Raw genomic sequence first — 71,702 nt, forward strand, 5'->3', positions numbered from 1 at the left:
ACTGGGGATTGAACTCGTGACCGCCTGCCTGCAAGGAACGTGCTTATGCCACTGAGCTAAATCCCCAGCCCCCGCTCTCTTGTTTACTAAGAGAAATTAATGTTTCTCCTTTTGGTCTTCCCATTATCTATCACTGAAAGGCACAATAACAAAATCCCAAAACTAAAATAAAAAGAGGACAATAAGTACAAGATGAAAAAAATCTAAATAGTATGAAATTAGTTTTTATTTTTAGTTCAAAATAAATGCTTAACATTTTGCCAATATCAAAACTAAAACGAACACTTAAAAAAGAGTGGAAGCACATTTCCTTCTCTGGGGAACCTAGTAAGGCGGCTGTGTGGTGTGGCATGGCTTTTCCACAGGACTAATCTAGGTGAGCAAAGCAAACAGATCTCTCCAGCTTTTCCTCAGCTGTCAGCTGTATCTACCAGGTCAGTGTCTGCAGAGTGACCCCCCCCCCCCCGCCAGCTATGACACAAAACTAAGGGTTTACACAGTTGGGAGGAACCTTTTAACCTGTTCACATAAATTCCTCTCTACGGAGCCCAGGTATAGGTAATGGCCGTCAGCAAGCAGCTGAAGGCTGCATGGGTGCCCATTCACGAGGACATCGGGGCACTGGAGCCAAAGTAACAGGGTGAGGCCAGCCCTAGACTGGGGCTTTCACCACAGGGACGTCTTGAAGTTGAACTTCAGCTTCAGCAAATATTTTAGATTCACCTGTGCAATGTCGTAGACAATGTACCTGGAGAGGAGGCTCGTTAAGGAGGCAACTCAGACGCCCTGCAACTCCTTCCTCAGGGCCGGCAGAATGCTGGGAGGGGGTGTGTGTGTGTGACTGACCGTCCTCAGGCACACGGAAGGACCCGCAGTCCACTAACAGCCTGTGGACATGGGGAATCAGACACCAGGAGGCCAGGCACACAATGCTGTGGTCCCGACACTCTTCACACCCACACCATGAAAGGATACTCGTTGTACAGCAGGCAGGTGTCGTTAACTCCTGACGAGATCCCTGTGCCCAGGGGAACCTCAACTCCCTGCAGAGTAATACTAGCCGAGGGGTCTGGGGTTGTTTTTCCTAAACCTGCAAAACAGAAGGTCAAGTGCTAGGATGCATGGGAGTGGGTGTGAAACCATCCTGGAGACATGAGGTGCATACCACGATGGGTACAAGCTCTTATCTTAAATACCTAAATCCCATGTTCTCTCCAGCTATGAAAGTAGAGGCTAGAAGCTGGGTATGGTGGCCATGCCAGTAATACCAGCATTCAGGAAGCTGAAGCAGGAGGATCACTGTGAGTGAGTTCAAAGCTAGTCTGGGCTACGCAGTTCGAGCCCAGCCTGAACTGTTTACCAAGACCCTGGTTCAAAAATCAAAACAATTTGGAGACTTGAAATCCAAGTTCTCAGGTATCAATCTTAATGTTTTTTGGGTGGAAGAGCAACACCAGCCCCCTCTGGGGTTATACTGCTGGTCTACCGAACTACATAGCAGTTGGTTCCCCAGGCAGCTTGGCACCCTGGATACTTGCCACCAACTTCAGCATTCCAGGGGCTGCAGGTGCTGCTGCCACCAGAGGCCCTTTCCTACAGTGGCTGAGAGAATTAAGTTAAAACTTTAAGCTGGCAAATACCCCAAGCTACTGGTGTCCACATATAGCATTTATGATACACACATATAGCATTTATGATACACACATATAGCATTTATGTTGGCTACTGCCAACAGCAAAACTGTGTTCCCTTAAATGAACAGCTGGCCCTAAGACCCAGCTTCTGGCTGCAGCAGCATTGGTTGGGGAGACATCACCTTTGACGCTGTGCTTGCCCTTGGGTAACTTGCTGATGTGAGAAGCATGCTTCAGTTCATACCTGTACAGGAGAGAACAGTCTCAGAGCCCCCAGACACCATTCAGCACCGATGACCTGGACACTCAAGAGAGCCCTGCCCTCTGTCGCTACCAGTGCTCAGCCTGCCCTACTATGGCCCCATGCAAGGAAAAGTCCTATTTGGAGCTGTGGCTGGCTGTTCTGGAGATTTCTGTCCCCCGACCTTTGGCCTAAAATGTGACTCTGCTCCCTGGAAGACATCTGATAGAATCAAAGGAGATACCTGAAGCAAGCTAACTGATCAGATTTTCTTGGTGGAGAATATGGAACTGAGATTAAGAGTCCAGTTCCATCTAGTTTGGTCTCAGAAAATGCATACACTGGTGAGAGGTGGGGTGACCCCCTTTCTGTGCAATTCAACCTCCCTGTCCCGCCCCTGAGGCCTAGCTGTCCTCCTGCCCTCAAATCTTCTGAGGTGCCCTTCTTTCTTCCTGGCTCTCAACTTCAACTGGTTTCTGCTACTCACAGGCAGCCTGAACTGTCTGGTCAGTAACTGTCCCCTCCTCCAAACTCACATGTTTCCAAGGGCGACCTCTCCCAACAGGATTAAGCCTATTGGGTCTCCCTGAGATGTGTGGCAGTAGTTAGCACTCTTGGAGACCATGTCAGCGAAATAGATGCCTTTCCCGAACATGTAGCCTGTCTGCAGGGTTAGAAAAGGGACAGCTGAAATTCTCTGCATGGGAAGTCAGATGACTGACTCAAACGGCCGACTTGAGCTAGCACCCAGCATGTGTTGTCTTCCTTTACTTCAAATAGGGCTGGCACTGCCCAATGTTAATGTCGAGGGGCTGTGAAGACGTTACTGGACCCTATTTTTTCCCTCAGCTGGGAATATAACCTCACAGGCCAGTGGGAGAGTCACACATTTATTAACACGGCTTAGGCTTACAGCAGGCATATGGGCATACCCAGGGACTGCCAGCTACCATTTCCAGCTCCTGTGGAGGTTGGGAAAGCTCAGGTCACCTGCCCAGTAACCAAGCACCATCAGGACCAGTGAGTCATTGCACAGAGGCCACCAGCTGGGAAGCAGCATGAGTAGAGCAGGACTCAGCCTCGCTGGGATGGAAGTTTTCTGCACATCAGCCCACTCGGCATTCCCAGCAGCCCTAGCCTGCACATTTCTGTTCCAGAAACAATGCCAAGGCCTGTGCAGTTGCACCAGGGATGGGCCCAGCTCTGGAGGATGAGAGAAAGGTATGTCTGGGGCTACTGATACCAGGGCTAGAGAGAGATGTGCAGCACCTACCTATACCTAGCCCCCTAGGTGAGCCATTCCCTCCACTTGAGGGGGTACCTACCACAGGAGCTTCGGGTGGAGCTATCCGCAGGCCCTGGGACAGGATCCCGGCGAAGTTGGTGGTCCTGGACCCATGCCACAGCAACTTGCGGTTGTGGAGCTGCCTGAAGGGCTTGTAGCGCTGGCTCTCCCCTTCGCGAGCTATCTTAAAGATCTGGTAGGGCAATCCACAAAGTGCACAAAAGCAGCCATGTGTTATTCTGGTTTCCTGAATGAATATACCAGATAGAGAGAACCGACCACCCATCTCTATACTTGAAAGAACTAGGCCTGTTGCCTGGGGAGGCTGTTTCCCCTCAAATCAATATACTGCACCTGTCATAGCCCTAACTCAGCAGAGCATCCCGATTCTAAAACCAAGTCTGAAGACTGTGAATGCCTTTTAAGAACAGAATAAAAATGCTAACCACGAGACTATTATGCTAACCACGAGACTATTATTAATTCTCTTGCCCAACAGACAAGCACTTGTCACTTTCTCTGCTTATTTAAAGAAAGCAGACTGCTATTGTCTGCCAAAGCCCAGGCTGAAGGAGGGGCAGAAAGCTGTCAGAGCATGCAGCGGAGACTCTTACATCAACCACCTCCAAGTCGTATGCATTGTGTGTGGTGGCGTGAGTGTTCTTCACGTACTTCCGGATGACCTCGGCTTCTTCAGAATCTCTGTCAACCACCTAGAAAACAGAGTTCTTGGGATTAGAGCAAGGAGGTCCCCGGGAGAGTCCCATGGAGGTGGAAGAGCAATCTACAAGCTGAGCAGATGCCAGGACTGATTCTCACTCCTCACTGGAAGCCGTGTTCCAGTCGCTCGGGCATCAGTCTTTTTGTCTACTTGGATTATTAAGGATCTTGGGTCTTTTAAATTCTTATGCTCTCGGATGTCAGTAAGGCTACAATGTGAACCTCAGTGACCTGGGAGAATACAGAACAAGGAACTGGCTCTTGGACCAGCAGTCTGACATGGTGTGAATCTGACCAACCACCAAGATTTTGTCTCTTTGAAATTTTAGGGCCACATGTGTTATCACCAATTAGAGCATAGGCCTAATGTGACATTAATGTAATTCACACTAAATATGCCAAAGCAACTGTGGCAAAGACTGTATGTGTTATGTTTTTGTATTCTTATTAGAAGTTTGGAAAACCTAGGAATTCTGATCTTTCTCACCACTAAATGCCTCAGACCTACGTGGAGAATGAGAGGGAAGGCACGGTCTTCCCATCCGAAAGGTAACCTGGTTAGATGGGGAGACCCTGGAATTCTACACATTGAGCCCCAGTCTGCGCAGGGCCTTATTCAAGTGGCAGAGGCTCTGCTGACACCTCCAGGAAGGAAGCCAGGGCCAGGGAAAATGAGGCACAAATCTCTGAATGGCTCTGGTAGGGTGACACTCAAGTTCAACGATGCCTGTGAGCATACACTCAGGATGCGACACATCACAAAACCCCATGTCTGCTCACTTCTCACTTCTGAGACATGACCCTGGAAAAATCTGTCTACCCATCCACATCACCAGGCTCCAAACCAGTGTTCCTCTCCAGGTGAAGAAGAAAAAGATCTTCAAAATGAGTCTTCACACTGAACGGAGGCACTCACTGGGAAACCTGCCTGGCAAACAAGGGCACCACGGACAGGTGACATGCTTGCAGTCTACAAAGACCATCAAGTGATACTGAGAAAGGCAGCTTTATGAACCCAGTCATCTCTCTCTGGCATTCTGACACACATTCCAACAGGGGACCCCTGCTCTTGGGATCAGAGACTAAGGCACTCAGAAAGGGTGGCCTTCTTACCTTAATGTCAGTTTTGAGCTTCTCATAGTTGACATCAATGGGGTCCTTGCTGCTGTCATCAGACCCACCCCTCAGCAGACTATAGGCCACCTCAATGTCCAGGAGGTTGTCCAGCATTTCCACCTTGGCCTGGGGACAACAGATAGACTTGGAGTCAAGTACTAAAAGTGAGGGAGACAGACAGCTTTTGGGCACAGATGGCCTGTGTGCAACAGTGTTCCACACAGTGGAAGAGGTTCACACATGGCATTCCCTGGGGTTCCAAAAGGGGAAGAACTTTCTGTCTGCACACCCAGATGCTGATGAAGAACAAAACTAAGATGCCACAAGCTGTGTCTCAGCTAAAATTCCCATGGGTCCCCTGTAAGATGGAGAAAGGATGTCTCTGTTCACTGGCTCTTCTTTCCAGAGCAAGGAGGAAAAACAACCAGTCCTGTGGGACTGTTTCCACCAATAGGGAAATATCTCATTTGCAAACAAGGGCACTGGGCTGTTCCTGCCTTGGGACCATAATGAAGGAGGCAGGGCACCCAGCCCTGTACTTCAGGACATCCCCAGGCCAAGGCACTACCTGTACACTGTCTGCGTTGTTCAGCAGTGGGGGCTTCTTCATCCCAAAATCATGGGGGATCAGGGTGTAGAAGCGATTTGAGAGATCCAGTATCTGGGAGTCGCTGCTGCCTTGGGACAGTGCCTGGAGGAGGAGACATAGGGAACGTGAGATGGAAGCAAAATGCACCTGGTTCTTTAGAGCCAGGTGTCTGGGGCTCCCAAAAGAATGCTGCAGGAGCCTGGCCTTCTAGCAGCTCAGCACATAGTAGGCTTCTCACACAGCAGCTCACTAGCACAGTGAACAATGCAAACTGTTAAGTTACAAAACCCTGGTGGGGGCTCACAGCTGCTGCAAAATGTCTTCAGTCATTTCTGAGGTTTGAACATATTTCATCTTGGGAAATTCACTCCAGCCCCCTTTTATCCACTGACTTCATTTCTGAGGCGAGGAAACTCACTTGTGCATGTACTGGTCCAGGTGGCCAGAAATAGAACAGTTAAGCAGCCTTAACCCCAGGGTCTCTCAGCACCCACATGCAGAGGGTGCTCAATGCAGACCTGGTAATGGTCTCAGGGCTGGGCCAGGGCTGTGTGTGGGCACTCTGCAGGCTACTTCTCACTGTAGTGTGTGGATCTTGCTCTTTGTGGCTGTGGCTGGCACGGTCAGCAGGGAAGGATGCAACCTCTCCACCTGGACAATCAGGGAGCCTGAGCTAAAGAAAGCCCTACATGCGCCCAGTCGATGGGATGATGGATTTCACAGCTCTGATGTGGACCCTTCTCCAGGGTCAGCCTGGAGGCTCATTTCCTAGACTCCCTTAAGCCTGTCACACCATCTGGGCCTGCGCCCCACGCACAGTAGCAGGCCTTTGAGGATGCAGCCCAGGGTCTGAGCACTGAGGCACCTGCTACACACAACAGATGTTAGTGAACATCAAGAGAAGGAAGGAAAATCATTTTCTATTTAGAAACTTCCTAATAACTGTGAAATAAACTCAGTCTAATTCATAAGGACACACATCACAATTTTTAAAGAGAACCCAATTCATTCAATTTATAGGAGTCTACTACACATCTAGTAACTCAAATCAGTACTGTGTGTAAGTTTGGTGACATCTTTAGTCAGCAGCAGGAATTTGTCAGATCCACTGAACTGAAACGAATCCAAATCCTTATGAACTAAGGTTCCATGCTGCTGTTTAATTAGCATGAAGAACATGTCACTGGTGCCACTGTCTGGAAGAGCAGCTGGCCAGGAGAGACACCCAGGGGCTGTGTTCGCTCACCTGCTGCACCTCGCTGAGGATGGCGTACGCAGCCTGGATCTGTCTTTTGCTCAGCTTCCCCAAGGGCATCTTCTGAAGGTCGATCTGAGGAGAGAGGCAGGTTCCCCTCTCAAAGCTGCATTTGGGGGCTGACCACAGGACTCTTTGGTTTCCCTGGGAGACCTAGTGACCCACATCCACAGAGGGTGTCCCCTTCCTCCCGCCCCAGGACTGCATTCTCAGTTGGATAAACCAACTACATGTTCCCCAGGCCAGCACTTCTGGAAGTGGACACAGTGGCATTGCGGCCTGATTCTAAAGGGGGACACAGGCCCAGGGTCAGTCATGGCTCCCATTCCAGGTCCCTTTCCCGGGGCCTCAGAGCCAAGGCAGATGTACATGTTCCCAGGGCTCCAGCCAAAACCAAGAACTGAGAATTTTCAAGTTGCTCAAGTCACTTTCCATAGAATATAATACACTTGAACTTATGTATATTAATCTTCCAAATCGCCACTACCCCTTTCAAACTGGTCACACTTGTCCCAACAGTATGAAGAGTGCTCACAATCCCCTAGGCAACTACCGTGAGCAGAGGTTACAAGTGGGTAAAGTACAAGGTGGAAGCCCAGCCACCAGTCAGTCTGGCTCCTGCTCTAGTATCGCTACTGACTGTCCACAAAGGCCACGTTGAGAAGTTGAGTGACCAGCTGGTGCTGCTCTTAGGTTGGGGGGAGCTGAGGGGCCAAGGGAAGGAGGCTGGGTCACTGGTGTATTGCCCTGAAGGGGATTCTGGGATGTGTGCATCTTTGCTTTCCTGCTGCTCTGAGCTGACAGTTTGAACCCCTCCGTGACACATTGATATCACAGGTCCAAACAAAAGAACCACCAACTATGAGCTGAAACCATGAAGCAGAAGAAGCCTTTCCTCTTCATAATCTGATGTTCCTGGCACCCTGTCACTGGGGTGAAAAGCTGACTGGCACAGTGACCCGTTTACAAAGGCACCTATTCAATTCTGTTGATCGTTCAACCTGCAGTGGACTCTTGTGAATGCTTGCAGAATCAGACAGTACCACATCCTCTCTGCTCTCCCAATACCTCTGGTGGTGCTCAGAACAGACAGAGCTCGACATGAATCTGAGAAATAGAACTGTGGGGTGGTTAAGTACAGGGGCATTAGAAATGCCCATGGCTCATCAGGTAGCAATTAGGGCCAGGGTAACAGTGCCCAAAAAAAGCCACCAGCCCCAGCATGTGTGCCTCTCCGAGCCCTCTGAAGTCTGAGTTGTGATAAGTTACATCCTTAGTGTTACATCTGGGGGAGGAGGGGAGTCTCTTTCAAGCTGAAAACCAGGCACAGTAGGACAGCAGTGACTCCAATGTGGATTCTCAGTTGGCTCTGGAAGCAGCTCTAGAGGAGCAGCTCTAGATACCTCAACCAGCTACACCACCAGGGCAAGAGTGGGCACCTTAGACGGGGCAACATTCCCTACGTGGCCCAATTCTGCGGTCCATGTGCAAGAGGAATAGACTACCTCTGCCCAAAGTGCACACACAGGCTACACAAGCGAGCAAAGTATTCAATCAGCACATCACCCCAACTCCTGGATAAGGAAGGCCAGCATAGCACCAGGCAGCAGGCTGGGGCAGTGGCTCTCTGGCACTCACTTCAAGGAACAAGATATGGAAGACACCTGCAGGCTGGGATGTGGCTGCCACAGCTGCGCCTGAGCCCTGGTGCCCTTGGCCAGGATCCTGTTCCTCACAGGCACAGCCTCAGTCTACTGCCACTGGGATTCCACAAGGTGTCTCCATCAAGCCACGAATGTGCTGGCTCCCTATACTTCCCAGGACTGCCTATGGCCTGCTTCACAGCACCCATCCTCCAGTCAAGTCACCTCTTTGCCCAAGATAATGTAAAAGCATCACTCACAAGAAAAACCCAAGTTTGAGATCAGTTAGCAACCTTGATGGCTCCCAGAAGCAGAGTATAGAAGTACAGAAGGCTAGAAATGACATGCAGGACTCCCAGACACAAGAGAGACTGACCTCATCTCCCTGCCCCAGGCACCATATTCTTCCCACAAGTGAGTGAGTCTGCCAAAACCAAACCAGGTTGTGTCTGTGTGCCCGTAGCCCACAGAGCTGAAACTCCACTGTTCTGAGAACAGGGCCCAGAGCTGCCCCACCAGAGGACGCTGCTGCTGGGCAGAACATCCAGTGGTGAAGGAGGAAAAGTGGCTGCTCTTTCCACCACCCAAGGGTGCTCCAAGGCTATCCAGTGGCTCAGGGAGGGAAGAGCAGGACACTTCTGCACTGGCTTTCTGGAAACTCAGGATGTGGGAGGAACCTATTTGGCCCCTGCAGCTACACATTTCCCATGGTGGCCCCAAGTCTCCAGGTTCCGTAAGTGGGGAAGGGGTGGCTAGGAAAGGTGCAGCACATATAGGGACATGGGCCAGGCACCCCATCTTCTCTAATCACAGCAGGCATAAATCCCACCTACTGAAGAAGGTCAGATGCTGTCCCTTCTGCCAGTGCAAACCACAGCAGTGCTAAGGTTTGGATCTTAACTTTCCGGTTCCCAGTCTGTGGTGGTGCTGGGAGGTGGTAGATCATCCAGGAGGTGGGCCCTGGAGCAAGTCAGGTTGAGCTGTACCCTGGAAGAGGACCCGGAGACCCCAACCCTGCCTGCCTAGTTTGCTTCCTATCACAAAGGTGAGCAGGTGTCTTCCACCATGTGTTCCCACCATGCCATACTGTGTCCCATACACAGGGGCCCTCAGGGGCCAAGTGACCAGATGGAAACTTTTGAAAATAAACCCAAATTAGTATTTTCTTTCTCTAAGTTGCTGTCCCCCAGCATTTAGTCACAAGGACAGAAAGCCAACATACAGCAGGTTTTCTTCTATGTGGGCTAATATTTGGGACCTTGCAAGACAACTGGTCGACTGGCTGATGAGGGCCAGAAATACCTAGCCTACCTTGCCTATTAGGGAATAAGTAGGGGTAAAGACAGCTCTCCACAGCATACCACATGGCTCACAGCAAGTCAAATGACCTTGGTGAATATGCCTTCAGAGTGAAGGTAGTATGAGCTGACACCTTGCTTCTGAGAGACATGAGGAAATGAATAGCCACAGTCTGTCACGGCTCAGCAGTAATTCTTGTCTCTACACAGACACACACCTCATACTCCACCATGGCTTTCTTCATGCTCTCCACATCAAAGATCATCCTAATGAGCTCCTGCACCGGCTTGGGGAGCTTGGACTTGGTGCCAGGGTTTACTGTCAGTTTTTTTACTGCCTCTTCATCCTGTAGGGAAAAAAACAGGCAGGGACCCACGTCAACAGCCTTGGCAGAGTGGTGGAACTGTGAGGCTGCAGGTAATCACACATGGGTTGGGGACCACAGAAAAGCAGCCAAGTGTCAAACTGCAGAACTAGAATTGATTACCTGGCCATAGTCAATCTCCAGAGGGTAGAACTTTTTGGGATACTTTGTAAAGTTTTTGGAGTGCCAAGCATTCCCTGTTTTTTCTTCGTATAATTTCATAAAGTGCTCAACAGCATCCTCCTTGGATGGCATCTGCTCCAGTTTGTTGCTACCAATCACAGTGCCTACCCGACCCCAGGACCTGAATATCCAGTACCTACCAGGGAGAGGAGACATTAGAGACCAGACAGGTTCCCTCCCATCACCTATTCAGGGAAAAGAATTTCTTTCAGGGCACTGGGGACTGAACCAGGGAGTGCTGAGCTATGTCCCCAGGGAACCCATTTTTTATTTTAGAGATGAGGTCTCCCTAAGTAGCTAAGTTGCCCAAGGTGGGCTCCAACTTTTATTCTCCTGCCTTAGCCTCCTGGTAGTTAGGATTAAAGGCATGTGCCACCATGCCTGCTGGGCCAGTGTTCTACCACTGAGCCACACCTCCAAGTGCTAAGGGACAACTTTAAACACCTAAAAATGACCACTGGTATTAGACTAATTAGGGTATTAGGCAACACTAAAGAGTAAGTTTAGTGCTTACCAAACTGTTTCCCAAGCTTTAAAATGCATAAAATGAGAAAATCAGTTGAAAGATGTGAAGCTACAGCCTGTGACTGCCACAGGTGGCAGCACTACTGGCAACCAGTGGCTTCCTGCCCTCTTCATTGGAAGATCTCAGCATACTGGTTCGCATGACCAGGGGTAGGCCCCAGGTCCTGCAGACCCTCAGTGTCACAGGTTCCCTGGGCCTGGAGCTCACCTGCTTTCCTTGTCGCCTTCTAGAAGCTGCAGTTTGTAGTAGGAGTTGGTCCCTTTGACGATGTCTACCAGGCCGAGAGTTGCACTGAAGACCTTCCCACCCTTCTCCAAGACGTGTGCTGAGTGTTCCAGACCTGGCAGGGGCAAAGCTGCTGTCCTCCGCCCAGGCACCATGTCTCAGGCAGAGGGAGTGCCGGGAGCCCTGCCTGGCTGGACACACTCCTCCCTCAGGGCTCTCTACAGACCACAGGGTGAGAGTGAAAGGCACCTCACTACACATGCAGCCACCCACTTACCAGAGTCAGGATCTACAGCCGCCCCTCCTTTGAGAGTTAACTTCATTCTCTTCTCAGACTTGACACCTGAGAAGGGGTCATAGGCATGCAAACACAAATTCAAAAGGCAAAGGCAGACAAACAAGCTTTTTTTACAGAACTATGCTGCCCCACTCCCACACACAGCCTCCTGCCATTCCGAGCTCACTGAGCTTGAGCTGAGACACTGTTTTGAGGACAGAGGCAGGATCAGTAGCTGGGGCCCTCACCTTCCTCCTTGGTGGTGCTCTTGCTCTTCTTGGGGAGCGCAGTTCCTGACTTCCCTTTTGGGGCGTCTACTTCGACAGGCTCTGCCTTTACCTCTGCCCCCCAAGGGGACAAGATGTGTGCTATGAGCAGATCTTGCAGGGCCTTGGTTGAGGCAGAGACATCCTGGAGGAAATCCTCAGACACAACACGGACGTTGGCTTCTTTTACTTCCTCCATCTTCTTACTCATCTTTTCTACCTCCTCTGTTCAAAATTGGAGAAAAAAAACTCAACAGTAAGCTGAAAACTAAACGCAATTTCTAGTCACTGGAGTTGCATTTTGCTGAGTATTCTCGTACACTTATCAGTCACAGCTCTCCTTCCCTTTCAAACCTAATCTCAGAGCACTGCCATCCCAACAACCATTGCTTTCTCTAAGCCATGCTGAGCGAGGGCACCTTCTCCTGCTACTCCACAGACCACGGTGACAGAAAAAGCATGGCAGGAGACTTACAGCCCATGAGGAGAGGGTGGGCAGTGCCATGCTGTTTCTCCTTGGCATGTCACACCTATGACGACAGATAAGGTAGAGTCCTGAGGCAGAGTGCTGACTCAGCACCTAGGAGGCCCTGCTTAGAACCCTAGCACTGGAAAAAGCAACTGCAGCCAAAAAATCCACGAAGAAATCCATTTACCTCTCTATTTTTCAAACCTAAAACCTAGGACTTGTGTTTTGGCAGGGAACCTATTACAGCAGCTTGCATCCTTTGGTTAGGAATGTAAGACACACAAATAGACAGTATACACCAAGCAGCAATACCAAATGAGAACACTCATTTCCATAAAAAAAAAAAAAAACAAAAAAAACCCCAAAAAAACCACCACCCTGGAGCAGTCAGGCATGGTGGTACACACCTGTAACCCCAGAAAGGCTGAGGCAGGAAGTTTGGAAAGCTTGAGCCCAGGGTGGGCAACCTAGCGAGACAGTCTCAAAATAAAAACAAGAAGGGTAGAGGACGTCGCTTAGTGTGAAGGTCTTGGTTCAACCTCTAGTATAGCCAAAAACAAACAGATACTACGCCTGAGCAATGAAGACGAGCTGAGGGAATTATTTGTGGTGACCTCCGTCACACGCCTCTGAACCTGCAGCAAGTGAGCTCCGTCTGTGCCCGCCCAGAGCCGCACCCTTGCCCAGGCTCAGCTTCACTCACTCTTGGTGCTGATGCACAGGGAAGCCTTGCTGGCCGAGCCCGTCAGCTTGCCCCCGAGTTTCTCAACTTCAGTCTTCACCTCATCCTTGTTCCGGGAGAGTTTCCCGAGCAGCAGGACCTTCATGTTGGACAGGGGCTTATCTGGAATTGGGGAGCAGAACTGTCATACTAGCCTGCACTGGCACTGTGCCTCAGGAAGTGGGGAGGAATAGGGAGACCAAACAGTGAGCACCCGGGCAAAGGGCTTGTGGCTGGCCTACACTCCTTTCATCATGTTTTTCAGAAAGAGCCCATGAAACAGCAGGAAGCACAGCAGGACAACAAGCTGCCTCCTGGGAAATCATGCACGCTCCAGGCCATAGACAGGACTGGGAGGTGATGAGCCATGAAACCACACGACCCATGGCAGCTGTATGGATGCATGAGGAGGCTGCACATGGGGAGCAGGGACCAGAAGACTAGAAGGGGATGGACAGAGAGCAGGCCACACATGTGCCCATGGTCCAAGTCTCATCTGAAAATCAAACTGCAACTCTTATGCACTAAGTCACTCCAGGCAAAGGAGTGTGAGCCCATGTGGCCCACAACTCATACTCTTGGACAGAAGCTTTGGCAGCAGAGCAGACTTGGGGTGTTTCCCATGCATGCAAGACAGGGACCGCTGGTCCCCACCAGGGACAGGAAGGTCACGAACAGGTTCCTATTCAGGGAGCATGACCTTGTTTTCTACACACTGAGTTGTGGCTTCACCCTCAGACTGTGTGCTGTGCTCTGAGTCACGCTGAGGGCCTTACTATGGCTGTCAGCCTGGTGCACACCTTACTAGCAGTGGCTGGTGACTTTCTGACTACAGAACAGACACCAAGCCTCTCACACAGCAGGCTCTGGGCAGCTGCGGCTTAAAGGGAGGAAAAGGCCTGGGCTGAAGCCACCAGGTACCCACTCGGCCTTTCTCAGGAGCCGTGCCCTAGCCTCCCAAGGTAAGGAAATCACCTGCTCTTTATGGAGGTCTACTTGTCTTCCCTTGTCATCCCTAAGTCAATGCCCAACTCCTTAACTCAAGTGTTCCTTCTGCCTCTATCTCTGGAGCAGCTGGGTCTAAGGCACAGCCATCACACCTGGCAGTATTTATGCTAACACAAAATGCCCTGCATGGTGGGGGCTGGCCCAGGTAGGAAGGGCTTCCTCTGAGCAGAGAGGCTATGGAAGGACACCCTCACCACCGACTCCATGCTCCTAGTGTCCATTTGGGCAGCTCTGGACACAACCCTGGTGTTGCACCTGTTGGAGCAGAGGTGTTTACAGCAGCTGGCGGCAAGGCCGAGGAGGGTGGGACTGCCAACGGGGTACTGGTCTCTGGGGGAAAGATCCGGTCTTGCTTTTTGACCTTCAATTTCTTCAGGTAAGAGATTTCTCGGAATTCCTAGAAGATAAATGTTTTACTTTTTAAGAAACCAGCTATGTCTTGAACAATCATCAGACAGGCCAAAGGGGATTTGACCTGTGCAAATTAAATAATCTTACAATAAAGAACATAAAATGAGGAAATGTGTGGCTTCTTCAATATGACAATAATCTGCTGCTACAGTATTTATCTCTAACACTATGAGAGACATGGTGTTGGGATGCAGTCAGAGAGAGACCTTCTCCTCTAGACAAGCCCATCCTAACCTGCCCCGCACTTGCCAACTCCAATTCTGTTGGAAGTTCGTTCTCCAACAGACCCTGTGCAGTCAACAGGTCTCTGAGGGTCACATGTCCACTGTGTGAGCGATGGCCCCCCAACATAGCACCGCCTAGGTAAGACACCCTCACAAGGAAATTGGGGTGTGCCCCAGTGGACGCAGAGCCCTGTAGGATTCACCAGGAACCCTTTCATTGCTACATCTTGTTCTTTACTCCAGTTATTTCTAAGAAGTCTTGCTCTAGGTCCCAAGAAAAGTACAGTTCCTGTGTACCTGCATCTTCAGCCAGTCAGAAAACAGCCCTTCCCAGCTGTTCCCAGCCAGTGAATTCCAGGGAAGACGACCACTGAGCACCTAATAAATGCCACTCACTACACAACTCTAGCTCCTGAGAAAGCAGAGTGAAGTATGCAAAGGGAAACTAACAAAGCATCACGTATTTTTCTCTTTCCCAGGGGGTGATCCAGGGCCCTGTATACGCGGGCACACACTCTACCACTGTGCCCTTGCCAGAGTCCACAGCCTGGCCTAAACAGGGATACGGTGCATGACAGGGACTGGAAGCCAAGATGGCACATGTAGGCAGCAAGCAGCCAGGAAAGCAAAATGTGGCTGAGGCAGAAGCCAGTACATGTGGTGACCTGGAAGTAGACGTGACAGTGGGGTGGGAAAGACTGTGCAGGGTGGGGAGGAGGTGGGAGAAGGTCCATAGGCCAGACATGAGTGCTCTGGGTCACAAAAAGAAGCTGACCTCCATTCTGTCACAAACACTAGGTTACGGTAATAGCTACTGAGCTCCCCAAATCCAGAAGTTTTTCAGTCTGGGTAACAAGGGCTGCCAGACTGAAAAACATCTAGCACATGCAAGAGCTCTTTAAAAATATATGTAGATGCACTACAGTTGGTACATTAAAATACAAAATAGTAGTTGGCTTACTGTTATTACATTAATTTCTCTCTCTTTTTTTTTTTTGTCTTTTTCTTTTTTTATCGGTACCAGGGATCGAACTCACGACTGCCTGCTTGCAAGGCAGGTGCTTATGCCGCTGAACTAAATCCCCAGCCCCTACATTAATTTCTCCATCAAGGATTAGTATGATAATGCAAATATTACAAAGAGGTCTGTAAAACTCACATCAGAAAGACTGGGAAAGCTGACTAATCACTGTGAGACTCTTTTGGATGGTTTCATTTCCTTTTCTCCCCCCTAACATTTTCACTAGAAGCATGGGACTGTCAGGTGCCATGTGTTTTGAGAGATCATCTAGGTAGGAGAACAGCAGAAGATGGGAGTCTAATTAGTTCCAGCACTGTACAGAGGTGGCAGGACAGTGAATAAACCCAGGCCAACAGTGGGTGTGCAGCTTTGGGGGTGATGGGTGGGCTTGCCCAGCACAGGTTGCAGGGTTCAGTGGGAAAGCACTTTCCCAGCGCATCAGAGGCCTTGGATTCCACCCAGCACCACCAAGAAACAAACAGAAATAAAAAAAGGCTAAGTTCAGTTCCAGAAGTGGAGTGAACTACTAGTACTTTTAAGTGTGAACACCTCAGCCCTTCCCGTGTACCCTGTTCTGCACCAATCGGAACGTGAGCTGCCTGAGCACCAGGCCTGTTCAGGCTGCCAGTCACCGAAGTTCTCGTGAATGCCAAGTACTCAAAGACCCCACCAGATTCCCACCACTGCAGCTCCAAAGCAGACTCCTAATGGAGACCTTCTGTATCCTGAGGGTTCAATACAAAGTTCTAATTCTTTTGTTTTGAATCAGGGTCTCAATATGGAGCCCAGGCTAGCCTCAACTCACGGTGATCCTCCCAAGTGCTCGGATTACAGGGATGCCACCAAAGTTCCAATTCTTAAAAAAGCATTCACTGTAAGATATATGAACTTGAAACCCAGCTCTCCCTCTAGCACTAGGTTGAGAATATGCCCCAAGAAACTCAAATCATAAAGGCAAAAATGTGATTTTTTTTTTCACATTCCCTTATTTGCACAACTGTCTCTTGTGCTTAATACAACACATGGCATCAGCAGACACTCAATAAGTGGAAATAAAAATAATGCATGCCTTGAAGGTGTTCTGGCTCCTCATCTGTGTGTTCTGTAAACTCTGGGAACCAGTATTAACACTATAACAGGGTTTGATAATGGGGGTGACCAGTGGTAGAGTCTCAGGAACACACAGCTCTCTTGGTGACCTACAGTGCGGACCAACCCAGCGAGCAGGACACACTTTAAACAGATCTCAGGGTGCTTCCCAACCCCTTACCTTTGGGGTCACCCACTCCTTTCGACTGGGTGTCTGCGTCTTGACCATGCACTTGGTCCAGGCAGTGACATCCCCAGTACAGTAGTAAGCATCGCTCCTGAAGACCAGCTGGCCTGAGCACTCCTTGCAGGGGAGGAGAGCCCCAAAAGCCATGCCATCAGCAACTCGGTCCAAGATCTAAAGCAGTGAGGAAACTTGTCAGAGAGGGAGGACTCAGAATAGGATCGTCACTCACATGCAGCCCTCACTAACCCCTGCTCAAGGGAGGCAGGCTTGCCTTGGAGTTGCTGGTTTACAAGGAGGTTGTGCTCTAAGAGCAGATACCTGTCTCTGAAGAGGGAGCTGCCCATCTCAGGGAGTTTGAAAGCAAGGCAGAGCCTAGCATACCAAGGTACCAAGGGTGAAACCTGAGTACAATACAGGGTAAGTGGGCTGGGAAGCCCGGGCACAGATGGTACCCTTTGGTGGGGAAGTCTCTATTTCTTCAGCAGGCCTGGCAATTGCACCTGGCACAGATGGCAAGTACTTGCTCACCCCACTTACCCTTGCCCACCATCTGGTGAAGGTGCAAATGTCTGGTGGGCTTCCAAAAGCCTGCCCTGCTTGGCTTGGAAAATGGTGACCACGATGGCAGTGGTGCCCACGGGACACAAATGGTACCCTTTGCAGTTAATACTGGTAAGTGTTCAAAGGGAGGGCCTTCCACACCACGTCAGGGCAGTCACTCCATAGCAACTGGCTTGGCCTCGCATGCACATTCCACTAAACACAAAGGCAGCTCACCGCAGACTCCCCGGATGGCACTTGCTGCTTGTTGAAGATGAGAAGCTCTTTTAGGTCATTTGTTGAACACGCTTTCTTTAGCTCATCCTTGATATTCCAGATCAGGTCATTCTGGGCCTGTGGACAAAATACAGTAGCTGAGAAAGAGAAACCACTGGAGAAGTCTGCCTCCAGCCTCCAGCCACGCCATGCGATGTAGCTGGCAGCCTTTTACTTCCAGTTGGGACTTCATTCCAGTCAAACCCTCATGGAACTCAAACCTGTGGTCTCTAGAGAACACTTTGGAAGGTGGAGAGGACAGCACCGAGAGAGGTGTGGGGTAGGCCTCACAGGCCCTGGCAACAAGCCCCCAGACACCAACTCGGGAGATACAGCAAGAGCCTGAAGATGCTGGCCTGGACTTCGGGCTGCATGAGCCCAGCTATTTTCCAGCACTTCAAGGAGGTCAGGTGTGGCAGTTCCCTACCAGTCTTAAAGATGATTCCAGAACACCAATTTCCTTAACAGTACATGCTCAGTGTCAAGCAGGTCTATAAGCTCTTTGGAAAATGACTCTCATAACCATTTTGCTGAGGGAAATCTCAGCCTCTTCATGTTAGACTGAGGACGTACAGTGCCAACGCATTTGCAAAGTGGAGAGGGACATATAAGCCACACCACACGCTGCAGGGCTGCTGTCAGCACTGAACAGAGCACTGTAATTACACACACTTGTGCCCGCTTCCTGTGTCCACGGGCTCCCCAGGTAACAAGCCCGTCTTTCCTCCAGCAGCAGTGACATGCTGGAAACAAGGCGGTGTAAGGAAACGGCTGCTTAATGGTACGAGGGTCTATGACAGTCAACCTGCTTCACCTCCACGATGGACCAAGGATAGGAGGCCTGGAGGAAGAGAGGCACCAGGTTGGGGAGATTGAGGGAGTAATTTAATTTTCTGCCTTTCTTTACATCTCTAGAAACTCTGGGGGCAGGGCCACCACCAGACTCACTGAGAAGCAGGTGCAAGATGAAACTGCAGTTCTGGGGCAGCCAGATTTAGCACATAACAGACACTTTTTTTTTTAACCAAAAGATCTTACCAAATTTGGTAAGCAATGGAAAACAGATCAGAAATTGCTTCTAATTTTCATACTCCCAGAAAAATCTGAACATTTATGCAGATTCTTGCTCTTGGAAGCCATGTACCAAAGAAAAGACCAGCTATTCTCTAAGTATCCCAATACCTCTAGCACTTTCTGCTTAACAAGTTTTCAGTGGTGCATCAACACACATGTAATCAAAAGGGACAAACCTCTGGTCAATGACCACTGACTTACTGGTATTTTCCTCTTTTACATATGCCTTTCCCATTCCCTTGTTTAATGAAAGATTTTCGTTTAAAGAGATGTAGAAAAAAACTTTATATCTCCCTTCAAAATCATTAATCTTCCTATGCTAAGAACTTCAGGAGTCCCTGAGTTTAACAGTCACTTTCCAATGCTTATAAGAGACTCCATGGGGCCAGGTGTCTAGAAAAACCTGGCTGGGCTAAAGCATAAGTCTCCGTCACCCCAGAAAGGCTTTGGAGTCAGGACAGGGTGCTTATGCCCTGTCTGAGCCTAGCAGCAGAAATATACAAGTTGGGGGAAATGCCATGCTATTAATAATAAACATCAATCTGGAAATTCCTAAAGGTCCTACTAAGGGGAAAAAGTCTCCCTGAATTCTCCTCCCAGATGAGGAAGAGAACTGAGATGAAAGGAGACTCAGAGCTCAGGACTCACCTTGAGGGCTTTTTCTATCTTACTGTCCTTGTCCTTTTCTTTCTTAGATTTCTTCTTGGTCAGTTCATCTGTCCCATCTACCTCATCACCTTTCCTCTTTCTGAAAGAGACAAGATCACTGAGACATTTGCCATCCTCCCACCCCAAGGGCCCCACAGTGCTCTTAAGAACCTGCTGTCTACTCAAGTGCTGCGTGCAACCAAAAGGCAAGAGGAAACGGCTGGAGTTTGCCGCAGGGCCCTCACTAATCCAACAGAGATCCAAGACTCAGAGCTCTCTGATGCACAAAGCCTGTGTATCTCTGGGCACAAACAAAGGGATAAGAAGATTTTTAGGAGGGGCTCTGCTGGAGGTAAGACCATAACCAAGGCACGGGGACCTGCAGACACACACAGAATGCCAGAACTGAACCTGCATGATGCTCCCCAGCCAGGGTCTGTTCTTAGAGCTGAGCCCTGCTGGTTCTGAGAGCTCAAATTTGAAGCAATGTCAAAGGCCCATTCTCTGGTCTGCTTCACTAACACAGATCTGAGTCCAAACCCTTGTACTTCCTTTCTTCTCCAATAGGGGAAAGAATGTCTTCTACCTCAGAGCTCTTGGGGACAATCAGTGACACAGTTTGGCATGGTGCCTGGTGAATTCTAGCCCTTCCAGCATGTACACAGCTGGTGAGTTCCTACACACCACGTGCCCCCAAGCCTGAGCACATTCTCACTCACACTCAAGTCATACAAGTTGCACAATGAGTTAATGTGTCATAGACATTGGCAGTGGCCGTTAGAGGAAAATGGTCCAGGTGCTGTCCAAGGAGTACACTTGGTGAGCTTGCCAACCAGCCACTCTCTTCCAGGGCTCAGAGACCAGCTAAGGTCAACAGAAGAGAGACTCAAGACTTTCCCAATCTGTGAGACCAGCACTACTCCACTCCAAGCCACAGAGCTCTCTACCTGCTGCCCAGTCCCCCCTATAATGCTCACGATCTCTCAGCACTACTCGAGATATAGCTGTGTCTACAGGGCTGCCAAGGGTACACAAGTGCAAGCAGAGAGGGAGCTGGAGGACATACAGCAGCTGACCTGGACAAGGGGCATGGTGATTTTTAAACACGGGAGGGCTGCATGAGAGTGGGCCTTGCCTGATCTACCTGACCAGAGCCTGGGCCCCAAGGCAGCACTCACAACCTGGGTCTGGATGGAGCTGTGGCAAAGTATGTCCCTGACAGCTCCCCGTAGTCTACCTGTGACTGCACATCCCTGGCTCTCTGATGGTTAGGCCGTCTGTGGGACCCTCACCCACTGAGAGCATCCACCCACCCTTCACTCTTGACCCCTGGGAGCTGCTTCTTCAGCGTTTCTTTATCCTCTGCGGTGAGAAGGCTGAAGCCCTTGAGCTGGTTGGCACTGTACTCGGGTCGGAAGCCCAGCTCCTCCCTGTTCTTGACAAAGCAGTCTGGGTGATACCAGCGGTCGATCATGCCTAGCTGTGGCTTCTCTGGATCTACCATCTTCTTGGACAGGCGCATCTGGCCCTGTAGGAAAAGACGGTACATGTAACCGTGGCACCAAGTCAAGGCGGGTGTGTGTGTGTGTGTGTAATTTAACAGCTACTGTGAGGTTCTGGTCTCTTCTATAACCAAGGGTTGTGTACTAACTCAAAGCCTCTGCACCTGCACTTTAAATGGGATTAATCTCAAAAAGCTGACTGCATACACATTGTGCATGTGACATTTTCCTGCAAATGCAGATCCTGGCAGGCCTGAGAACACGCGATGTGTGCGCAGACAGAGCCAAGACCTTCAGCCTGCTCAGGTTCATGATTCTGAGGCCTGACATTCCTGGGAGGTACACACTGATGAGGCACAGATCCACAAGACTCAGCACACATACAACTGCTTCCAGCCAAGCAATGCCCAACAACATGCAAGGACTGGCATTCCCTTGAAGGAAAGGGGACCTCAATCTCTGGTGCCTGAAGGGAGTTGGAAGAGAAACAGCAATTCCATTTCCCCATCAGCTTGCATACTGACTTACAGATCTGGAGTGGCCCCCAAGCCCAGGTGGAAGTTTAGCCACTGAGGCATGCCTTGAAGGGGATGCCCAGGCCCTTTTTTGCCTCTTTACCTCCTGGCTGCCATGAAGTATATGGGTGTCTGTCACTTGCTCTTGCCACATTGTACCTGGACAATGCAGACCCAAATTAACATGGACTGCAACTCCTGCAAACATGAGTCAAACAAAGCTCTTCTCTTTTTAAAATGATCTTGGGGGTTCTATCACAATAATGGGAAACACGCCACATGATAACTTGTATAATCAGTGCCTTGAAAGGGTTAGTAAAACTGGGTGTGGAACATCAGAGAAGGGGAGGGTTGCTGGAGGGCCCAGGCTTCCTCCTCATTCCTGTTACCAGTCACCCACTCCACAAGACTGGCTGGTTAATGAAGTTTCCGATTAAACAAAAGAACGAAGCTCACCCCGGAAAATACCCTATGAACTTAAACATGCCATTAATAGGACAACAGCTTCCCTTCACCCATGCTGATTCCAGGGGAGCCTCCTATTTGCTTTGCAAACTCTCCAGGCATGGAGCCAGGCACGAGGACTAGATCTGTCTGAAACAAATCACTGTCACATCCACTCTCCACTAGGATCTTTGCTGTACTTTCAAACATCAGCCCTGGCTGGCACCTATGTTTGTTTCTTATCCCCTCAGACAGGCAGTGCCACGCACGGCCAGAATTGCACAAGGTCCAGACATTGGGTCCTCTGGTGCTCACCTTTTCTATCTTCTCCATGCACCCCTTGCACGTGCTTCTGTTGGACTTGGCATACTCCGCAGCAAAGTCGCCCAGTGTTTTCTCTGCCTTGCTGCCAATTCCATCTTGGCCTTTGCCTGAATGAAACACACAGCTCAGCAGCGTCACGGTTATGCTCAGAAGTTGTCTATTCTCCTACCCAGGACCCTTCTAAGGGCCCCCTTTGTGTTTCAAGCTACGGCCCCTGATCTACCTCATCTTTATAACCAGTGCTGTTTAACAAGAGTGTCTTTTTTTTAAAATCGGTACCAGGGATCGAACTCACGACTGCCTGCTTGCAAGGCAGGCGTTTATGCCACTGAGCTAAATCCCCAGCCTCCAAGAGTGTCTTTTCTGATACCATGATGACCTTTCTCTTTTTTTTGCTGTACCGAAGGCCTCACACTTGCCAGGCAAGTGTTGTACCACTTGAGCCACTTCTCCAAGCTCAAAGTGTCTCCTTAGACAAGACAAGCTCTCGGCGCTGGCACTGTGGTCAGCTGCCTGACTTTCCATTTCCTCTGAATCCCCTTCTTACACTTTGAAAGTACTCATAAAAGCCTAGAAACATACATTCTAAGTCAACCTTCTAGTTTCCATTGGGCTTTCATTTATACACACTGAACTAAAGGGGGTATCAATATAGATTCAACCAAATGTATGTAAGAATTAAGTATGTGACAAAGATGCCATTTTAAATTAGTGCAGAATGATCCAGTAAAGGGTTCAGGAGTAACTTGTGTACCATGTGGTTCATCAGCTATGTTCTTTTCTTATATAAAAATAAGTTCCAGGAGAAAGAAGGAAAAAAAAAAAAAAAAAAGACCTGAAGGTTTGCCTCCTGAGGCCAGGAAATATTTCTACTTAACATTGCATGCAGTAGAGGGTCTAGTGTAGTTAGGCAAGAAAAATGAACAGTTTAAGTTTAGTGGAAAAAAAAAACAAAAAACAAAAAACAAAGAACAACTAAAGCTGTCTCTGTAGATGGCATGACTATACTTGTGGAATAGACTTAGGATTCTACACAAAAACTCCAAATTTGCTAAATAAACACAGCAAATTTGCACAACACAAAGATTAATATACATTTTCATATACTAGAAATAAACATTAGAAAAAGAAATTAAGGTACATTTCAATACATAAAATATTTAAGAGATAAATTTGACCAATGATGTGAAAGATCTCTACACTGAAAGCTGATATTTGACCCAGAGATTCAATGTAACGATAAATTTCTAGCAGGTTTTTTAGGGGGAAGAAATTGATAGGCTTAGTACTAAATGGAACTGCAAAGAAAGACATACTGAAAAAACAAAGCTGAAGAAATACACTACATGATTCTGTGACTTGCTATTAGGTCACAGTAATCAAGATCCTGTGGTATTTTTAGAGATATCAATGTAATCAAATAGAACTCAGACATAAGCTTCATTATACAGTGACCTGATGCTGACAAAGAAGCCAAGCCATTCCACAGGGGAAGGGACCTTTTCATTGAGTGGTGATGGAACAGCCAGCCATCCTCAGGCAAAGACACCCAAACCAGCTCTCCTCACATGCAGCAAAAACAAAAAATAAAAAACCGACACTGAATGCAAATGTAAATGTACATGACCATGAAACTTCTAAAAGAAAAGAAAGGAGCATATATATACTTCATCTCGAAGCAGGCAAAGATTTTTAGGACTCAGCGAGTACTAACCAAAGGAAAAAAACAAAAATCAATAAATTAAGACTTCAAATTAATAATTACTATTCTTCAAAAAATGTCAATAAACAAAAAGGCAAGCCATAAACTAGGAGAAAGAGTTTACAAACTCTATCTAGCCATAGATTTACATCTAAAATATACTTAGGACTCTTCCAATTTAGTAACAAAGTACAAATTAATATCATAACAAAATAACGGGTTAAGTATCTCTTACCTGAAAATCTTTAGAACTGTTTCTGGGTTTCAATATTTAAAAAAAAAAAATTTTTTTTTTTGGAGTATATGATAATACACAATCTTAGGATGGGATGCAAGCCTATATGTAAAATTCATTTATGCTTCATTTGCATATTATATCCATGGCCTAAAATTAACTGTATACAGTGTTTACTGGGTGCCCATATTCTTGGCTTTTTTTTTTTGCACTGAAAATTAAACTCAGGACCTTGTGCTTGCCAGGCAGGCACTTACTCCGCTGAGCTATATCCTCAGTCCTGGGTGCTTGTATTTTTACTGTAACTGATCATATGAGACGTGGAACTCTCCACTTTTGGCATCGCATTGGTGCTCAAAAGTTTCGTATTTTGGATTACAGATTACAGATTAATCTAACACTAAGTTCCTGGAATGGCTAATATTAAAAAGAGCAACCATAATAATGGTGAATGAGGACATGGAAGAACAAGAAACTCATGTACCATTGATTGGTGGGAATCTAAAATGGTACATACAGGCACTTTGGAAGTTCCTTAAACAGCAGAACATATGTCTGTCATGAGCAGCTGTTCCACTCATATACCTAAAGAATTCAAAGTCCAAGCACATGCAGTGCCCCAGTAACAACCCTAATCCGGCAATGGGTAAACAAATGTGACTTATTCAAACAAAGGACTACTCCAGTAATTAAAGAGGAACTAAGGACTCTGGAAGCACAATTCTGTCTCAAAATTCTAAACTGGGCAAAAATCAATCGGTGGTGTTAGAAACCAGAACAGTGGTTTCCTGAGCAGGGAGGACAACTAGAAAAGGGCATGAAGCAAGCTTCCTGAGGACACACAACTGTTGTACAACTTGCCAGGGCGTAAGCTGACAGTGTACATCTGCAAAAACCCATGGAGTTGTATTTTCAGGTCTGTCCCAATGACAAGCTCCACGTAAGTTACTTTTAAAATTATAGGCACAATATCAAAAAGATACCACAAACAAGAAGAAACACGTGACTACTAAAACATTTATAAAACCTACGGCAAAATATACAATAGACAAAGTTAAAAAAAGTCAGATTATACACACTACACAAAGGAAAAATATTTTCAAAAGGTGATGACGAAGACTGTCTTTGATATTTCATTAACGGAAAAAACAAACAAACAAACAAACAAACAAAAAAAAAACAAAAACCAAGATACTTGGTAAGAAAAATGAGGGGCATGGATTAACAGTATAGCTGTCCCACTGTATACATGAGGACTGGTTCCAGAATGCCAAAGACAGCAACTGCGTAGCACTCAAGCACCTTGCATACAGTGCACAGTCTCTGCCTATACACATCCTTATTTATTGTTTTGACATCCTTATGTATTCTTTACAACATCTACAAACAATTAAAATACACAATATAAATGCTATGTATCTCCAGTGATACAGTATTGTTTGGGGAATAGTGACATGGGAAAAAGTCTAAACATACTCAGTGGAGATGAGTATTTTTACGCAGAGGCTGGGTGCATCAGGGTGGATCTGGAACCCAAAGACATGATTGGCCAACTGTAACACAAATTACAGAAAAAGAGCTAAAAACATGACAAAGCATTCCACAACATTAGTAGTGAAATAAAAACAGTGAAAATACTTCAGAATGATATAGAAAGGGAAAAACTAGTATACTATGCAACTGACAAGGAGCTTTCTGGAAGGCAACCTGGCCCATTCACAGAAGGCCTCCATAAGGTGTTTCACTCCCTTGAGTGGCAATTCCAGTTCCTGGAAGAAAAACTGGACAGATGCTTATAAGAAATTTGCAGCAACTCTATTTCTAAGCTAGCTAAGAGGTTAAAATTCTGCTTTCAAAAGCATTACAGGATCTGGGTTGAATTAACCTTTTCATATGTCTAAAAATAGCCAGTTAGGCTCTTTTTAAAATTCCTAGACAATTAGCAGATACTATTTTAACTTTATGGCACTCTTAAGACCTTTCCATGGCACACTCATTGTTATTCTGAGCAATCTGTTTTCAGCAGATCAGAACGGACTGGAATTAAACACACTAGACTTACAAGAGAAACAGGCAGGGAGAGGACTCTAGCACAGACGCAAACAACTCCTTGTGGAGAGAAGGCCACGTTCCCACCAAAGTCCTGACAGGCTGAACCTGGTCCATTTAGGGAGGCAGGGAACACAAATGCAAGCTCAGATTTCCTTGAAATGTGATACACACCGACTTTCTGAAGACTTAAAGCACCCAGCAAGTTATTTATGGACATCAATACACTGATTCTAAAACTTTTACAAAGACATAATAAAACACCCAGAGGAACCAACTCGACACTGAAGGAAAAGACGACAGCAGAGAGCTGGTGCCACCTGACCCGAAGGCTCAAAGCCCTGGCAAGTAAGACGCTGGTACTGTTTGACCAAGGGATCAGCAGAAAGCAGATTCACACAAATACAACCCACTAATCTTTGACAAAGAAGCAAAGGCAACAGAGCAGATTCTTGCTAACAAGTGGTGGTGATGACAAGGGACATCATGTTAACAACAACAAAAATTTAGACACAGTCTTTGCACAAAACCTTAACACTCCTTGAAGACAATGTAGGAGAAAACCAAGAAACTGTGAGCTTGCAGATGACTTTTTAGGTGTAACACAAAGGAATGATCCATGAAAAAACTGATAAACTAGACTCTATTAAAATTAAAAATTTCTACATTATGAAAAACAGAATTACCAGCCACAGACTGGGAAAATATTTACAAAAGACCTACCTAATACAGGCTATTGTAACGAATACATAAAGAACTCTTAAAACTCAACAGTAAGAAAACTCGATTAAAAATGGGCAAAACGGGGCTAGGGATTTAGCTCAGCGGCATAAGCACCTGCCTTGCAAGCAGGCGGTCGTGAGTTCGATACCCGGTACCGATTAAAAAAAAAAAATGAGCAAAAGAATTAAACAGCTACCTCACTAAAGATGAACAGATGGCAGATAAGCATATGAGATGCTCAACATCAAACAGTACCAGGGAAGCACAAATTCAAAACAATGAAATATCACATACCACCAAATGCTAGTGAGGATGTAAAGTAAAGAGAACTCTCATTGCTGGCGGAAATGAAGATAATTGAACTGTTTAATAACAAATGAAAGCACTCATAACATACAACCCACCAACCAAGCTCCCTGGTTTTTACCCAAAGTTAAAAACACATCCGTATGGAAATCTGCATATTTGGTTTACACCCTAAAGGTCCCCCAAACACCACATGCAAGGGCTTGTTTGACACTCTGTCACACTCCTAGCAGGTGGTGGGAACTTGAAAATATGTGGCCTCATAGGAGGGAGCAGCTTAGAGGGATCTGAACCTGGCAGACCCCGAACCTCCATGTGAGCAGCTGTGCTTCTGTGTGTCCCACTATGATCTCCCGCCTGGCCACAGGTCCAAAGTGATGGGACAAAGCACCCAAACTCCAGAAACTGTGCTTGAAAAAAATCTTTTTTCTTTTTAAGTTGTTTGTCTCTGGTATTTTGTCACAGTGACTGAACACTTAATAAACATTTATTGTGGTAGCTTTATTGTTAACTATCAAAACTTGGAATAAAGCAGGCTTCCCTTCAGCAGGTGAATGAATGAATACATCATGGTACAGCCACATAATGGACTATTACTCAGGACTAAGAAACGTGCTGCCAAGCCACAAAAGACATGGAGGAACCTCCAGTGCCTATTACTAAGTGTAAGAGGTTGATGTGAAAAGGCTACTATTACTGGAGGATTTCTACTAAGTGATATTTCAGAAAAAGCAAATTGTAGATAATGCACCTCTCCTTAGGGTGGAAGGGGTTTTAGTGATGAAGTGACTAAGACACAGTTCGATCAATGGAAAAGAAATTTTTGAAAACCCTCCCCAAGATAAGGATTTTAAATGTGACACACATGCAAAAAGCTTTTGATCATCAGGGGAGAGGATAAATCCAGTCAATAAGTAGAGCTGGAAAACTAAGCTGTCACACAGAGGAGGAAAAAAAAAAATCTCAAATACTGGGATATGTCAGGATAAATTCCAAACAGCTAAGTGTTCAAATGTCAGAAGAAGGAGCCACAGTTGTTGAGTGGTAGGCCCAGCGTACCTCCTTCCTAGCCTGGCTATAAGCTCTGAGACTACAGCTGTAGGGTGCAGTTCTGCTCCCTGCCATGGCCACTGCCTACCTTAGGGAAGTAAGGGTGGGCCATGGCTTGCAGCCTACTAGAGGAGCCTCTGATGCCCACCTCCTTCAGACTCAAGATGGAGCTGTGGTCTGGGAGGTGATGCAGAACTTCCCTTTCCTCCCAGGAGGGGCTCTGCTGAACTCTGCTGGCAAAGACCTGTTTTGAACCTCTGGCATGGCCAGGTAATGGCTATCTTCATGAAGCTGTAGTCTGCCTAACATGGACTTGTAAGTGGGATCTGCAGGTTTCATACCCAAGATTCCAGTCAACTGAGTCAAGTGTTTGGGAGAAGGGTTGTCTCTGCACCAAATTCATACATGTTTCCCTATCCTCATCCCCTGAACAGTAACACAAGCTGCACAGCATTCACACTTATAAAAGGGACCTGAGCATCTGCAGCTTGCTGTGCACAGGGACTTGGGAACCAATTCACTGAGTGTGCTGCAGAATTACAGGGTGATGGCATCTGTCCCCGGCTTTCTGTCCCACTCTGCTGCTGCCTCCAGTCCCGTCCTCTAGTCAGGTATTCAGTAGCTTGGCTTGTGCTCTGTCTGCTATGTAACCTGACATGGGCTAAGACAAAAACACCCACAACAACAGAGACAGTAACAGATCTGCAGTATTTAGGGCTGAGTGGGGAAGGAAGGGTAACCAGGCAGATCCAGCACGGTAGACATACATTATTACATGCTTGTGCTACCTCTGGGACACACACACTAGGAGGGAACCCGAGGTTAAGTCCTCCACTCTGGATTGTGTGAAGGGAGGCCTCACTGTAACAAAGGCACATGGGGGATGGTGATGGGGGAGGCATTTGGGAGAGCTGGAGGTAGATGGGAACTATGTACTTTTGTGGGCTGTTCAATTTTGCTGGGAACCTAAAACTGCTCTAAAAAACCAGGTCTAGGCTGGATGTGGGGCATGCCTGTAATCCCAGCCCAAGAGGCTGAAGCAAAAGGACTGCTGAGATCGAGGTCAGCCTGGACTACACAGTGAGTTCAAGGCCAGGCTGTACTATATATAGCAAGACCCAGTCTCAAAAAGAAAAAAAGATTCTGGAAAAATGAAATGCCAGGAAGGGTCAAGAGTCACACTCAGACCCAAAGGCCTGTCTGACCCAGGATGGGCACTTAAGCACCTCCACAATTAGGAGCAAGAAGAACCTAGATAAGTAGCAAGGCAGAGAAGATGGACTAGAACAAAGAGCCAGCCTCAGGGGCAGTATGGGTCAACATGGCACTGCTGAAACTGCCTGCCCAAGGCTGGGGGTCAGGGACAGGGAAGCTCTGGTGTAGCATGTACCTGTCACCCCTCCGGCCTCAGCAGTCTTCTTGACTTTCTGTTGGTCATCCCACCGCAGCTCAGAGAAGCCATCCACCTCGATGTCAGGCTGCCGGATAGAGTGGCCCACCTTCCAGAAGCAGGAGAAGTGGTACCAGTGTGGGACTTTGCCATCGAACATGGGTGACTGGAAGACAGGAACAAAGGAGGTAAGTGGGCAGGCAGCTCCGCCCAACCTTGTCACTGCCCAGCCTGTGGCCATGGGGTATCTCAGGGAGCCTGTCTGCTTCTCCACAAAAAGAGGGCAGCAGGAACTGTGCTCTCCATTGTCACTCTGAGGGTTACAGTGGAAAACAACCTGTCATATGCTCCTCAAGATCTTCTTGGAAAACATGGCTAAGCTTACTCCTTCAGGACATGAAATCAAGCCACAAAGCTCTGCCTTAAGTCCTTTAAAGCATGGGCCACCCACATCAGTGATATGCTGCACAGGCCTGGCACACACACAAGCCGGCTGCTCACTGTCCCAGACCTTGGTCCTGCCAGGAAGGGTCAAGAACCAACAGTCACATCCAGACTCAAAGGCCTGTCTGACCCAGGATGGGCTCTGCACCTCCACAATTAACAGCAAGGAGGACCCAGATAAGTAGTAAGGCAGAGAAGATGGACCAGAAAAAGAGCCAGCCTCAGGGGCAGCACAGGCATGAGGGAAGGAATTAACTTCTGTGGCAGAAGCAGAGAGAGCACAGACCAGAGCTGCAGACCAGTTAAGTTTTTTGCTGGACAGGAACAGGAGTCCAGGGAGAAGAGATGCCCTCTCCAGTTGTTTCGTTTTCCGTACATACACAGGCTGACACTGACTTAGTGCACTGGGCTTTGCCCTGTGGCAGGGCTGGGTTCCATCCTGGAGCCCAAGCTGGCTGACTCAGGAGAGTGGATGGTGATAGATGCTAGGAGGATACTCCATTCACTTAGTCCCTACATCCTTTACAAGCTACATCTTTTACAGCAGTACACCCTAAAGCTTGCATGAGAGGAAAGGAGCCCCCATAAAGCCAGCCAGGGACAGGGTCACAGCAGTAGGTGCCTCACCTGAATTCCAGCCTCATGCTGGGACTGTTCCCCTACAGAAGGTGAACTTATACAATGAATGAACCCTAGCACAAACTATCCCAAAATATGAGAGGCCCAGAATATACTCTTACAGTAGAGAAAACTAAAGTCACACAGATGCAATAAAAACTTGCAACAGCATTAAAAAATAACACACCCACAGCTTTCTAGATGAAGCTGAGGGGACAGGGGCATACATCAGAAAATACTGACAAGGAAGGCGTCCCCATGAGCCTGCTCTTGCTATCTGGATGTGTCATGGTGTAGGCTGAGGTGGGCTCCCCAGCACACAGCCATCCTCACAGCTGAAAACAGCATCACCTGGGCAGGGCCCTAGGTCCTGTCCTCTGCTCCCTGAAGGTTACCTTTGGTGGGCGCAGAGGTACTGCCATGTTGTTGTGCGCCACATGGGGTCAGACGCTTCAAGGTTGTACACATCTAGCAACAGTCAACAGAGGACAGACAAAATATCTGTTGAAGGCCTCCAGTCTGGAGGGAAGAAAGATGGGGGCTTTGGGCTGGGGATTTAGCTCAGCGGCATAAGCACCTGCCTTGCAAGCAGGCGGTCGTGAGTTCGATCCCTGGTACCGGTAAAAATGAAAAAGACAAAAAAAAAAAAAAAAAAAAAAAAAAGAAAGATGGGGGCTTCCCAAGCAGAAAAATAAATAGTATCTTCAGAGCAGACTCGTACCTGCCCTATCTCACTAGGTATTCCAAGCATCTAGTGGTCAGCTGGCTCTGCTGCCTTGGTATTCCTTAGCAACACTCAGGGCTGCAGCATTTTTTCCCCAGCTCTGCAGTGAACTCACATCTGCCACCCTAAGGTCTGGGCACTGCTCAAGGGCACAGGCTAGAGAACCCTGGAAAAGCATAGCTTTAACTGAGGATTCGGGACTGAGAAGGATCCGATGGAAAGTCGCTGACCAGACCAGGGACACAGATTCTGGCCTCCACTGTTAGCGTAATGCTAAGTAACAGATGAGGAATGAAATCCTCAGCTGTGTACCCCACACTCGATGATCATCTACCACACACCAGTATTCTCACAAAGCCCTCACTGGGCTGGCTGGGTGTTGAAGGTTCAATTCTTCCTGTGTCCAAGAACAGAACAGAATGAGCTCAAAACTCAGTCAAAACCTTAAGCCTCCCAGTTAAACTGCTTGAGGGCCAGTTAAACTGCTTGAGGGCCAGTTAAACTGCTTGAGGGCCAGGTGTGGTGGTGCTTGCCCAAAGACCCAGCTACTGGGACGCAAAGGTTGGGTTGCTTAAAGCCACAAATTTTCTGCCCAGACTCAGTCTCAAAAATAGAAGAAGAAAAAAAGACTTAGTGTTAAACAAAAGCAGCTGAAGGGCCCAACTCCTCCCAGCAGCTAAAGTATGGGGTTGGGTCTAAGCACAAACCTCCCATACAAATGCAAATGTAAAGATATTTAAATTCAAGCACTGGGAAGAGCTCCTCTTTCTAGAGTCAAATTTAAATGATTTTCAATTTAAACTTCAAATTACAACAACAAAAAACCCTACTTTACTTTGAATAATAAGACTCCTCTCACTACCAAGTAATCTGAAGGCCCAGAAAGCTGAATTTAGGGTTCAGCAATCTGGTTCCATTCTAAAACCTGCCCTATCCTCTCTTCCTCCACAGCAATGCTGGCCTGGTCCCAGTGGACTGACAGGATTCGGGGTTTCCAGCCATCCTTCCTGCTATAAACAGGGCCTGACTCACTGGGAGGCCTGTCAATGTCTCTTTCTTGGAGGAACGTCTTAAAATGTGTAGTATAATGCACAAGTCCACAAAGAAAACAGATTATACTGAAATAATTATCAAAACATTAAAATCATTATACTAAGAGTAACCCATGAGTCTTACTGGGTGAAGATAAAAGGTTATTTTGAGAAATCTCTAACTATATATAGTGACAGAAATAAATCCAAGAATTACTGGTGATGGAATTCACCGATATGCTAAGACACCTAAAATAATTAACTTCACCCAGAGGTTAGTGAAGAGAGATGAATTTTTTTTCTCACCCACACTTGAATACCTGAGTTCTATCCCATCTCACAGACACCAGGTTTAGAAGCAGAACACAGCTAGGGGTGATGGCACAATCCTGTAATTCCAGCATGCTGGGATGCTGAGGCAAGAGGAACCCAAATTCAAGCCCAGCATGGGCAATTCAGCCACTTTATGAGACTGTTTAAGTATTTAAAAAAAAAAAAAAATGTGGAGTGTAGTTCTTGCAAAGGCCTGGCTTCAAACCTATTACCATGCATACCACCGTGCATTGTGTACTAGCAGTGGGAACTTTGTAGAAGGCTGCTGTGTACACTCAGGCCCTTGGTGGAAGAGGTGGCTTTTCCCTGTTCTCACCCCATGCTTCAGGTCCCCCCATGTCCCTTGTCTGTGCCCCTACCTCTCTATCAAGTTCAATGCCAGCTGGAACACAGAGTTCCCTCCTGGGACACTGCTCAGTCAGTGCCTGTCTTTCAAGGGTGGGTTTCCTAATTAAAAACTGACCTCAGCTGAAATTCACTAGGTTACATCCCATCACGAACGTTAAAACACAAACACCCTCAGAATGAGTAGGTACTGTGTATCCAGCTAGGCAAGCACGATTTACCAAGACACAGCCTCCAGCTGTCCCCAGGACGCTATGAGAGGTTATGGAAGTCCAGCCAGCCCCTTGGTACTTGGAGGGTCAACTTCTTCCTCTGCTCCACCGCACCAATATGGAAACCCAATGGGAGCCATCAAGTCACTCCCAAAACCCATTACAGTCCTAAGGCGTAAGGGTGCGCCTGTGAGAGCGTAAGTAATTACGACCACCAGCACTGGGTTTGGGGCACAGCCAGTCTATACTGGAGGTGCGGGGGAATCTGTAGGCAGGAGCTAGACTTACAAAGGCAGACAACAGGCTGGAGCCAGGAAGCACCCTTGAGGCTAGCCACCCGCTGTGCATGCTAGTCCCTTCCTGGCTATCTGAGAAGCCATAAACAGCCAGAGGGGACAATCTATCAGAAAGCCTGGATGAGGGTGAGTGTGGTGCTACAGGCACTGGGAGGCTGAGGCAGGAGGATTACCGCGAGTTTGAGGCCAGCCTAGACTGCACAGGTAAGTTAAGGGCTAGTCGGAACTACACAGCTAGTCCTTGTCCCCGAAAAAAAGGAAAAAAAAAAAAAATCGAAGCCTAGACGTGAAACCCCCTGAACCATTCTTACTTAAGTCAGACAGCTGCAAAAGCACTGATAACGCATCCGTGGTCCTGTAGAGTTCGGAGGGAAAATGATTTAAAAATCACAAAATAGACAGCATGTGAATGTGCTATACAGAAATAATTGCATAATTCTCCGTAATTAAAAACTGAAAGAGAAAAGCCCGAAAATGAGAGGGTTTGGAAGTAACAGCTCAAAATAAGTTAAAAAAATAAATATATATATATGTATGTACGTCTCCGGCACCCACAAAAGTCCTCCCGAAGAGACAAGGCCAAGAGCACAGCAGGGCCGCAGTCCAGGTGCTCGGTCCCCTCCCGCTCGCTCCTCGCTGCCGGCCCGGAGGCCCAGCCTGGCCCGCACCCCCACCTGCACCATGATGGCCATCCGCAGCGAGTCCTTAGGGATGCTCTCGCCGCATTTCTTGCACGAGGCGCGCCCGCTCTTGGCGTACTCGGCGCGGTAGAGCTTGTCCGAGGACTCGGCCATCGTCCCAGCCTCGTAGTGCCCGCCGCAGGCGCCTCGAGCCGCCGCCGCGCACGCTACACACGCCGCACCGCCCGCCGCCGCTCGCCGATGGATTGCTGATGCCTGGCGGCGGGAACGTGCGCGCGCTCGGGGCGGGGCTGAGCGTGCGCGTGCTGGGGGCACGGGCAGCCCGCAGGGGCGGGACCGAGCCAGGTGGGTGGGGCCGCGCAGCTGAGTTACCCCCATCCCGACCCTGGCTAGCGACGCAAAGAGCCACGGAAACCCGTTTCTTCTGTGAGGAATTTTAATGCATTAATGCAAATCTCAGAAGTGGTACCTGGAACTTTGTTAGCAACAATTATCCCAGATTTATTTTTTTGAGATGGGGATTTGCTTTTATGCCCAAACTGGTCTCAGCTCCTGAGCTCACAGGATGCTCCCGCCTCACCCTCCGGAGGAGCCGGCACTCTGGGCGTGCGCTACACCTGGTTCAGCGCAGATGTTTTCCTGTAGCTTTACAGTTGCTGGAGAGGACTCGAAATAACAAGGTCAATTGTAGTAATTGTTAGACCTGCGGCTATTAAATATTAAAGATTGTTATTTAATGTAAAGCTATATTTTGGTAGTTTTAAAAAATACCATTTTATTCATTTACAGTATTATAATGTGAACGTATGTACTTAGAATTATTCAGTTCTGCAGCAGAAAATGAGAAATCAAACAGGATAAATGCAACTCCTAAAGTGTGTGAAGTGTAGATGAGGCATAAATGTGGAGCAGGCAAGAAGGTGGGAAGACAGTTGGGGAACCCTAAGAGTTTGCAGTGCCCTGCTAGCATCAAAAGGTATGTTTGTTCCACTTCTAGGTCAACAACTTTTCTCACTGCTGGGATAAAATCCCTGACACTCAAAGTTACACGAGGTCAGGTTTATTTCAGCTCAGAGTATGTAGAGGTTTCCATCCATAGTTGGCAGGCTTCAAGGCAAGGCGGGGTGACAGGGGCATCACAGACTAGAAGTAGCAGTTCGCAGGCTAGAAGACAGGAGGCAGCAAGCAACACCAGCCTGCTTTCCCTCTTCCTTCTTCACATTCCATTCGGGGTGTAAACCTGTTGACAGGTGCCGCCCACACCCAGAGTGGGGCTTCCGTTATCCACAGCCTTAACTCCACCCTTAGTCCACATCTACGCATCCTGAAACTCCCCATCCATGACCCCATGAAATTTTGGGGGCCATTTAGAGAGAGGCAGAGCAACAATTATTAAGTTTTTTGGCGCACAGAGAAAGATTTTTTAAAAAAAGCCTTTATTGTGAGTCTAGAAAAGCTGCTGGAGATTGCAAAGACCCTCAAAAATGGGGAGCTGGGGAATGGCCTTTATGGGGGTAGGCTGGGGGTGAAGCACTTGAGTGGTTGTGGAGTCTTGGGATTGGAGAGGGCTTGGTGCATGTGCAAAAAAGGGAGCAGGAGGTTTGTTTCTAGAACTAGAACACAAAAGTTACTGTTGGAGAGATAAGTTGTTTCTTGGGGCCCGTGCCAAATTGGGCGAATGTCACGTTAGAGATGGCTATGCGGCAGAACACATCAACAATTGTGTCATCCCCTATTGGTCCTAATCTGGTGCTCGTGTGCTCTGCTCATAAAATTCATACAAACTCCACATGCATCAACAGACAGGTTTGGAAGCTGCAGGTGTACCCTGTCTGTCTGACATGGCTGACTCCCCATGCCCTCTGCTGAGCAAAGGGAAACATCCCAGCCCTGGTCCTCTAACCCTAGGACTGGACTGGAGGGTGCTGAAGAAGAATATCTAAATGTTCTCTCCCTGGGTTCTGGTGATGGGGTCCTTTCACCTTGCTTGTACCTTCTGCCCCAGCAAGTGCCTTTGCTGCAGGTGGTAGGCAAATCAGGTGTTTCAAACTAATTTAATAAACCCTGCAATTCAAGCCTTGTGATGTGGTATGAGAGGCTTTCTCTTTGTAAGTCTGGGATAGCTGACCTGATGGTGTATCTGGAAATGACCACTGCATTAAGACAGCCTCCTACACAACATGTGTTCTGGAGAGGATTCCACAGGTTGCACACAGATGGCCAAGAATTCCTACCCTAGAACCCCAAGGACAGCCAGCTTCATCCACATGTCCACTAGACATTTCTGTGGGGCTGGCTTAATGTGCCCAACGCTAAGTGTCCAATTGTGCTCAACATCCTCCTGTGTCCCCCTCCCAGAAACAGCCCACCGTTCTGCAAGAGACTTAGGTCAAACACTTTGGTATCCTCTGTGTCCTGTGTTCAACCATTGCCCTGTCTCGACTTCATGACGTGTTTCGTCCCACCATCCCCTCAGCCCATGTCAGAGAGGTTCCTTTACACTCCAGCTTCCATCACTTTCATGTACAAAATCCTCCAAAGGTTTCCCACCAGACCTAGGATAAGATCCAAGCTGCTGGGGCTGGGGATTTAGCTCAGCGGCATAAGCGCCTGCCTTACAAGCAGGGAGTCGTGAGTTCGATCCCCGGTACTGATAAAAAGGAAAAAGACAAAAAAATCCAAGCTTCTGCACTGGTATGTGGTCTCTGGCCATTTCTCTGACATCATCCTTGCCCTCTCGTTAGGGCTTCCACTGTCCCAGCCACACAAGCCTCCTGCTCATCCCTCCAGCGACCCAGATCACCGCACCTCAGGGTGTTTGTAGAGCAACCCCTCCCACATGCCACTGATGGAGCCCCTGCCCTAGTTCCTGCCAGAGAGTTGGCCCAGCTGATTGTTGGCCCTGCACCAGCTTTATTTTCTTGCCCTATGTCTGGTCTCCTCTGCCCTTACTCCTCCTCTCCGCATATTTTTGTCTGTGTCCTTGACAAGCCTGTGAGCTCCACATGGGCAGGTTCTTTTATTGTTCTGCTTAGAGCAATATCCTGGGCTAGAACAACATTCACAAATGATTACTGAATGAATGACCAAATCCCGCACCTGGCCCTCCCTCCACACAGTGCAGCTGATTGAGTAACAGTGTTGTTTCATACTGGTGAAGCTGTTTGTATTTTATAAGGGACTTTTATAAACATTATTTAGTTTGCTTCTCATTGTAATTCTGTAATAAGTTTTTAAGTAAGACCAATATAAAATTATCCTACTTAGAAGCATTCGAAATGTCCAGTTGTATTTTCCGTTACAAAGAGATATCAGTTTCTGGTATAAATATTTCATTTATATTGAATGCTTGTATGACAGAGGGCTGAGAATGAAAACATGATTATCTTCATACATGATTTATCTGTGCCGTGTGCAGGCTCAGGCCCACTGGAGATGCCATGCTGACTTACAGCCCCTCGAGGACAGGGTTCTCTAAAGAATTACTTGATAATTCTTTTAGTAATACAAAAAATGCACTATGTAGTTTAAAAACAACTCTTACACAGCTTTACCTTTCAGAGAAGTGACTTATGTCCAGGGGATTTAGGTGCTCTGTGGAAGAATTTTAAAAGGCTGCTATAAAACCAGCATACTTAACATCATCTTTAAATTTCTTCTTAGCCTCAGCTGCTTAGTCTTTCTCCTCTTTTTTTCTTTGCTTTTTGGGTCTCACCAGCATCCTTTTTGCAACATCAACTCTCCTGTCACTGCAGACATTCTTGTGGGATGTGGCCCTTGGCCAAGCAGCCTTCTCTCTGGGCAGCTCGTCCCTTTCAGCACGGTCAGTCACCCTGCTTCGCCCTGTATCTTTGAGTCCTCATGGGGAAATATGAGGATCTCCTTTGGTTTGGGCTAGTACTTAGAACACAACTAAGAAGACCAAAGGAGCCTTCGGGATGCACTGGAATCCCTGACCTTTTTATTTCTGCTTTAAGAGGGAAAGAAGTATTCATTCCCCTTTCACAAGGGAAACTTCTGGGTGTTTACCATTCCCTTTCTCTTCAGTGGACTCAGGCCTCAGGTGGTGGCAGTCAGAGGTGGCTGTGACTGGACCATCTCGCAGGTTCCCCTCGAGGGTTGCACCTGGCCAGGTCCTCAGCTGGCGCTGTCTCCGAACACCCACCTGTGGTCTCCCTTTGGAGGACAGTCAGTCTCTGTCACTTCTCAAGTTACAGCCTTTCCTAGAACTGCTTTAATTTTCAGATAAGAAGATGGAGACTGGATGCGCCGGGGGTGTACCTCATTGTTAGCACTTGCCCAGCATACATGAGGCCCTGGTTCCCTTCTAGTGCCATACACCCCAAACTGAAGATGGACACATGGACTGGGGAATGGGCAAGGCCAAGGTCACCTGGTATTGCAGCCAGGTGAGAGCTGAGCCACTCCTCCCGCCTTGGGGACAGATCCTTTATGTAAGTCCCTTTCTGTGCTGCTGCCTTTCATGCTCTTCCAACTCTGCTTTTTAAGCATCTTCAGCTTTCTCTGAATTTTGTAGATGCCTATTGCTTCAAATAAGCCCCGATCTTGGGGCAGTGTGGCTCAGGGGACTGGGAGGCTGCAGTAAATGGAACCCCTCACGTTCACTGCCTCCAATGTTCAGAGATGCCTCCAGGAACTCCTGAGCCCAGGCACTGCTGTCTTGGGTGTGTGTGTGTGTGTGTGTGTGTGTGTGTGTGTGTGTGTGAGAGAGAGAGAGAGAGAGAGAGAGAGAGAGAGAGAAAGAGACAGATAAGACAGAGATAGATAGATAGACTGAGCATTGTGGTTTTCCTTTGATAAAACTAAACAATGACACAAACAAAATTAAGTAGCACAGTTGCAGGTGAAAGCTTTCCTTCCTCACCATCCCTCCCAACCTTACACCACAGAGTTCCCTCGTCTCCCTTTATAGCTTGGCATAGCTCCTGCCAGTCTTGCTCTACACACACACAGCCCAACCCTGAGAACAAATCATTTTGTGACATATACCCTGAGGATGCCTATTCTGTCATAAAAACCATTTTAATAGCTATGTGTAAATATATAAGGCAGCTGAACCATATTTGTATAGATTTGATGATTTGGGGGAGGACAATAGTACTTGTATTTATTTCACTTCACTGCTGTGGTCACTGACCACAAGACCACAGAACCTTGAGATGTGGCTCAATATGATGCACACTAGATTTCTAAACTCAGTGTAACAAAGAAAAAAAATTCATTAGTAATTTTTTTTCATTAGTAATTTTTTTATGTTGATTACATGCTGAGATATTTTGTAAATGGTAAAATAAATTTAACACATTTCTTTCTTTTTAAAATATGATTAAAAATTACATAGTATCTTGCATTATGCTTCTTTTGGGCAGAGCTGATTTAAACAATGTAAAAGAATATGTAAGATGAAATTTCTTCTTCATCATCTACCTCTGCATCTGTTATGGTTTGTGTCTAGATGTCTCCCCAAAGCCTCATGCAGTCATGGAGGAGGCTGAATCTAGAGTTTGTGATTGATTCATTATTTAGTGCTGGAATTATGAGTGTGACAGCTACACCCACCCCAGGGTAGTTAGTCGGCATACAATGTAAGAGACAGAAAGAGTCTTCTCTCATGTGCCTCCCTTTTGGCTCTTGTTGCTTCTGTTGTCTCCTGCCACCATAAACTCTTGCCTTCAGTCATGTGCGACTCTGTCTTGGAGCCATGGAGTACGAAACCTCCACAAACTGTGAGCTAAATAACCATTTTCTTCCTTCATTTTGTGTGTTGGATATTTTGTTTCAGCAATGAGAAAAAAGTAACCAAGACAACATCCCTCCCTGAGTTAGCATTTATTTTTATTTTTTTCTATGTTGTATATTTAATGCTATATTCTTCATCCAGAGTTCTGTTCTGGCCATATTTTTCAGAGTTTGTATGGAACTTCTTTTACTTGCTTTTCAAAAGCTATTCCACTACCTTCTATAAATAATAGATAATTGAATTGAATAAAATTACTTGTAAGTAAACAAGTAATTTGTGAATATTTTTTAGAGATAATGTTAGCTTTCTGTTAATATAACAAAACTTTGAGATAAGAAGCTTCTAAAGAGGGAAGGTTTATTTTGGCTAATGGGTTCAGAGTTTTCAGTCCATGGTTGCTTGGCATTGCTGCTTTTGGACAGGGGCAAGGATGAACATGGTGATAGAGCATATAGAGGAAGTTGCTCCCCTCAGGGTGGGCAGGAAGCAGGGAGAGTGAGAGAAGGTGTGAGGGTTCTACTGTCCCCTCCAAAGCTGGTCCCCCAGTGACAATGTCCTCCCCCTTGACCCCCACTATTATAGGCAGCTGAGTTAGATAAAAATATAATAGGCAGTCAGAAGTCTGGTGATTTTGGAGGAGATAGACACCTCCCACTGTGGGCCAGACCTCAAAACAAAAGGCAAAACAAATGCAACTACACCCTAAGTATACACATCAGGGATTGATATTCTAAATAGGTATGGATCACTTTGAGGAAGCCAGGAGCCACCATTCCAAATCCGTACAGGAAGAGTTACTGCACAGTAAGAATGCCGGCTTGCTACATGACTCACTTCCCTATTTGTCCCTGATCTGGTCAGTTTTACATGAATAATTAATTTTATTGGTTGACCACAGTTCTGTCCCATCTCATGCCCATCTGCCTTGTGAGCTCCCAGTTTTCTCTATCTTGGACCCATCTAACCTTGTGGCTTTACTCTATAAAAGTGCCTACAAAAGACAGCATCTTTGGCAGCCCTTGGGAGCCCTCTGTCTCTCTCTCAGAAGTTTCTTTCTTTCAATAAATATACTCTTTTAACTTCCATTGTTGCTAAAATTCATTCTTCGATTTTAGAAAACATGAACTGATCCCAGACATCTAGTAGGTTGGGAGTTTCAGTCCCCAATATCACCACTCCCAAGGGTTCTACTGTCTCCCATGCACCCCACAGGCTGGTGAGCCAGCCATTGACTCCGTGACATGGGCCTTCCTGGGACATTAGAGACCTACGCTGTAGCAGGAGCAAACTCCATCTTTCTCCAGAGCCACAGTCAATCTTTCCTACAGTGTGTGTTGGATATCGGAATTGCCACTGTGATAGAGCTTGGACCCCGGAATAAAATCCAAGGAAGCAAGAAATTAAGCAATTTGGAGCAAAGGCTTTATTTTAGGCCAGGCCTGGCCACGCAGCCTCGGGTAGCCAATATGGAAGACTGCGTACCTCACAGGCTAAGGGTAGAGTTTTTAAAGCTTAAAACCACAAAGCTATCGACCTATTTCAGATAACATTCTTGGTACGTTCCTTTGCTCTCTGTGGTTAAACATTTTCCCAGAGCATACACCTTGCAGAAGCATGCGGAAGGGGGTTGGGGGAGATTTACAAGGAGCTGAAACTTAAGTCTTTACTGGAAATGGAATTTTAATCTTTATTGAAATGGCGCATACAGAACAGGAAGGAGGCGCGTTGGTTAGAGCTAGGCCACAAAACTCCTACCCAGAGAGGGAACATAAAAGCAGAGAGAAGGAAGGATTTCAAGAAATAACGGAAACAGATTTCTCAAAATTTGAAAACCAACATAAAGCAAGAAACACTTAATTGGAAGGTCTGCAGAATTTCAGAGAAAAGGAGAACCCTGAGCATGATATTGTTTCTCAAAGAGAAAACGACTGGAACCCCAGGGAGGGACATAGACCACAAAGAGGGCCAGAAAATTAGTCCCACACGGGAGCCTCACGCCACCTGCTAGCAAAACCAGGGCTGCGCAGGCAGGCGAGTCCAAGCTCAGTGGCATCCCGACCGGGTCAGGAGCTTTCAAAAGCGAAGCTGTGGAGTGTTGATCCGAGAGAATTCAGAAGACGTGCATCTCGTAAGGGAGAAGACAGAGACTAACAGTGTATCAGTCAGCTGTCTGATGCTGCACACCATCCCTCACCTCCCAGTTAAAGCAGGTGAGGCGAGCTCCAGCTCGCAGGGCGCTCTGCTGACCTGCAGCGCGGTTAGCCAGCCGACGAGGTGGCCAGATCCACGCCCGGTTATCGCTGCCGCTTCGGAGGGAGCCGTGCGGCCGCAGACCCGGCTGGGCAGCGAGGAAGCAAACCGGAAACCAGAACGCCGCACACAAACCCACGGCACGCAGGAGAAGTCGCAGACACGCAGAGCACCGGCTTCTGCTCGAGCTAGAAAGCCCAGCAACCTGCGCTCGGCCTTCATCTCGCGGTGACAGCCTGCCATGCTCTATGTGGCTCCTGCCCTGGGGTGCGGGCCTCCTGTGCTGCAGGGTGGGAAGTGTTGCTCCCCAGCGCTGGCCGTGTTCTTTGGCAGGCATGTCTCTGTCAGGGTGCAAACACGGTGGCCGGGTTCTGTCTTGCCTCTTTACTCCCTTACCCGTGTCTTTGGAAGAGCAGCAGCTTTTAATTTTGATGAAATGTAGCTTACCAATACTTTCTCTTACAGAAGTTCTTTGTTTATGTACACTTATATTCCACTTTTTAAAATTTGTTTTGTTTAGAGATAGGATCTTGCTATGGAGCCCAGGCTGGCCTCAAACTTGCCTCAGCCTCCTAAGTGCTGGGATTACAGGCATACATGACTACTACGTTCGACTTTTTAAACAAAGACCTGAGATAATGCCTTGTAAGTGGTTTTTGGCTTACAGTTTTAGAGGATTCAGCCCAGTGGTTTGTTTGTCCCACTGCTCTTGGGCCAGTGTTGAGATAGCTCATAATGGCAGAGCATATGGTGGGATATAGAGGAAGAGGAGAGGCTGGGGCCCCATGTCCCCTTGGAGACTTAAGCCCTCCCATCAGGCCCCACCTCCTAACATTACCACCACCTCCCAACCATACCGTGCTAGGGACCAACCCTATAACCTATGGGTCTTTGGGGACACTCCAGACTTCAGTTCTGAGTCTCATTACATGCCCCCTGCCTAGAAGAAAACCCTCCGTATCAGCTATCTAGGTTACCTTTTTCATTGCTGAGACAAAATACCTGATACCCAAGGTATATATATATTACTGGGAATCAATCAAACTCAGAACCTTACGCTTGCCAGGCAGGTGCTTATGCTGCTGAGCTATATCCTCAGCCCCTCAAGCTTTGTTGGCTCACAGTTTGTAGAGGTTTCAGTCTATAGTGAGCTGGCTCCACAGCAGGATGGCATTGCAGAGGTGCATCACAGAGGAGAAACAGTTCATGGCAAGACAGGCAGGCAGGAAGCAGCAAGCAGCAGCAGCAAACCTGCCTTCTTTCTGTCCCTTTATAGTCTCATCCAAACTACACACCTCACCCACATCCAGGGTGAGGCTTACCTTACCCATATCTTTAATCCCAGTATCACATACCCTAGATCCAGCCACCTCTGAGAACTCCCACCTATGAGCACACAAGGCTTTTTGGGGACATCTAGATATAAGCTGTACCACTGGTTTTAAAATTATCCCAGCCAGGTATGGAGGTGTACCCTATAATCCCGGCACTCAGTGAGACTGAGGCAGAAGGATCAAGAATTCCAGCCAAGCCTAAGCAATCTGAAAACTTGGTAAGACCTTGTTTCAAAATAAAAACAGTAAAAGGACTGAGACTGAGGCACCGCCTCAGTACTAAAAAAAAGTCTCATTCATGTTCACAGCTGTGACTCAGACACAAGGAGCACAAATGTGGTCACCAGATGACTGGAGGGGTCTCTTTTCACTCAGCACTGCCACTGTTTAAGTATTAATGCCTACCCTAGTATCAGGGTAGGTACTTTGTAAACACTTCAGAGTGAATGAATGATCCATGTGTATATAAATACCTACAGATAATAGTTTTGATATGCTTTTTAAAAAGCCAAGTAAGATAAGTTCGGCTGGGTGGGATGGAAGGTGGGGGTCCATTGTGTTGTGTCATCATTAAGGAGTTAATTCAGTTTCTTCCACGTAGGGAGAGGACCTGCTGTGGGCCCAGTGCTCTGCCCGGGCTCTGCCACTCCCACGGCTCTGCCCACATACCGCAGTATCTGTGGAGCGCGTTCCTCACAGAGCCCATAAGCCTAATTATTTTAGAACACAAGGCCAACATAAGACTCACAATTGCTTCTGAAAATTTTGTTCCCTTCCGTGCCCACACAGTTGTCCTGGCTGCTAATTTCCTGCCAGGAATGGGCCTTCACTGTGATGGGAAGACAGGCCTGGAATTCATAGCCCAGTCTGTAGGTCGGACTGCTGCAGGGAGCTGGGATCACGTTTCTCATAAAGAACAAGGCTGCCAGAAATGCTGATTTTCCATTCTCTAGTTTCTAGTCCAAAAAATCTTTGTCCTCATTTTCTTGGGGATGGCGCTGATCTTCCTTTACTCCTTTGTTCTTTTGGAAACACACATAAAAGTGGAAAGGAAAGAGAAGAAAAGTGCAGATAGCTCACCAATCCAATAGGGAACCAGTTTCACTAAAGTTATATTACAAGCCAGCTGGGAACCTTTGTGTTTATGGAACAGATATGCTTTGGAAATTGTTGCATAATTCTAATCAGAATGTAGAATTCCAGACCTTAGTCATACAGAGGCACTTTTCAACTATTATGATTTATTTTTTCAATAATTCATCGTTTTATAAAAATAGCATAGAAATTCTGTGATCCTCTTTTCTCTGTAATTTCAGAGGGCAGAAAGTTTAGCTAGAACTAAATAAATACAAAATTAAACTTTAAAAAAAAATCGCAGTAGAACCTTATTATGATATAACTTACTTGACATATTGGGAAATAATTGAGTCAAATTTAGCTCTCTGGAATATAATTACATGCAGCAAAACTCCCAGGGTTTTAAAAGAGGGAAAGATGGTGGGGATATGCCTGATCTCCCAGATTTACAGCTGAAGCCAGAAGTAATTGACTTTCCAAAGCCACCACTTAGTGTGTGGCAGAGTAGGGGAGGACACAGCCATGGCCCAAGGCTTCCTCACACCGCTCTAGTAGAGAGTAGATTAATTTATGAGTCAGCATCTAAGGCTGTGGGAAGAGACCTGTAGTGGGGAGGGAGTCAGGGGAAGGTGTAAGGAAGTGATTGTGAGCTAGTCCTAGTTGTACTTGTAAGGCTTGGCCAACTCAAGGCAAAAGCGGTCATCTTGGTTATGCCACAGGCATAGCGCACACAGTCCTTTCTGGAACCAGGTATAGGACTATGTCCTTGGAACATGACCCAGCAAGTCCTTCTCTCAAAGCTGACTGGCTGATTCTATTTAACTAAGAATCCAAGGCAGCAGGTTGGCATCTGCCCACAGCCTATCTAAACTTCATGGATTCTCCTCCACCATGTGCTAAACCCTATTTCATAATAATCTGTTCACATATCTGGCTTTACCATCTGTCCGCATCCATTTGGGTTGCTATCACAGACTGGGTGCTTATAAACAAGAGAAACTGATTCCTCACAGTCTACAGGCTTGGAAGTCCAACATCAAGGTTCCAGCAGTTTTGGTGTCTGCTTGTTTCCTCACAAACATCTGTGTTCTAACCATAAGCTCACAGAGTGCAAGGAAAGAAGGCTCTGGAATCTCTTTCATAAGAGTCCTAATTGCATCCTGAATCACCACCTTTAGAGTTAGGAATTCAATGAATGGATTTTTAAGGAATGTAAATATTTGATCTATTGTACCAGTGAACTTGTAAACTCTTCAGGACTGTCTCAGTCTCTTGTTAGGGCAGAACACCCACAGGTTAAAGGACATGAGACTTGTTTTGGCTCATGACAGAAACCATATGGCAGAGTTGGGGGGTCATGTCACAGAGGCCAGGAAGCAAAGAGCAATGAGAGCAAACTGGAAGGGAGTTAGACCCTTTCAGGCCACATCTCCAGGGACTTACCACTTCTGGCCAGACCCCACCTTCTCACAGCAAGTCAGCCAAGGTGCCTCCAGCATTTAGTCACCTCCCAAAAGTCCTGTCTATGAGTGTGTAAGGCCTTGGGAGACATGGGGAACTGTCATAGTCACTCTTCTAGTTGCTGAGACCAAATACCCAACACCTAAAATTAAAGAGAGAAAGGTTTATTTTAGCTCACAATTTGTAGACGTTTCAGTTCTTAATTGGCTGGCTCCAAGGTAGGTTGGCATGGCAGAGGGGCTCATGGGGCAGGCAGGAGGCAACTGACAGCAGAAGCAGCCCCAGTAAGCACTGGCAGCAGCCCTCTTTCTGTTCCTTATATTCCATCCAGCCTACCTGCCCTTAGGGTAGGAATCATTCGCACCTTTAATCCTACCATCACACACTTAATCCCAGTATCACACATCCTAGATCCAGCTGCCTCTGAAAAAAACCTTTACCTATGACTAGGAGGCTTTGGGGGGATATCTAGATACAAACCATAGCAAAGGCATTCTTGATCTAAACGGTAACAAGATTTGGGAGGCTGAGGCGGGAGGATCACTGTGAGTTCGAGACCAGCTTGAGTTACAATGTGAGCTCAAGACCCGCCTGAACTGCATAGGGAGATGGTATCTAAAAAAAAGACAAAAACAAAACAAAACAAAACAAAACAAAACATGTCACAAGAACAAATGCAGAATCTTGCTCATCTTTGAACCTTAGTAGCACAGTGACTGGCATAAAAAGAACTCATAAATGCAAAGTACATGAGAAATGGCAATGACCCTATAGAGAGCCTGTTGGGCGCAGGCGCTCAACATACCATACCCCAGCCGGGACTAAGGACCACGCCAGCTTCCGCAATGCACTACGTCCCTCTTTAAATTAGCCAACCCGTGCGCACCCCGCGCTCATTCCGTACTCTGTGGCAACTCCTGATTGGCCACAGCTGGATATAGTAGCCAGAGCCTGCATCCCATTCCCGCCCTGCTTCCTTGTGGCAGCCTGTGATTGGTCACGGCCAAATATATAAACCAGAGCCCGCGTAAATAAACTAGCAGTTAACTGTCATCCACAAGAGCGTCTCCTGTCTCCTGTTTCATTGGGGAGCTGCGCCGGTCAAGAGCCAACTCTAGGAGAGCATAAAATTACACCCAATCATTTGCATGATCAATTTGAACTCCTTTGACCCTTAATTCCAATCCTAAGTGTACCATAGAGCACCAGGAAGATAGTATAACTACAACAGTGCTCATAGCAGGGCTGTTTACAATAGCTCCAAATAGGAACAGATGGTACAATAGATACATGTACTGTAGTACAGTCATGTAATACAATACTACTCTTATGGTTTGTGTCTAGATGTCTACCCAAAGTCTCATCTGCTCAAAGGTGGGGCTTTTTTTTTTTTTTTTGGAGACAGGGTCTCACTATGTCGTTCAGGCTGGCCGAGACTCATTATGTAACCCAGGCTGGCTTTGAATTTTTGGCGATCCTTTTGCCTCAGCCTCTCAAATGCTGGGATTATAGGTGGGGTTGGGATTACAGGTGGATTACATGCCAGCGGTGGGGCTTTTTGGAGGTGGTTGGATCTAGGGTGTATGATACTGGGAAAAAAAGTGTGTGATAACTAAATTGGTTTAGCATAGTTCTGAGAATGGGTAATGGAAGGCCCACCCTGGGTGTGGGTGGCACCAACCAATATGCTTGTAGTTTAGATGGAAGACAAAGAGAAAGAGAGAAAGCAAGATCACTACTTTCTGCCTGCCATTCATTGAATGTTTTTCCACTGCCAGTCCCTTTTGTTATGCTGCCCTGCCTTGGAGCTAGCTGACTGTGGACTGACATCTCTCCAAGCAGTGAGCTAAAATAAACCTTTCTTCCTTTAATTTGTGGATGTTAGGCATTTTGTCCCAGCAGCAAAAAATAAATAAGATTTTGGTACTAGAAGTGGGGCCATTGCAGTGACACTACATGACCATCTGGGTCAGAAGTCTTTGGAACTGGCAGTGGGAAAAGTTTAGAAAGATTTGGAGATGCTTGCTGAAGAAGCACATCAAGTTTGATGGGAGATTGTAGTAGATTACCTAATGGTCATTTTAAATGGGAATGCCCATCTGAACTGAGTCAGTATGGTTCTGGGTATGGAAGGCCCACTTGAGGATTGTTACCAATGGCATAAAAGGAGAACAGGAGGGGAAGATGGTGTGCTGTTGATTCTCCTGAAGAAGCGTGCTGAGGCTAGTTTTCCTGATACATACTGTGCTATTCTCATTGTTGTTGAAGTCTGTGTCCTCACTGTCACTAGGGATGGCTGCTGTTTTCTTCAAGAGAATCTGCTCGAGTGTCCGTTCCTGGCTCCAGTTCAGATTCCTCAGCTTCGGACACAGATTCTTCACTCTGCCAGTGCAGATTTCTAGTTTTTACCACTGGCCTTTGGGCCTTCCCAGTATAGATCCTTGACACAGACTTGCATGGGACATTGTCCATAGGCTCTAAGTCTCCAGCTGGACTCAAGCAGGCCACTGCTATGGGATCTAGGCCCCCAGCTGAACATTTTGGGTCTCTAGCATGGTGGACAGATCTCTTTTGCATTTGACTTTTGGTTGATTATAAAATATTCCTATAAGTTATGTGTCTTGTATTAAATATATCCCTTTGCAAATCCTTACTACAAAGTTCAGAATACCAGAATACTGGTAAAAATGTAACCAGTACAGACCAGGCTCAGGAGGTTTCATCTAGGAACAAGGACTGTAGGTCAGGAGTATAGCTCAGTGGCACAGCACCTGCTTGGCAAGTAGAAGGTCGTGAGTTCAATTCCCAGTGCAAAAAAAAAAAAAAAAAAAAAAAGGAGCAAGGCAGAAAATTTGTCTGCATTTTGCTGTTGTTCAAAGACTTTGTAGAAGACTAAGTATTGCAGACTAACTAATGTGGTAGAAGAAATTTTAAGAGTCTAATGTTGAAGTGGTGGCATGGCTACTGTTGGGGGCTTTTAGCTAGGTCCATGTTGATAATTAAGAGCAAAGAGCCCCCAGAATTATTTAAAACATTTTGAGTTTGGTCAGAAAGGAAACCCTGGTAAAGCTGTGGCCTGGAAAGAAGGAGCGGAGGAAAACTTGGTTGATGAGAAGAAACAGGACAGTAGAAAAGGTGGCCTGAGGGTGTCATGAAAGCCAGCAGAACTCCATCTTTTTTGGCTTCAAAATTGCAAAGTGAAAATATTTCCTTTGAGAAAAGAGCTTCAGGATACCATGTTCTACAATAGTGGCCACCTAACAAATTTGTTCCTATGGATTTGGCTCATAGTGCTCAGCAATTCAGGCCCTTGACTCCTACAGCCAAGAAAGAAAGAAGCCTGACTATTGCTTTAGCTGGTGGCAGACCCTGACATCATTCATGTGGTGCTGTTTTTAAATGGATACAGAATGCAAGAGTTGTGGGGTCAGGAAGGCCTTCACCCACTTTTCAGAAGAAGGCTAGGCATTGTGCCTCTGAGAGGGCAGTTTGTGAAGTTGTGAGTGTGAAGCTGAGGGTCAAATGGAGAACTCACAATGTTGAGAAGCCAGGAACATGGATGATCTGATGAAAGCTGCAAGGCGTAGGTGGCCCAAGGGAAAATGCATGGGAACTACAACTATGGGAAGCGTCACAGGGAGAGAGCCACCCAACCTCTTTGAATTTCACATCTTCTCATAGATAATCACAAATACTGGACATGGAAATATGTGACTTAATGTTTGCCCTGATGGATTTTGGACTTGCTTTAGTCTCATTGCTTTCTTTCTTTCTTTCTTTTTTTTTTTTTGTCTTTTTCATTTTTATTGGTACCTTTAACTTTGGGTGTCAGGTATTTTGTTTCAGCAATGAGAGAAAAGTAAATAAGATAATATGTGTATTCACATATTTTATTTTGGTACCCAAAATTGAACTCAGGACCTTGTGCTTGCGGAGATAGGTGGTTATGCCACTGAGCTATATCCCCAACCCCAATGTTCTCATATTTTATAATGAAAAGTTTCAAATGATACAACAAAAGGTAGGAAAGATGTTCCTCCCAAGCACTTCTGATGTAGTTCTGTTCTGCTAAGCACTGAGTTGGAAAATCCATGTCTCTTGGACAGTCCAATTGTAAAGTGATGAGTGGATCTTTTGGCATTTGAAACTGGCCTAGTTCACTGCCTGACTGCTGAGCATTGCCATTTGGATTGAAAGAGCATCCCTGTAGGGTAGACAGGACATCAATGGTAGTTATCTCATCAAGGTAGAGTGCTGGTCTTCTCATAAAACTTCAAAACATGTGACACTTGGTCATGCCTCTATAAGCAAAGTAGACCTGTTGGCTGATGTGTCAAGTGGGGGGAATAGTAAAGTGTTCCTGTGAGACCAATGCGAAAATTAAGAAAGAAGTTTGTTAAGCCCCTTGTCTGGCACATGGGAAGAGCTCTGTTGGATGAATGGCCTCTAGTCATGACCGACTGGCCTGAACAGAATCCATACCCTGAATGCTCCCATTCTTGGAACTTGATTGTGGTGGTACTGAGATGGCCATTCCCCAGGGAACTCCCTGGCTGGGCTCAGAGAGAGCACATCCTGTGGTCTCACTGCAATGGGCTTCCCATGTTTTAGGCTCTGATCTTCAGCTTTCTTAGCTTGATTTTAAAGAATCAGGAACCAACTGATTATAAAAATCAGGATAGCAATTCATTAATTCACCATGGGCATCAGTAATGCCTGGTAGAATGAAATTTGGAATCCACAGGGCAGGTCTCTTATGTTTTAGAGAAAGGGGATGGGAAGTCAGCTGAGAATTTGAAAGGATAAAGAGAGAACCTGCACCAGAATTTGGATCTGGAATAAAGAACCGTGTGTTTATTAAAAGCTTAGCCCCCAGCTTGGCACCACTGGGAGGTGGCATAAGCACTAAGAGGTAAGGCCTGGCTGGAGTATTTCCTCCAAAGGAATTGTAGGAAGTGGATTTCTCCTTGTCTCCGACTTCCTGGCCAGAAGGTGAATGGGTTTCTTCCACCATGCACTCTTGTCATGATGTGCCACAGGCCAAGGCAATGGTGTCAGTTGACTGAGACTTTGAGTCAAAATAATCTTTTCTCTTTATAAGTTGACTAACTGGGATTTGTCATAGTAACAGAAAACTGACCAATATAGCAACAAACCTGCACCTGGAGCATGGACAAAAGGATCTCAAGGGCCAAGGTGACTGTATTGTACCATCCTTCTTGTTGGTATGCTACAAGTCACTTTTGCTATATTGATGGGGCAAAAGTGATCTTTGCTTTAAAAATCTGACTATTTATACTAAATCTTTGAAATTAGGGAGACTGGAGCTTGGAGAGTTCATTTTATAGCCTAGAAATAAATTGCCTGCTGTCCACTAGATGGTGTCCAATACCCATTCACACCGCTGTTTCAGCATCTGAAAATGTGCAGAAGAACTCAAAGAGGTGTGATGTTGAAGGAAACCCACAAAATCTAGTACAGTCTGATTTGGTTGTCATGTGTTGGTTGCAGTTAACAGTGCCAGAGAAAGAGGTGTGGGGGCTGGCAGGAGAGGAAGGCGATGTGCCTTTCGGGTGATTGTCTGATTGCATTGTGAAGGAAGAGAAGTGCAAGGCTGCAGGTGAAGGGAAACGTGGGCTGTTGGAGCTGTCCGAGAAAGAAGCGGTGGGCCCAGATCAGGACTAGTCAGTGGGAAGGAGGAGAGGGTGGACTTAGAGGGCAGAAAAGTTTGGTTTTGAGGGACACAGTGGACACAGACAGAACGTTTTGAATTTACAGGTTTCAATTTCTTTTTCCTCTACAAGTTATAGCTCCAAGAGGGCTGAGATGTTGGTTGATCTGTATTATTTTCTACAGGACAGATACTTGATATACTTTCTTATAATGATGAATGAAATAACTCGCTTTTATTGAGTGCTTATGTGAGTCCTTCTAAGGACTTCCATGCATTGCTTTCTTTTATTAACCCTTCAAATACTCCTGTTGGGCCCTTGCCCAAGTAGAAATCTTTGGGATTGCTGGCCTGTGGCAAATGGACTTTGACAACTCTTCCTAGGCTACCTCGACACTGCATCATGATTTAGGCATGTTCTTTTCTTCTCCCTCAGTTTCCTCTTTACAAAACACCTCTAGATCCTGTTCATTCTCTCCCCGCAGCTCTCATCCCTTCTGGGAATTGTGTATGTTGTGGACTCACCATTAGTTCCTCCTGCAGAGAAACTTTGTCCACTAGCTTCCCTCAAGGCAGGCTGTCTCGGACACTCTAATTCCTGGCCCTTCTTGCAGTGTTGGTGCCTGAATTTTGGCCTCAACCTGCAGGAAGTCCTAGGCGCTTGGCTACTCATTTCTGCCATCCTCACATCCTCTTGCTGATCGTAAATCTTCAGAGCCCACACCAGCCCCATTTTTGTGCCGCATGTCGGCAATGAATGGTACATCAGTACCAGCCGTATCAGGAGCACACACAAGTCAGGATGGTAGAGAGTTCTGCAGGGGCCTAAGTACAAGGCCACGGGCAAGGCCTTAGCTGTGTTTATTTCCTCCCTAACAAAGTGCAAACCATAACTGTGTTTAGTTAGGTCCACCATCTGTCTTAGTTACTTTCCTCATTGCTGGGACAAAATACCCAATGCCTTCACCTTACAGGAGGAAAGGTTTATTTTGATTTGCGTTTTAGTTTTGGTCCTTGCATGGCCAGCTGACTCCAAGGCAGGGTAACATGGAAGAGAGGCATTGGGAGGACAAATTGTGTCCAGCATGGCAGTCAGAAAACAGAGAGAGGTGAGGAGCCCAGTGAGTGCCCTCTTCTGAGCAGACCTTACCTCCTGATAGCAAAGCTGCTGTACTGCCCATAACTCAGTCACTTCCAAATACATGAGGCTCTGAGGGTTACTTCCATCTAAGCTGAAATAGCAACCATTCACTGAGAACTGACAGTGCACCAGTCACTGGGCCAGGTCCTTGGGTTATGGACGTGCTGAAGATGCACTTTTACACAGGCACCTCATCTCCACCCGCAGTTCATCTACACAAACTTTGAACTGCTCCACAATACCTGGCAGAGACATGGGAGAGATTTACTGAGGCTTCTAGAGTCTGAGGGCTAGAAGCCCTCAGTTCTCTAGAAGAGAACCTCATGCTCCTGCAACTCAGCTCAAATGTCCCTTCTTCCCAGGAAACCTTAAAGTCCCTTAGGCAGACCAGGTGTTGAGTAAGAACCTAGCCCCTGGCTCTCAGGTCCTGATGGAAATGACTGCACTGTAAGAAGAGCACGATTCCAGGGCACTCTGTCGGTGAGCAGCTTCAGGCAGCACCCCAGAGGTTTGCAGATTCTTATTCCTCAAACCAGGACCCAGTACACAGTGGACATTCTGCCTTTGCATGTTGAATGAATAGAGTAGCCTCTGGAATAGGCTCTTGGCAAGCAGGGAGCATTTGGAAGTTAGGGACATTGGCAGGAAGCTGGGAGGGGGTGCTGCAGGAAGGAGGGATGCAGGCGGATGCAGGTTGGTGCCCTCTCTCTGGGCCCTCTGTGGGGCACTGAAGCAGCAGGGATCCCATTCTGTCTTTAGAGTCCCCAGCTTTGTAAGGCTTCTCTTCTTTGTAGGGCACATTGTCCAGGGCTCATACCACATTCTCTTGGCCTCTGGCATGGGGACGTGGCTTCACTTTTCCCAGGGACATTCCCGTCCTTTGCTCTTTTTCTTCCTCCCTAGCTGCTGAAGCCAAGCTTGTTGATCTCATCCCTGGTGAACTTTAGAATCACCAGGACAGCTGTTTAAAAATACTGAGATTTTATTTAATTGCCTGGGGCAGACCTGGGACATCGTTATTCTTCAGATCTTCTGAAAGAAGAGAAGCATGGGGCTGGCCCCCAACTGGGGCAGGGCCTTGATAGCCCACTTAGCCTCTGAGGTAGCCTGCTTTGATCTGCTGCAAGGCTCTGTCCCAGCAGTTTCAGCTCCAACAGGGTCCCTTGGTTTCTCAGCATTCCTCACATCCCCAAGGCCTCTCAGCGCTGAATTATACACATCTCAGTAGACTGCTGTGCTGTGAGTTACTGCCATGCTGTGAATTACAGTATAAAAATAAGAATCTGTAAAGATGTCTCCTGATGAATAAATTAAAGTATTCAATCATTCAGCAGAGAACCAAAGTAGAGAATGTCAGGCCTAGAGAAAGGATAGGAGCGGGGATGGGGGGTGGGTATAGCTGGGACCACAGAAGGAAGGAAGGAGTTGGCTAGCACAGCTGTCTCTCTGAGAGGAGACACTGAGGCAGAGAAAGGGTGAAATGAAGGAAGCTCCTTGGAGCACACATCAGTGGAGTCCCCTCCATGGAACACTGGGACAGAAGGCGTTGATCTGGGGCACAGAGGCTGGAGACAGAGGGCCTGGCACACTCAGTGCTTGGAGGTTGGGCCGACCAGGCACAGTCACTGATCCATGCAGAAAGAGTGCTGTTAGCCAGGTAAAAGTAAGGTGTCTGAATATTGCCTTTCTTGCTTGGGCTGGGTGGTCTGTTTTCAACAGTTGCTCCTAGCTGAGCCAGATGAGCCCAACCTGAGGGTCAAGCTTGCTGGCCTGCATCTCCAACACAAGAAATCGGGATTCTATGGGTCTATGGGTAGTGCTCCTGGGGATCAAAAATCACCTTAAAAATATACTGCTGCGACTTCCGGGAGAACATGGCGGACAGATAACAGATACTACGGAGGCTCTCTGAAAGGCTTGGTTCAGAAGTCAGGAAGGGTGCGGAGTAAGGAGACATAAGCCGGTAGAGATACGCTCTGCTGACTCAGGAACGAACTGGACTGAGAGAAACCAACTTGGAATGCAGTCCTGGTGCTAAAGCAGGAACAGAAAAGCCTCAGTGTGGAGGCTGGACCCCGCGCCATTGGAAGTCGCGATTTGGGTTTCCCGCCGCGCGGCAGCTGGCTGCCTCTACATCGGCTCGGCAAGGAGAGAGACGCGCGGAAGCTTTGAGAACGGGAAGCTGCGAACGGAGTCGAAAACAGGACGGGCAGGGAGGCGTGCACTGACTTGTGGTGAGGTGAGTGAGAGAAACTGACACTCTACCACAGTTTGACTCCAGCAGAGGACTTTCTGGGCCTGGGCAGTCCTGTGAGAGCAGGGCGCGGTGGCGACTCCAGCCACATATCCCCCTCTCGGGTGGGATTGGTGAAAAGTACCTGGCCTGCGTGGCACTACTGGCGGACCCAGTAGGCTGGCCCAACCCAGATCCCAGAGCCTGACGGTGGCCGGGATGGGCGAGCCCCGCGTAGGCTGCCTGGTCCGTAACTCCCTGGTGCGCTGCGGTGGGCGGGAACACCTAACTGGTGCAATTCGATCAGGCTGTGGCTGACAGGGAGAGAAGCTGGGTCTCCTATATAAGCTTGCATATATAAGGAACAGAGAATATGGGAAAAGGCAGCAACAAGAAAGGCTCCTCGGCCCCCAATTCTGAGAAACAGGCAATAGCGGACACCGCACCAATAGACATAAAGCGCCATATAGAGAGCCTCATAGATCAATTCAGGAATGAAGTTATCAATGACCTGAAGCTAGAAGTATGCAGAATAGTTAGAGAAATGCTAAGCACCACCCAAGAAAAAACAGATGGTGGAATGGAAGAACAGAAAAAGAGGGGAGAATTGTTTGATGGAGAAAACAGAGAAAGCATAGAATACGTGAAGCAGGTTCAAAGGGACTACCAAGATACTAAGAAGTCTATCGAAGACTGGCATAACAGCTTGAAAGAAACTAAGGACAGACTATCTGAACTGGAGGGCAGACTTGTAATATGGGAGAATGAAATGAAAAACTTCTTAAAAATAACAAAGAAACAAACAGCAATAATACAAAGACAAGAAGATGATAAGAGGATCCATAACTTAAGGATTAAGAACATAAAAGAAGAAGTAGGGACACAAACAAGTGAACTACAAAAGCTACTCACAGAAATAATCCAGGAGAATTTTCCTAATTTAGCAAAAGGTAAAGATACTCAGATGTATGAGGCATACAGGACCCCAGCCACCTACAACCCAAACAGAGCAACACCCAGGCATATAATAATAAAAATTCCAGAAATTCAATATAAGAACAGAATATTAAAAGCTGTCAGAGACAAGAAACAGACCACTTACAAGGGAACACCCATCAGAATTACAGCAGATTTCTCTGCACAAACCATCAAATCACGAAGAGCATGGGGGGAAATAATTCAAGCTTTGAAAGATAATAATCTCCAGCCAAGATTGAGATATCCTGCACAACTGTCCCTGGAAATTGATGGAAAAACAAGGTGCTTCCAGGATAAAGAGGAACTGGGGGAATTTGCAACCACCAACTCAACTCTACAGAGAGTTTTGCAGGATATTCTAAAAAAAGAAAAATACAAAGAATCCAGAAATAGTGGCGGGGAGGCCACAACGAATGGAGCAGAGAACAAAATGAAGAAGACAAACTGACAGCTACTGACAGAAAAAGAGCTCAACAGAAATGAGGCAGAGAAGATTGGATGATAGGAACAGCTAATTTGGAGAAAATGACATCTTAATAGGTAATACTGATTTAGTATCATCTTGTTTTGAAGTCTCATCTAGCTTTTGTTCTTCTGTCTCTAATGGTCTAAATAGGTTGTATCTTATTGGATTTTATTATGTACGATAGTATAAGCAAAAACCTTTTAAAGACAAGGAGATAATACAGAAACCATTGTTCATTTTCTGTTAGTCGATTCTAAATACTCTGCAATGCTGTCATTCTCTTAAATGGTTTTACATTGTTTTGATATACTTAATGCTACAGTATACGAAGTTGTACTCAAGGATTTCAAGGAAAGAGACAATATGGTAACTACTTTTATGTCAGGATTATCTGGTGGTGAAACACTATTCTGCTTAAATGGTTATGTTTTGATCTGCACTGTTTCGCTGTTATGCTCTCTTTTATCTCAATCTCCACTCCATTATTTACTTTTTTATTTTTATCCTTTTAATTAAAGGAAAAAAAATAGCAGGATATATTATAGTAACCCACTTTGACTTTCCATTATCTCGATTTAAAGCCCTGTATTACTCTCACCATCTTGTTTTTGACTGATGTTCCCCTATTCTGTTTTGCTGGATAGTATCAGGTTCGAAAGTTTAGGCATCAGCTGTGAAGATAATGAGATTCGTTATAACGCCCATTCTCATTGACTTTTATCTACTTTTGAAGACCTACAATGTCTCCAATGTTTTGGTTTTGTCGGTTTTATTCTTTACTGTTTTGTTGAATCGTATGATAACTAATGATATAGGCAATTCTATTAGAGATAGCGGGAGGCATTTATGGTAACCATTGTTGATCACCTTGTATTTTGTTTTTACATTATCTATTATGTCCACCCTTTTGACTTGACCGATTCTGTTCTGTCATGTCACATTTGGCTTTACTCTCTTCCAAAAAAAGTGGGAGCTATGAAACCCAAAATGTGTAATGGTCATTGTACAAAAGAGAGGAAAAGAAAGTGCTCTAAACTACATAACTGCATGTATATTTAAGTGTATAAGATAGGAAATGATATCACAGAGTTTTATTGGATCATTGAACAGAACTGTTTGCAGTATCATTGTTGGAATATCCACTTTACAAGCTTTAATTTTGTGACTTGAACAATTATTTCTAAGATGACAATATGTAATCCATTAACTAGTGATTTCCTACTGTTTATTTTTTTTCTGTAAATCTGTATAACTTGTACCCTTTCTCTGATTTTTTTTCTTTTCTCCTTAAATAAAAAAAAAAAAAGAAAAAAAATATACTGCTGCATGGCACCCCCATCCGTGACTCTGGGTAGAAGACAGGGATCTGATGGGAAGAGCCCTACTTCTTAGCTTTGGAGCCATGAACACTGTGTTGGGAGCTTCATGCTGATACCTTGGCTTTGTAGAACTCCAACCTCATGACCAGGTATGAGATACCTGGGGGAACAGAGAGCAGTGATGGTATACTTGCTTTTATGGGACATATCTTTAGAGCACATATCTGGGGACTTTGCTTAGCAGCTTCTACTAGGGAAGTCAGCTGCTAGACATGGATTTGTTCCAAATGGACATTCTGGCTATGGGATCTCCCAGGCAATGTGGTATGAGAAATGGTTAGGCATGGTGATAGTGAGCAGTGCCTTGGACTTGGCACCCCATGGTGCTTGGCTTGTCTTTGGTCATGGATGGTCACCTGTGCCCTTCCCCCTTTTTATTTACCAGGCAGACAATCAGACGGTCAAACACAAGGTCTCAGGCCAAGAGTACCATCATAATACCTCAGGGCAGACTGATGTGATTCAGGATGGCCTTACGCAGGAAGTTCTCCAACAGTAACAGGAAGTATGCCTTGGTGAATTGCTGGACACAGCCCACACAAAGGCCTATGTGCAACTGGCGGGACCATGTATCCCTTACACAGAGATTGTTATCAATTTGCAGATAGCTGGAAGCTTGGCAGGAAGCTGTGTCTCCAGCCTCCACCATGCTAATGAAGTATAGTTCCTACTGGAGATGGCATGGAATGAGGACAGAAGTCAAATTAAGTTATCTCTGTTGATTCACAGTCATGCTGTGCTTGGAGCTGCTGGCTTACCTCTGGGGGAACACATGTTCTTCCTTTTTATTTTTTAATTGTTAAAAAATTTGATTTAAAGAAAGAGTAAACAAAATGAAAATGGGTAGAAATAATACATACTTTCAAAGAAAAAATAAACAGTAAGAAATCACTAGTCGATGATTACATATTGTCCTCTTACAAATAGTTGTTCAAGATACAAAAGTGAAACATACAAAGTGGGGATTCAAACAGTGAGACTGCAAACAGTTCTGTTCAACTATCCAACAAAAACTTAGTAATATGGTTATCAGTCCTATACACTTAAACATACATGCAGTTATCCATACCTTCATTTATGTTGAGACTAAACAAACCAAAGCAGGCTAAAATCACTCTGAACAAAGAATAATAGCATTGCTGGATTTCACATCATGACACTACAGCGTCAGCGCTGGATACTGTAATGTCTCTTTTTATTCAAAGTATTTATTCATTTCATCATGCATTATAAGATCAGTTCTCATAAACTGTTTATAGGTTCCACGCATACATGAGTCTTAACATGTATTTCTATCCTTTCTATATTAGAGGGAGAAACAAAACAAAGCAAGACAAAATAAAACATATTCCTATAAACACATGAAATGAAAAAGACATATAAAACCACTGTTCAAGGAGTTCTACAATGGTTACTGTGTCTCTGTTATCTTTAATAGAATTGTCTATATCATCAGACATAGTATAATTGAATATAGAAGTACATAACAATATTAATAAAAATAAAACTTTGTAGATAGTGTACAACTTCGAAAACAGGTAATAATCAAACTAGAGTGAGCATCCTAGTGAACCTAGTGAACCGTCTTCAGTGTAGTTGCCTATACTCTCAGACTTGATACTATCAATCACAACAGTTTTGAATAAAATCTGTTGATACCAAACAGTAATCAAACAAACCAGATTAAATTAAGATCAGTCATGATGAAACAGTATAAGTTATACAGGGCTTCAGATTAAATAGACAAACTGGGACAGAATCAAATCTATCTAAACAGAGTGGTGTGAGTAATGTGAGTTTTAAATCCTGATACACTATTAACAGTGTATCCTCTGTCTTCTTTTTTAAGACGATTCCTCCCCATTCACTCCCCCAGGGTACACTGTACATTTTTGGGTCTCACCACCACCCTCAGTTTTTAGATTTGTGGGGGGCAACCTGCTATTTATCTAAGTGGTTCTGAACCTTCTCCCTCCTGGATTAATCTCTAGTTGTATTCCTTTATTTATTAAAGCCTGTATTTCCAACCTATCTACAAATACTGGTGAGTTGTCCTGTCATATATAGCATTATTTTCTTATATTTGATTTTTGGTCCATAAACTCTTTTTCAGGTTAATTATATTTCCTATAAGGAGCATCTTGGTGGAGCCTACCTCCTGACCTACTCTGCCTGTGTTTCTCTCTCTTTTTTTTAGTGTATCAAGGCCATCTATATTAGAGATTGTAGCCAACTTTCTCTGCCTCATTTCTATTTGTTCTTTTTCTGCCATTAGTTGTCTGCTTTTCTTCTTCATTCCACTTTGTGCTCCATTCATTGAGGCCTCTCTGCCACTGTTTCTGAAATCCTGGTACTTTTCTCTCTCTCTAGAATGTCTTTCAGTATTCTCTGTAGAGCTGGATTGGTGGTCATGAATTCCCCCAGTTCCTCTTTGTCTTGGAAGCATCTTGTTTCTCCATTAATTTCTAGAGACAGTTTTTCAGGGTACATCAATCTGTGCTGTAGGTTATTTTCTTTCAGGGCTTGGAATACCTCATTTCAAGCTCTTCTTAATTTGATGGTCTGTGTTGAGAAGTCTGCCGTGATTATGATGGATTTTCCTTTATAGGTGACCTGTTTCTTTTCTCTGACAGATTTTAATATTCTGTTCTTATGTTGTATTTCTGTGATCTTGATTATTATATGTCTGGGTGTGGCTCTACTTTGGTTGTAGGCGGCTGGAGTTCTGTATGCCTCATACATCTGAATATCATTTTCTTTTTCTATGCTTGGGAAGTTTTCCTTAGTTATTTCTGTGAATAGCCTTTGTAGTTCCTTTGTTTGTACCCCTGCTTCTTCATTCACATTGTTTATTCTTAAGTTACAAATCCTCTTGTCATCTTCTAGCCTTTGTATTGTTACTGCCTGTTTCCTTGTTATTTTTAAGAAATTTTTCCTTTCATGATCCCACATTGCAAACCTGTCTTCCAGTTTGGATAATCTGTCCTTAGTTTCTTTCAAGCAGTTTTGCCAGCTTTCAATGGAGTTTTTTATTTCTTGGTAATCTCTTTGAACCTGCTTCATGTATCTATGTTTTCTTTATATTCTTCATTAAATGTTTCTCTCCTTTTTTTATTCCTCCATTCTTCTGTGTCCTTTTGAGAGGTGCTTAGCACTTCTTTTATTAACCTACTTATATCTTGCTTTACTTGGTCAAATATTTCACTTTTGAACTTGTCTATGAGGTCCCAAAGATATCTCTTTTTTTTTCTTTCTTTTTTTTTTTGTCTTTTTCCTTTTTATCAGTACCAGGGATCGAACTCACGACTGCCTGCTTACAAGGCAAGTGCTTATGCCGCTGAGCTAAATCCCCAGCCCCCCAAAGATATCTCTTTATGTCCACTGATGCTGTGTCTGATATTGCTTGTTTGCTGCCCTCAGTCTCTTTTGTATTTACCTCTCCTGGATCAATGTTCTCAGGGCTGGGGGCTGGGGACTTTTTCTTGTTTCTTCCTTTTGTCATGTTTATGGTTTCTTCCATACAGGTGTATAGAGGAGGTCCCAGTCTCTTTCCTTGTTGTTTATGGTTCTTCTGAAGCATGCTGGCTAGGTGTTTCTGCCCATTCCAGTGTGTTATTGAGGTGCAAACAGGGGTGGCATAATTTGGCTCCTCCTCTCCAGGTCAGTCAACCTGCTGAGGCCTTCACTGTGTTAGTGTGCACCACATGTGGGAATTGGTTTGGGACACCTTACTGGGTCTCAGCCAGGGGCGTGACCCAGGCCAAGCATACCCCACCAATCTCATCTGGGAAGGGAACCACTGACTGAAGTCACTGCTGTTCCTTGTTCTTGCCAGTCCTGCCTGATTCCAAAATGTTGTCCCATTGGTGCCCCTTTCCCATAGAAGGGTTTTATTCCAGGCACTCATCGCAGGTCAATGCAGGTTCCTTGCCAGCTCTGTTCTCCATTGGGCTCACCGACCTCCAACTTCAGCACAACTGCACTTCAGTGTGACTGTGGTTTCAACGAGTCAAATCGGCGGGAATTTGAGTGAGCGAGAGCATGGAATCTTAGCTACCTCAATAGTAGCTCTGGAACTGCATGTTTGACTGGTTCTTTTCGCTTTAGTTTCTTCCTGGGTTTAGAGGATCCATCTCCCTCTGTCTGGGACTTCCCACAATGTTTTATTTTGGCATCTGAGTTGTCTGTCTCAGGGAGCCTCTGTATTCTGCTCTTATCTATCCACCATCTTTACTGGAAATGAGGACATGTTATTTTGAATATGCTGGGTGAACTTTGACCAGCATCCTCCTCTGGGCCATGTGTTGGGAGTGGACTTTTACCTTGAGTATCAAGATCTGAGTTTTTCCTCTGCAGGAGCCAGCAGGACCTGATGACACAGTTGTGGGGTATTCTGCAACTTTAGACTTATGCCAGGAAAGAGCATGGACTCAGAGGAGCTGCCCCATCTGTTCCTGGATATATGGACAGAGACCTGGAGATAGCTTTTTTTGAGGGAATGAGGCAGTCCAGACTACTTAATAGGGAGCCAATCTAGCCACCAGCCCTTGCTATACAGATACAATGGAACTTCTTGTTAGCAGTAGTGGGACAAGAAGAACCCGAAAACTCCCATTTCTCTACTCAGAAAGCTGAATGGTGGCAACATGTTTTGGAGTAGCTGCTAAGGCGTCTGTGGGGAGCATCCCTGTCTCTCCCATTCGGTGGCAAAGCCCTTGGCATCACAGCTTTCCTTACTGATTTGCCCAGTCTGTCAAATGCAAATGGGTTTCCATAAGACCTAAGTAAAAGAGTTTTGGCCCAGACAGGACACTGTAGCCAGTGAAGCCTTAGAGGCGGAACCAAGGAACTCCATCTTCCCTGCCCCTAGGAATTTACCTATGGCACCAAACAAAGACCAATGGGCTACCTGTGCATCCCTAATGCCCCCTTAAGTTCCACCCCAAACCGAGGCTACTTATATACCCCCCACGCCACGTGTCTGCCAGAGAGAAAGCCGGGCTCCAGTGGTCGGGGGGTGGTTTTCTCTCTCTGCGTTCTCAGAATAAAGGCCTCTTTTGTTTTATACTTCTCATCTTTTGGATATAATCTTATCATTAAGGAAACATCTGCAGACAACAATGAAAGTACTCTCTGCATAGCACCTGTGTTCTCTCCCCACCTCTTGGTAGGTCTGAGGCATGAATGAAAACCATCCTGAGAGCCCTCAGAAACCACAGGGGGAACCAGGATTGGACTGGGCTTTGCCTTCCTGCCTTGGATCTTCCCTCTGGAAGACAGAAACAACAAGGCACTGGACAAGTTTGAGATCTAGCAGTGTGGGAGAGGCCTGTGTCTCTTCCCCACTGCAGAGCCCAGGGACTCCATTTGCTGAGCTTGTCCAGCACTAGACAGGAGATCTGGAGAAAAAAGGGTCACAGAGACCACAGAATTACAGCTATGCTTCTCCAGCAAATAGTGGGGCCAATATGCTGAGACCTTGGAGCTGCAGACGCTGACTCCTGAAGGGGTCTCAGAGTGATGATGTGCCACAGGCATGAAGGGGGTGGGTTTCCATGTTCATGGAATCAAAAGAGGAGGGGCTTCCTAGAAGCCTTGCTCACTAAGCTAGTTCAGGCATTACATTTCCCATCAGTCCACAGGTGGGAAAGCAAAGAAGTGTCCTAGGCCGGGAAAGGCAGAACAGGAACAGGAAGGGAGGATTTCTGCACTCACAGCCTGGTCTCAGTTGTTCCCAGATTTAACCACCTACAAGCTTCTTGAAAATGATGTTTAAAAATGAAATTCCCAGACCCTTCTGCTGTAGATTCTGATTAGGGAGACCTTGGGTGGGGCTCGGGGGTTTGTATTTTTACAGAGTGGGCAAATAGGAGCACACTTGAAAAGCTCTGCTTAGGCCAGCACACTCCCAGACCACTACAAGATCACCAGTTGCTTTAAATTCCTGTGAGGCTCAATTAACAAACCTTTTATTACAGTAACCATTGTTGATCACCTTGTATTCTGTTTTTACATTATGTGCTATGTCCATCCTTTTGCTTTGACTGACTCTGTTTTGTTATGTCATATTTGGTTTTATTCTCTTAAAAAAAAGTAATAAGAACTGTGGGAGTAATAAAATCCAAACTGTGTAATTGTCATTGTAAAAAAGAGAGGAAAAGAAAGTGCTCTAAAGGATGTAACTGCATGTATATTTAAGTGTATAAGATAGATAGCCATATTACTGAGTTTTATTGGATCATTGAACAGAACTGTTTGCAGTCTCACTGTTTGAATGTCCATTTGTATGCTTTAATTTTGTAACTTGAACAACTATTTCTAAGATGACAATATGTAATCTATTAACTAATGATTTCCTACTGGTTTTTTTTTGAAATTCTGTATAACTTATACCCTTTTTCTGTTTTTTTTTCTTTTTCTCCTTAAATAAAATAAAAAAAAAATATTAGCAAACCTTTTCTAAGCACCTATAATTATAACCCCAAATTAGGGCCTGGTTCATGATTGATGAACTGTGCAGTTGCCTGAGGTTCCACACCAGAGGTTTAATGCTTTGTACGGACAGCTCTGGACATTCCTCAGGATTTTATCTTCACATCTGCTCTTTACAAGCGGAGTCTCATGGGACAATAGAGGCAAGCTGGCTCTTGGAGCCTGGACTCCAAACAGTTGCTTCTGCCTAATGGCTTCTCAGCCTTACTTCTGGCCCTAGCCCATGGCTTCTGCTGCTAGCTTTCCATCACAGGGATCTAAGCTGAGGTGAGGAAGTCAAGACCTCGCCCTGACACCCTACCTCGAGTAGGCCACTGTGGCCACCTCCCCCATCAAGGCTGGCAGCGCCCCTAGTGTTTGGAGGCTGCACATTGGTGTACCCTGTAGTGTAGGCAGATCTACACAAACTGCTGATGTTAGAAGTCATCCTCTGCTGTGGGCTGTAGCACAGGGTTTGTGTGAGTTTCAGGCACCTGGCTGTACCTTCTTGCACCTGGCTTCCTAATCTCTAGGAGATTATTCCACCCTGGTTTAAATGAAAAGAAGGAAGCCAGCATTAACTGAGCACGTTCCTCCTCCCAAGACTCATTTAATTTTCATTGATATATCCTGGTGCCTTGGACATTGATTGCCACATAGACAGTGTTCAGAAATACTTAGGGGGTGAATGAATGAATGAATCGATAAACTCTTTGAGGTATATATAGATTCCTGTCATCCTGCATATTAGAATTCGAAGTGTAAGGGTGTGGAGTGGGTATGACTCAGGGCAGAGAGTATGCTTCATGGTCAAGGCCCTGGGTTCAGTCTCCAACACCAAATAAATAAAGAACACATGAATTGAATGAGTTGCGGTTGATGGAGGTTAAACAACTTGATGGAGATTGAAAACTCTTAAACAACATAAATGAGTTTTCAAGGCAGGCCTCACCCCCAAAACCTTTGGTCTGCCTCTGTCTTACATGTCTTCTAGCATGCGTGGATCACTGGCTGTGATGACAGCACCAACTGACCAAGGACCAACTTGCTCCTGAGTGGGAGTTACTCCTGAGAGTGGACTCCTGGTTCTCCCTGATTGTCCAGGGAGGAAAGGGACTTAGTGCAGTGTGAGATTTATCACCAGGATATTAACTAGTTCTACTCTCTAGGGCCCATGTCTTAGTCAAAGATAGAGAAAGGCAAAGAGCAATAAGAGTCACTAAAATTCTCTTATTCTATGGAATCATTTAGGATACTTCCAATTACTCAAAACAGAAACTATAACTGTAAATTACCTAAATAATATTTTCTATTATTTGACGTAACAGTAAAGTTCAGAACTAATCAGGCTCTAGGGTTGCTTGATTCCAGTTATCACTAAGGACACAGATTCTTGTCCTACCCTCAATGTTGGCCGCTCTGGATGTGACATCTAATGGAAATGTTGAGACTTCATCTGGGGTGGAATAGGTAAGAGAGTGTTGACTGTTGTGTCCCCGTGTCACTAGTGCCCAAGCAGCCTCACTTCAGGACCTTTCTGGAAAACATTCCAGAAAGAGCTGTCCTTTCTGCATTGCACCAGCCACTGCCCAGCTAAGGCAGTTCAAAGGTCCAATGTGTCAGTACCACCAGGACGGGCCCTGGTAGCTGTGCCAGCAGCATAGTGGGTGGTTGTAGGTGGCCCCAGAAGCTGCAGAGCTCCTTTGTGGTGCTTAGTAGGCTGCCAAGGCCCCAGTGGCAGCCATGGTTGGAGGGGCTGCAGCTGGAGAGCAGGCAAGGGAGGAAAAGTGGCACCTTGGATGCCCCTGGGGGGCTGTGGATATAATGCGAGTTTCTGCAGGTGGCCGGCAGTTGGCAATCGGGTATGACAGATGGGGCAGTGGAAGTTAGTCCAGCTTGGTTTTTTTTTTTTTCAAGCTTGGTTCTTCCTGCCAAAGTGGCCTACTAACCCCAAAGGCTGGTTACGTAGGCAGTACCTGGGAGAGCTGGATATGAATGCCACCCCACAGGCTGCCTGCAGGCTCTACCTGCTCTCTGGAGGATCATCACCTCTAAATGCGTCTCCAGGGGAAGTCTGGATCAAATTTGCTAGCTGTGTGTGGCAGTGATCACTTCATGCTAACACTAGGTGCTCCTAGATCATTCAAGAGATTGGGCCACTTCTTTTTCCTCTCCTCCCCCTCTTTCTTCTCCTTCCTCTTCCTTTTAATTTTTTGCTTGTTTATGTTTTCTATGCTGGGGATTGAATTCAAAACCCACTGCATGCTAAGCATGTGCTCTACCCTTGAGCCACAGATCAATGTCCTGCTTCTCATCATTTTGCTTTTTGGTTTTTCTATTTTTCTGTACAGCTAAATTTTAATAAAGTTTGATTGATGCTTTGTGGATAGAAATTACTGTACTATATCCTATTATTTTTGGGATAGCTGTCTGTGCCCTCAGATCTAGTGCAAGTAGAAAAACTGGGACAGAATAAAATCTATCTAAGCAGAGTGGTGTAAGTAATGTGGGTTTTAAATCCTGATACACTATTAACAATATCCTCTGTCTTCTTTATTTAGACTATTCCTCCCTTTTCATTCCCACAGGGTGTACTGCACAGTTTGGGTCCCACTAACTCCCTCTGTTTTTAGAGTTGGGGGGCAACATGATATTTATCTAAGTGGTCCTGAACCTTCTCACTCCTGGACTTAATCTCTAGTTGTATTCCTTTACCTACAAAAGCCTGTCTTTCTAACCTATCTGCAGGTGCTGGTTTAGTTGCCCCTATTACTCTCTGGTTTCCCTGTCACATAGAGCATTGTTTTCTCATATTTGATTTTCAGTCCCTAAACCCTTTTTTAGGTTAATTGTATTTCCTATATAGAGCATCTCAGTGGACCCTACCTCCTGATCTACTCTGTGTTTCTTTATTTCTTTTTTTTTAGTGTATCAAGGCCATCTGTATTAGAGATTAGAGCCAACCTTCTCTGTCTCATTTCTGCTATGCTATTTTTCTGCCATTAATTGTCTGCTTTTCTCCTTCATTACACATTCTGCCCCCTTCATTGAGGCCTCTCTGCCACTCTTCCTGAAATCCTCGTACTTTTTTTCTCTCTCTAGAATGTCCTTCAGTATTCTCAGTAGGGTTGGATTGGTGATCATGAATTCCCCTCAGTTCCTCTTTGTCTTGGAAGCATCTTGTTTCTCCATTAATTTCTATAGACAGTTATTCAGGGTACATCAATTTGGGCTTGAGGTTATTTTCTTTCAGGACTTGGAATTCTTTATTCCAAGCTCTTCTTGATTTGATGGTCTGTGTCAAGAAGTCTGTCGTGATTTTTATGGGTTTTCCTTTATAGGTGATCTGTTTCTTTTCCATGACGGCTTTTAATATTCTGTTCTTATACTGAATTTCTGAGATCTTGATTAATATATATTTAGGTGTAGCTCTGTTTCGTTATTGGTAGCTAGAGTTCTATATGTGTCATACATCTGGATATCATTTTCTTTTCCTATGCTTGGGAAGTTTTCCTTAATTATTTCTGTGAATAGCCTTTGTATTTCCTTTGTTTTTACTCCTGCTTCTTTATTCACATTTTTTATTCTTAAGTTATAGATCCTCTTGTCATTTTCTAGCCTTTGTATTGTTACTGCCTGTTTCCTTGTTATTTTTAGGAGCTCTTTCCTTTCAAGATCCCACACTGCAAACCTGTCTTCAAGTTTTGATAATCTATCCTTAGTTTCTTTCAAGTAGTTTTGCCATATTTCAATGGAGTTTTAAATTTCCTGGTAATCTTTTTGAATCTGCTTCATGTATTCCATGTTTTCTTTATATTCTTCATCAATTGTTTCTCTCCTTTTTTTGGGTTCCTCCATTCTTCTTGAGAGGTGCTTAGCATTTCTTTTATTAATCTACTTATATCTTGCCTTACTTGGTTAAATATTTCACTTTTGAACTCGTCTATGAGGTCCCAAAGATATCTCTTTATGCCCATTGATGCCATGTCTGATATTGCATGTTTGCTACCCTCAATCTCTTTTGTATTTACCTCTTCTAGATCAATGTTCTCAGGGCTGGGGGCTGGGGACTTTTTCTTGTTTCTTGCTTTTGTCATGTGTATGGTTTCTTCCATAGAGGTGTATAAAGGAGGTCCCAGCCCCTTTCCTTGTTGGTTATAGTTCTTCTGAAGCATGTTGGCTAGGGATTTCTGCCCTTTCCAGTTTGCTGATGGTCATTGAGGTACAAACAGGGGTGATGGATGCTGGCCCCTCCCCTCCGGATCAGTCAATCTTTGGGAGCTTTCACTGTGCTTGTGTGTGCTACACCTACGGAATTGGTTTGGGACGACTTATTGGATCCTGACCAGGGCGTGACCCAGGCCAAGCAGATCCTACCAAAATAATAGGAAATTAACACATTAATATATTGCACATTGTTATCTTCAAAGTAGTTGTTCAGATTCCAAGATTTAGGCATGAAAAAATGATCAAACAATGAAAGCATAAACTGTTATTTTTGATGAACCAACAAGATGAGTAATATACTTATCTGTTTTGTATATATATATGTATATACACACATACATATATGTATATACATATAATCTTTTCCTTTCTTTCTTTTCTCCCTTCACCTACCTCAGTTGTTCTTTCCTTTTGAACACTTTTCCTTTCATTTTCACAGTATCTATTTTACATTTTGGATCTTATTTATTCTTTCAGGTTTTTTTACACTAGGAGATGAGATAATATTTACACAGATGAGTCTGATTTATTTCACTTATGAATATGGTCTCAAGTTGCACCCATTTCCCTGTAAAAGCCTCAAGTTTATGCTTCTTTATAGCTGAGTAGTACTCTGTTGCATAAAAATACCACTTTTTTTAAATCCATTCTGCAGTTGATAGGAATTTGGGTTGTTTCCTGGAGTTAGCTATTACAAATTATGCTGCTATAGACATGGATGCACATATATTGCTGTGGGATGAGGTTTTCAATTCTTCTGAGAAGATACCCAGAAGGGGAATATCTAGGTTGAATGGGACCTCCAATCCTAGTTTTTTAAGCAATCTCCATACTGATTTCTACATGTGGTGGTTGTACCAGTCTATATTCCCATCAACAGTGGAGAAATGTTCCTTTAATCCTACAGTACCACCAACATTTATTATTGGTTGATTTCTCTATGAAAGTCATTCTTTCTGGAGATGGAATCTCAGTGTTGTTTTAATTTGCATTTCTCAAATGACCAGTGATATTGGACATTTCTTCATATATTTATTTGTCATTTGTATTTCTTCATTTGAAAAGTATGTGTTGATCTCAGATGCTCATTTTTGGGTTGGGTCTTTGAATTTGAGTTTTTCAAATTTCTTTTTTTTCTTGGAGACAGAGTCTCACTATGAAGTTCAGGCTGGTCTTAAGTTCACTTTGTAGCCCAGGCTGGTTTTGAACTCACAATGATCCTCCTGCCTCAGCCTCCTGTGTGCTGAGATTACAGGTGTGCACCCCCACATCCAAAAGTTTTTCAATTCTTTACATGTTCTAGATGTAAGTCCTTTCTCTGAGGGACAGTTGAATAAAATTTTTTCCCATTCAGTGGGTTTTTTTTTTAACTCTCGTTTTTTTTTTTTTTTTTTATGTACAAAAACTTTTTAGTAAGATGAAATCCCAGGGGCTGGGAATATAACTCAATGGCATAAGTGCCTGCCTGGTAATCACAAGGTTATGAGTTCAGTTCCTGGTACTGCTGCCCCAATAAGATGAGATCCCAGTTGTTGGTTCTTTGAAATACTTTCTAGGGCTGGGGATTTAGCTCAGCAGCACAAGCACCTGCCTTGCAAGCAGGTGGTCTTGAGTTTGATCCTGGTGCTGATAAAAAAAAAAGAAATACTTTCCATGTGGTTTGCATTTTGTTCATGAACTCTGCCTATCTCTGTGTCTTCAGGATTTCTACCTACCTTGTCTTCCAGTAGATTTAGTGTTTCTATTTTAATATTTAGATCTCTGATCCATTTTGACTTTAGTTAAGTGCATGGTGATAGATTTGGGTCTAGCTTTGGTCTTCAGCATGTGGCAAGTCAATTTTTCCAGCTCCCTTTATTAAAAAAAGACTATCTTTCTTCCAGTGAACATGTTTTAACTCCTTTGTCAAAGATAAGGTGGCTAAGTGTCTTTGTAGTTATGTCTGAATCTTCTCATCTGTTACACTGATCCTCAAGTCTGTTTTTTTTTTTTTTTTTGTGCCAGTACCATACTGATTTTATCACACTTATTTTACAGTATAATTTCAGGTCAGGAATTGTGATGCTCCTGCTTTGCCTTTGTTGTCCAGGATTGCCTTTCTATTCTAGGTCTCTTACATTTCCAAATGAATTTTAGGAATGTTTTCTCTAGATCTTTGTGGTATGCTAATGGTATTTTGATCAGGATTGCATTAAATCTGTATAAAAATTTTGGGAGTATAGCCACTTTCACAATGTTGGTTATTTCTATCCAAGAGCAAGGGATATCTTACTGTTTTCTTATATCTTCTTCAATCTCCTTTTTCAAAGTACAATGTTTTTCAATATACAGATGTTTTACATCTTTTGTTAGATTGATTCCTAAGTATTTCATTTTTTGGATGCTATTATGAAAGGCATTATTTCCATAATTTCTCTCTCAGTGAGTTTGTTATTTGTGTACAAGAATGCTATTGATTTTTGAGTGTTGACTTTGTATCTATCTATGTTGCTGAATTTGTTTATTAACCCTAGTAGTCTTTTGGTGGAGTTCTTGGGGTCTTGTCATCTGTAAATAATAAATATCATGTCATCTGTAAATAATGATAATTTAACTTCTTCCTTTCCTATACTTATTCCTTTTAATTTCTCTCTCTTATCTAATTGCTCTGGCTAATGCTTCCAGGACTATGTTGAATAGAAGTGGAGACAGTTGTCTTGTTCCTAATTTTAGAGTGAAAGGTTTCAGTTTTTGTGCATTTAGTATGATTTTGAGGTTGGTTTGTCATAGATGGCTTTTATCAGATTGAAGTGGAGACCATATATTCCAATTCTCTATAAGGTTTTTTATCGTGAATGAGTGTTGGACTCTATCAAAAGCTTTTTCTGCAACTGTTGAGATGCTTATGTGATTTTTGTCTTTGGCTCTGTTGATGTAGTGTATTATATTTATTGATTTATAAATGTTGAACCATCCTTGCATGCCTGGGATGAATCCCAGTTGTCCATGGAGTATAATCTTCTTGATGATTTGCTGCATTCTATTTGCCAGTATTTTATTGAGGATTTTTGCATCTATTGTTCATTAGGGAGATTATCC

General features: G+C 45.5%; 1 protein-coding gene across 2 annotated transcripts; it reads right to left on the reverse strand.

Annotated features, from left to right (window-relative positions):
• Positions 1 to 208: 208 nt before the first annotated feature.
• Parp1 (poly(ADP-ribose) polymerase 1) lies at positions 209 to 34,430 on the reverse strand. Of its 2 annotated transcripts, XM_003462362.5 has the most exons (23): positions 34,209 to 34,429; positions 29,532 to 29,697; positions 22,068 to 22,183; positions 20,605 to 20,819; positions 19,292 to 19,391; positions 17,531 to 17,647; positions 16,748 to 16,924; positions 14,077 to 14,218; positions 12,796 to 12,936; positions 11,606 to 11,848; positions 11,358 to 11,423; positions 11,063 to 11,195; positions 10,270 to 10,465; positions 10,000 to 10,128; positions 6,832 to 6,915; positions 5,565 to 5,687; positions 4,994 to 5,122; positions 3,775 to 3,873; positions 3,201 to 3,353; positions 2,412 to 2,539; positions 1,817 to 1,878; positions 976 to 1,090; positions 209 to 748 (listed from the first exon to the last, which is right to left on the reverse strand). In XM_003462362.5, exons 1-23 carry the CDS (start codon positions 34,326 to 34,328, stop codon positions 667 to 669), a joined length of 3,036 nt encoding a protein of 1,011 aa, XP_003462410.1. In that variant the 5' UTR covers positions 34,329 to 34,429; the 3' UTR covers positions 209 to 666. The 2 variants fall into 2 exon arrangements, with proteins under 2 accessions (XP_003462410.1, XP_063095480.1); XM_063239410.1 differs by lacking the exons at positions 209 to 748; positions 976 to 1,090; positions 1,817 to 1,878; positions 2,412 to 2,539 and adding an exon at positions 2,747 to 3,078 and having other exon boundaries at positions 34,209 to 34,430.
• Positions 34,431 to 71,702: the final 37,272 nt, after the last annotated feature.

The sequence above is a fragment of the Cavia porcellus genome, unplaced genomic scaffold (genome assembly GCF_034190915.1).
Source record: "Cavia porcellus strain 051 isolate PalLab524CR breed Dunkin Hartley unplaced genomic scaffold, mCavPor4.1 scaffold_28, whole genome shotgun sequence".
Lineage (NCBI taxonomy): Eukaryota > Metazoa > Chordata > Mammalia > Rodentia > Caviidae > Cavia > Cavia porcellus.

Coding starts and splice junctions, on each gene's coding strand:
- Parp1 (XM_003462362.5), bottom strand. CDS start 34,328: ATGGCCGAGTCCTCGGACAAGCTCTACCGCGCCGAGTACGCCAAGAGC. Junction 17,648..19,291: donor AGATAGAAAAAGCCCTCAAG/GTGAGTCCTGAG, acceptor TTTTGTCCACAG/GCCCAGAATGACCTGATCTG. Junction 11,424..11,605: donor GAGCACCACCAAGGAGGAAG/GTGAGGGCCCCA, acceptor ACCCCTTCTCAG/GTGTCAAGTCTGAGAAGAGA.